The sequence below is a fragment of the Myotis myotis genome, unplaced genomic scaffold (assembly GCF_014108235.1).
Source record: "Myotis myotis isolate mMyoMyo1 unplaced genomic scaffold, mMyoMyo1.p scaffold_m19_p_43, whole genome shotgun sequence".
Lineage (NCBI taxonomy): Eukaryota > Metazoa > Chordata > Mammalia > Chiroptera > Vespertilionidae > Myotis > Myotis myotis.
In genome coordinates, this window is record NW_023416350.1 from 277,906 (window position 1) to 349,994 (window position 72,089).

General features: G+C 44.2%; 1 protein-coding gene and 1 long non-coding RNA gene across 2 annotated transcripts; one reads left to right on the top strand and one right to left on the bottom strand.

Moving 5' to 3' along the window:
- Positions 1–23,376: 23,376 nt before the first annotated feature.
- STARD7 (StAR related lipid transfer domain containing 7) lies at positions 23,377–44,385 on the bottom strand. Its single transcript, XM_036306745.1, has 8 exons — positions 43,759–44,385; positions 31,495–31,703; positions 31,115–31,164; positions 30,232–30,342; positions 30,068–30,150; positions 29,236–29,335; positions 26,289–26,373; positions 23,377–25,318 (listed from the first exon to the last, which is right to left on the bottom strand). Exons 1-8 carry the CDS (start codon positions 44,070–44,072, stop codon positions 25,134–25,136), a joined length of 1,137 nt encoding a protein of 378 aa, XP_036162638.1. The 5' UTR covers positions 44,073–44,385; the 3' UTR covers positions 23,377–25,133.
- An 11-nt stretch (positions 44,386–44,396) lies between these two features.
- On the top strand, positions 44,397–45,664 carry LOC118655209. Its single transcript, XR_004967214.1, has 2 exons — positions 44,397–44,536; positions 45,507–45,664. It is a non-coding gene; the product is annotated as an uncharacterized LOC118655209 (long non-coding RNA).
- The last annotated feature ends 26,425 nt before the right edge of the window (positions 45,665–72,089 follow it).

Sequence of the window (72,089 nt, forward strand, 5' to 3'; positions counted from 1 at the left end):
AGCCCCCAATCTGAGTTTCTTCTTAATATGAACTAACAGCCAATAGCTTTTAGCCACTCTTGCTCAAGAGAGGGATCTAATAGAAAAAAAGCAACTCGGACTAAACAAATTAAGTGGGGAAGAGAATACTTTAACAAAAATCACAAATATCCTTAGAGGGGGAAGATATTGCACTCATAAAATAAGGATGGTTACCACAAAAAGGGAACATTCAGAAAGCAATTCTCTTGGGTAGTGAAAATAAGAAAGCAGAAATTAAAATTCAGTATCAGGGCTGAAAGATAAAGATGAGGAAAACTTCCAGAAAGCAGAGCAAGGAGACAAATGGGTGAAGATCAGAAGAAAAAAGAAAATAAGAGGACAAGTTCAAGTGAGTGGACATCTGAATAACAGAAGGGCCAAAAGGGAGAGAGAGAAAATGAAATAATTCCAGGAAATTCTCCAGAACTGAGAGGCATGAATTTACAAATGAGGGTCCAGTAAGAGCACAATAGGTAAAACAACTCAGACAGAAACCAGGAATGAAGAGCAGAGCTCACAGCCCTAGCCAGTTTGCTTAGTGGTTAGGATGTTGTCCCAATGACTGAAGGGTCAGGGTTCGATTCCCAGTCAAGGGATGTACCTCATTTGCAGGCTCCATCCCCGGCCCTGGTCAGGAATTAATCAATCAATGAGTCTCTCTCACATCAATGTTTCTCTCTGTCTCTCCCCAACACTTCCACTCTCTCTAAAAACCAATGGAGGGATGCTGCATGGACATGCTCCCAGGAAAAAGCTGAAATTATAACTAAAATATGGAAAGGCTTCCTGATTAATCAATGGAAAACTCACAGGAGAGAACCCTGATACTTGAGGATCAAAGGTGGAGACCACATAGAGACTGGTAGGAGGGGCAGAGGCGTGAAAGGGCTGGCCCAGCACCCACAGACAGCAACTGGAGAGATATCTCAGCGGGGAGGGAGGGGGAGTGGGGGGAGGAGGGGGGGGGGAAGTGGGGGGGTGCCACTGAGAACTCTGGGATCTAATCCCCAAGCTGGGCTCCCCAGCAGAGAGCACCAAATCTGAGGGGGGTACCCACATAACATCTAGCTGTGAAAAGCAGTGGGATACTGTCTGCCAGGGAGTGGCAGCTGACAGTTCGAGCACCCTCTTGAAGGGCCAACGTACAAAAATTCCCTGTGGAGCCACCCACCTTGCTCTGGCAGAGGAAGGGTGAAGTGGACTGGAGCTGTGAGAGCAGAAACCAGGACTGGGGACACAGAGGGATAAAGCTTAGAAGGCATACACCCCAAGTTTCCTGGACTGAGTCATTCCCTCATGCAGCACAGGGCATCTTCCCCACATAGACATCTGCCTTGCCTGGGGGAAGACAGTCTGTACACCCTATTGGAGAGCACCTTGCCCTGAGGCCACTTAAGAGGTTGAAAGTAACAATTAGCCTCCAGCCAGAAGCAACCGCCCCACCCTAGAAAAAACTCTCACCACACCTGAGGACGACTGCCTGGGGGCAATTCAAGTCGTAATCCTATCAGTCTGTAGGCAGAGGTGGTCTTTGGAGGCTTTGCCTGATCCAATTTGTCAGAAACTGTCTTTAACACTGTCCTGCACTAGAGATTGAGAGGTGAAGAGGATCTACCTAAAACATAGTCACAAACCCAAACAGACAACCAAAATGAGGAGACAAAGAAACAAACCCCAAATGAAAGAACTAGAGAATTCTCCAGAAGAAAAAATAAATGAAGCAGAGATAAGAAATTTATCGGAAACAGAGTTCAGAGTAATGATGGTAAAAATGCTCAACAGTATGAAAAAAGATATAGTAACTATGAAAAAAGAGCAGTCTGAGATAAAGAATGACATAATACAAATCAAGAACACATTGGAAGGAATACATAGCAGATTAGGGGAAGCTGAGGATCAAACCAGTGAATTAGAAGACAGAGTTGAAAATATCACGCAATTAGAGAAGTAAAAAGAAAAAACAATTAAAAAATAGGAGGACAGCTTAAGGGAGCTGGGGACAATGTGAAACGTAACAATGTTAGAATAGCACGTGTGCCAGAAGAAGCAGAAAGGGAGAAAGGAATAGAGAAGGTGTTTGAAGAAATAATGGTAGAAAATTTCCCTGATCTGGTAAAGGAAAAAGTCACACAAGTTCAGGAGGCACAGAGAACCCCAAACAAGAAGAGCCCAAACAGACCCAGGCCACATGTTAGGACACAAAACAATTAAAATGCCAAAAATTAAAGACAAAGAGAGAATCTTAAAGGCAGCAAGAGGGAAAAAAAACCAAAAAAACACAAAAACAAACCTGTTAACTACAAAGGAGTTCCCATAAGGCTGACACCTGATTTCTCATCAGAAACTCTACAGGCCAGAAAGGAATGGCATGAAGTACTCAAGGTAATGGAAAGCAAGGATTGGAGACCAAGATTATTAATATATCCAGCAAGGCTATCATTCAAAATAGATAGTCAAATAAATAGCTTCCCAGACAAAAAAAAAAAAAAAAAAAAAAAAAGGCTAAGCCAGCATTACAAGAAATGCTAAAGGGATTCCTGAGCAGAAGAAACAGAGAGAGAAACGTAGCCATACAGAATTAAAATGGCTATAGAATCCCAGCAACAACACAGCACTGGTAACTCTTACGCAGCCAGCTCTGGGCAGTGAACTTCCACTGGACAGAGAGGCCCTGTAGCCTCAGAGGCCAACCCCAGAACACTGCCACCCAGAGGCTGACCCACAAACTGACTCTTTGCTAAACACAAAATAAGGCAGTCTGGGAAACAAATGCGGCTTGCTTTAAAATAAGGACTGTGGTTTACAACACAGAGGAACAGTGTATTGCAGGGAAACTCAACACTCTCCTGAATACCTGGCAGGTCTAAGGCGAGCCACACTGAAGAATAGAAGAACCAAAGGACCTTCACTACTGCAATATTTTTTTTTTTCTTTTTTCACCTTTTAACTAAGAAACCAATTTTTTTTCTTTTTTTTTTCTTTTTTTTTTTCTTTTCCTCTTCTTCTTCTTTTTTTTTTTCTTCTTTTTTCCATCACCTGATTTTACCCTTTTAATTACTACCTTCTTATTTTTAACCAGTATTATTACTGCTACCATTTTACCATTTTTTTTTAAAGTGCCATTTTATTTTCTCTTTATTTTATTTTGGGATTAGTGTTCTCCATTCTATTTTCATCGTTATATTATTGGTTGTTTCTAGTTTGCATTCATCTCCAGGGAGCTGTTGCTGGAATTTGTTGGGATTAATGGCTGTTCTATAGGAGTATTCTCCTCATATAAAAAGTCTCTTCCCCTCTTCCACTTCATTCTCTCTTTTCGCTCTTTTTTTTTCTTTTCCTTTCTTTTCTCGCTTTTACTTTCCCCCCTCCTTTTTCCCAATTTCATTTTTGCACTCCTTTTTTTGGTCCCTAATTTTCTTTTCTTTTTTCTCTTTTCTCTTTTTCTCTTCCTTCTTCCTTATCCCCTAATTCTCTTAATTCAGGTGGTCACCTTTATTTGGGGTTATTAATATCGTGAATATATTTGTGTATAGTGCCTGGTACGTGGTGCCTTGTTGTGTTGTATTTTGTGCCTTTAAATCAACACAGCAGATCCAAGCAACAGCAACCTCCTGAGCACCACACCCTCTGCTGAGGAACAGCAGCTGTACATGAAACCTCGCCCCACCAGCCAGAAGAGCCACCACAGCTGTGAACAGCACCCACCAGAGGAGTTGCTGCCAACTGAAGAGCAGCTGCTACCACAACCGCCCAAAGAGGAACCGCAGACCAAGGAGTCACTGCCACCAAGGGAGCAGCCACTGAACGACTCAACGTCTAGATATGTCAGTGAGATCAAACATGGGTAGACAAAGAAACCCCCAAAGGAAAGAGAAGGAGGACTCTCCAGAAAAGCAGCTAAGTAATACAGAGGCATGCAACATGACAGAAAAAGAATTCAGAATAAGGGTCCTAGAGTGCATAAACCGGATGGAGGAAAAAATCGACAACCTCAGCAAGAAGCAAGAAGAAACAGATGAAAAAATCGATAACATATGGAAGAAGCTAGAAGAAACAGATGAAAAAATCGATAACATATGGAAGAAGCTAGAAGAAACAGATGAAAAAATCAACAACTTAAGTAAGACCCAAGAAGATATGAAGAGTGATATAGCTGCAATGAAAAACTCCATTGAAAGTATCAACAGTAGACTAGGAGAAGCGGAGGACCGAATTAGTGATTTAGAAGACAAGGAAGCAAAACACACCCAAAATGTACTGCAATTGGAGAAAAAAATGAAAAGACAGGAGGAGAGCCTAAGGGAGCTTTGGGACAACATGAAACGAAACAACATACGAATAATAGGGGTACCAGAACAACAGAAGGATGAACAGGGATTAGAAGGCCTGTTGGAAGAAATAATATCAGAAAACTTCCCTGAGGTGGGGAAGAAAAAAGTCACACAAGCCCAGAGAGTCCCAAGCAGGGTGAACCCAGGAGGACCCACACCAAGACACATCATAGTTACCATGGCAAATGTTCAGGACAAAGAGAGAGTCTTACAGGCTGCAAGAGAGAGACGGAAAGTTACATACAAGGGATCTCCCATTAGATTGTCAAATGATTTCTCAACAGAAACACATCAGGCCAGAAGGGAATGGACGGAAATTTACAAAGTGATGCAAAGCAAAGGACTGAATCCAAGAATACTCTGTCCAGCAGGGCTGTCATTCAAACTTGAAGGGGAAATAAGAAGCTTCACAGACAGGAAAGGGCTGAGGGAGTTTATCACCACCAAGCCAGCAATGCAAGGAATGCTAAAGGGACTGGTATAAAAATAAGAAATAAAAAGCTCAGAAAGAAAACAGCCACACAAAAACAGAAATGCCTACAAACAAGTACCTTTCAATAATAACTTTAAACGTAAACGGACTAAATGCTCCAAACAAAAGACATCGAGTGGCTGAATGGATAAAAAAACATGACCCATACATCTGCTGTCTACAAGAAACCCACCTCATTAGAAGGGACTCACACAGACTGAAAGTGAAGGATGGAAAAATATCTTTCAGGCAAATGGAAAGAAAAAGAAAGCTGGGGTAGCAATACTTATATCGGACAAAATAGACCTCAAAGTGAAGGCCATAACAAGAGATAAGGAAGGCCACTTCATAATACTAAAGGGATCAATACAACAAGAAGATATAATCCTGGTAAACATATATGCACCCAATGCAGGAGCACCCAAATTCATAAAAAAACTCCTGGAAGATATCAAAGGAGACATCGACAACAATACAATCATAGTTGGGGACTTTAATACACCACTGACAGCACTGGATAAGTCCTCTAGACAAATAATCAGCAAAGATACAGCAATCCTAAATGACTCACTAGATCAGATGGACTTAATAGACATCTTCAGAACACTTCACCCGAAAGCCAGGGAATATACATTCTACTCAAATGCTCATAGGACATATTCAAAAATAGACCATATATTGGGTCACAAGCAAAGTATCCCCAAATTCAAGAAAATTGAAATCATAAAAAGCGTCTTCGCAGACCACGATGGCATAATATTAGAAATAAACTACAATAAAAACAACCCAAAATACTCAAACACCTGGAAGCTGAATAGCATGCTATTAAATATTGATTGGGTTACCAATGAAATCAAAGAAGAAATTCAAAACATCCTGGAAACTAATGACAATGAAAACACAACAATCCAAAACCTATGGGACACAATGAAAGCAGTCCTGAGAGGGAAGTTTATAGCTCTACAGGCCTATCTCAACAAACAAGAAAAAATGGTAGTAAATCATCTAACTCTACAACTCAAAGAATTAGAAAGAGAGCAACAAGAAAACCCCAGAGTGAGCAGAAGGAAGGAGATAATAAAGATTAGAGCAGAAATAAATGACATAGAGACCAAAAAAACAATACAGAAAATCAATGAAACCAAGAGCTGGTTCTTTGAAAGGATAAACAAGATTGACAAACCTCTAGCCAGACTCACCAAGAAGCAAAGAGAGAGGACCCAAATAAACAAAATCAGAAACGATAGAGGCGAAATAACAACAGACCCCACAGAAATACAAATGATTGTTAAAAAATACTATGGACAGCTCTACTCCAACAAACTAGACAACCTGGAGGAAATGGACAAATTCCTAGAAAAATACAACATTCCAAAACTCAATCAGGAAGAATCTAAAAATCTCAACAGGCCAATAACTATGGAAGAAATTGAAGCAGTCATCAAAAAGCTTCCAGCAAACAAAAGCCCAGGACCAGACGGCTTCACAGGGGAGTTTTACCAAACATTCAAGGAAGAACTAAAACCTATCCTCCTCAGACTACTACAAAAAATTCAAGAGGAAGGAACACTTCCAAGCTCATTCTATGAAGCCAGCATCACCCTAATACCAAAACCAGGTAAAGACAACACAATGAAAGAGAATTACAGGCCAATATCCCTCATGAACATAGATGCCAAAATCCTCAACAAAATCTTAGCAAATCGGATCCAGCAGTACATCAGAAAGATCATACACCATGACCAAGTAGGATTTATCCCAGGGATGCAAGGATGGTACAATATCCGCAAATCAATAAACGTGATACATCACATAAACAAATTGAAAGAAAAAAACCACATGGTCATATCAATTGATGCAGAAAAAGCATTTGACAAAATTCAACACCCATTTTTGATAAAAGCTCTCAGCAAGGTGGGAGTAGAAGGATCATACCTCAACATAATAAAAGCCATATATGACAGGCCCACAGCCAACATCATACTCAATGGACAAAAACTAACACCATTTCCCCTAAGAACAGGAACAAGACAGGGATGCCCCCGCTCACCACTCCTGTTCAACATAGTACTGGAAGTGTTAGCCATTGCAATTCGGCAAGAAGAAGAAATAAAAGGCATCCAAATTGGAAAAGAGGAAGTAAAACTGTCCTTATTTGCAGACGACATGATATTATACATACAAAACCCTAGAGACTCCATCAAAAAGCTACTGGACTTAATACATGAATTTGGCAATGTAGCAGAATACAAAATTAACCCCAAGAAATCCGAGGCATTTCTATACACCAATAGTGAACTTTCAGAAAGAGAGATTATAAAAACAATCCCGTTTACCATCGCACCAAAAAAATTAAGCTACCTAGGAATAAACTTAACTAAAGAGGTAAAAGACCTCTACTCAGAAAACTACAGGACGTTGAAAAAAGATATAGAGGAAGACATAAACAGATGGAAGAACATACTGTGTTCATGGATTGGTAGAATCAACATCATTAAAATGTCCATACTACCCAAAGCAATCTATAAATTCAACGCACTTCCCATTAAAATACCAATGGCATACTTCAGAGATCTAGAACGAACTCTCCAAAAATTCATCTGGAATAAAAAAAGACCTCGAATAGCTGCAGCAATCCTGAAAAAGACCAAAGTAGATGGGATCTCAATACCAGATATCAAGATGTATTACAAAGCCACTGTTCTCAAAACTGCCTGGTACTGGCACAAGAATAGGCATATAGATCAATGGAATAGAATAGAGAGCCCAGAAATCGGCCCAAACCAATATGCTCAATTAATATTTGACAAAGGAGGCAAGAACATACAATGGAGCCAAGATAGTCTCTTCAATAAATGGTGCTGGGAAAATTGGACAGATATATGCAAGAAAATGAAACTAGACCACCAACTTACACCATACACAAAAATAAACTCAAAATGGATAAAGGACTTAAATGTACGACAGGAAACTATAAAAATTCTAGAAGAATCCAAAGGCAACAAAATCTCAGACATATGCCGAAGCAATTTCTTCACTGATACAGCTCCTAGGGCACTTGAAACTAAAGAGAAAATGAACAAATGGGACTACATCAAAATAAAAAGCTTCTGCACAGCAAAAGAAACCATCAACAAAACAACGAGAAAACCCACTGTGTGGGAAAACATATTTGCCAATGTCATATCCGATAAGGGCCTAATCTCCAAAATTTATAGGGAACTCATACAACTTAACAAAAGGAAGATAAACAATCCAATCAAAAAATGGGCAAAGGACCTAAATAGACACCTTTCAAAAGAGGACATTCAGAAAGCCAAGAGACATATGAAAACATGCTCAAAGTCACTAATCATCCGAGAGATGCAAATCAAAACAACAATGAGGTACCATCTCACACCTGTCAGACTGGCTATCATCAATAAATCAACAAACGACAAGTGCTGGAGAGGATGTGGAGAAAAAGGAACACTTGTGCACTGCTGGTGGGAATGCAGACTGGTGCACCCACTATGGAAGACAGTATGGAGTTTCCTCAAAAAACTACAAATGGAACTCCCATTTGACCCTGTGATCCCACTTCTAGGAATATATCCCAAGAAACCAGAAACACCAATCAGAAAGGATATATGCACCCCTATGTTCATAGCAGCACAATTCACCATAGCTAAGATCTGGAAACAGCCTAAGTGCCCATCAGTAGATGAATGGATTAGAAAACTGTGGTACATCTACATGATGGAATACTATGCTGCTCTAAAAAGGAAGGAACTCTTACCATTTGCAACGTCATGGATGGAACTGGAGAGCATTATGCTAAGTGAAATAAGCCAGTCAATGAAGGAAAAATACCACATGATCTCACTCATTCATGGATAATAGAGACCAATATAAACTTTTGAACAATAATAGATACAGAGGCAGAGCTGCCTCAAACAGATTGTCAAACTGCAGCAGGAAGGCCGGGGAGGGTTGCGGGGCAGGAGGTAGGGGGGTAAGAGATCAACTAAAGGACTTGTATGCATGCATAGAAGCATAACCAGTGGACATAAGACATTGGGGGATAGGGGAGGCTAGGGGACTGTCTAGGGCGGGGGGATAAAATGGACACATATGTAATACCCTTTGTAATACTTTAAGCAATAAAAAAAAATAAAAATAAAAATAAAAAAAATAAAAATAAAAATAAAATAAAAAAAGAATTAAAATGGCTATAAATAAGTACCTCTCAAGCCTGGCTGGTATGGATCAGAGGTTGAGCATTGACCTATGAACCCAGATGTCACTGTTCAATTCCCAGTCAGGGCATATGCTGGGGTTACAGGCTCGATCCCCAGCGTGGGGTATGCAGGAGGCAACCAATCAATGATTCTCTCTCATCATTGAGGTTTCTATCTCTTTCTCCCTCTCACTTCCTCTCTGAAATCAATAAAAATATATTTTAAAAAAATAAGTACCTCTCAATAATAACCCTAAATGTAAATAGATTAAATGCTCCAATCAAAAGATGTAGGGTAGCTGCCTGGATACAAAAGCATGACCCAACTATATGTTATATACAAGTGACCCATCTCAAAAAAAGAAACATACAGGATGAAAGTGAAGGGATGGAAATAAATTTTCCATGCAATGGAAGAGAAAAAAAACTGAAGTAGCAATATTCATATCCAACAAAATAGACTTTAAAATAAAGGCCATCACAAGAGACAACAAAGGTCACTATGGAATACTAAAGGGATTGATCCAACAAGAGGATATTGCCCTGGTAAACATATATGCACCCAATATAGGTGCTCCTAAAATATATATATATATATATATATATATATAAAACTTCTAGAAGACTTTAACAGAGAGATTGACAACAATACAGTCACAGTAGGGAACTTTTACACCCCAATGACTTTCCTGGACAGATCTTCCAGACAAAAACTTAACAAGGAAACAGAGACTCTAAAGGACACACTGGATCAGATGGGTTTAATTGACATTTATAGAACATTTCACCCCAACGCAGCAGAGTATACATTCTTCTCAGGTGCACATGGGATCATTCACAAAGAGAGACCACCTGTTAGGACACAAAACAAGTCCCTAAAAGTTCAAGAAGACTGAAATCATATCAAGCATCTTCTCAGATCACAGTGGAATGAAATTAGAAATCAACTACTGTAAAAATACCCAAAAACATTCAAGTACATGGAGGTTAAGTAGCATGTTATTAAACAATGAATGGGTTACCAATGAGAAAGAAATCAAAAACTTCCTGGAAACAAATGAAAATGAACACACAACAACCCAAAATCTCTGGGACATAGCAAAAGCAGTCCTGAGAAGGAAGTTCATAGCACTACAGGCATACCTCAATAAAACAAGAATAATCAGCAATAAACTATTTAACCCTACAACTTAAACAACTAAAACAAGAACAACAAGAAAAGACCAGAGTAATGGAAGAAATGAAATAATAAAGATTAGAGCAGAAATAAATAACATAGTGACTAGAAAAACAATACAAAAAATCAATGAAATCAAGAGCTGGTTCTTTGAAAGGATAAGCAAAATTGATAAACCATTAGCCATACTCATCAAGAAACAAAAAGAGAGGACCCCAATAAATAAAATCAGAAATGAAAATGGAGAAGTAACCATGGACACCATAGAAATACAAAGGATTGTAAGAAAATACTATGAACAACTATATGCCAACAAGTTGGACAATGTGGATGAAATAGACAAATTCCTAGAAAAATACAATCTCCCAAAACTGAATCAGAAAGAATAAAAAACCCTGAATAGACCAAAAACAACTGATGAAATAGAAGCAGTAATTTAAAAAAGCTCCCACCAAACAAAAGCCCAGGTCTGGACAGCTTCACAGGGGAGTTTTTCCAAACATTCAAAGAACTAACACCTATACTCCTCAAACTATTTCAGAAAATCCAAGAGGAAGGAACACTTCTAAGCTCTTTTTATGAGGCCATCATTATCCTAATTCCAAAACCAGATAAAGATACTACAAAGAAAGAGAATTACAGGCCAATATCCCTGATGAACAAAGATGCTAAAATACTCAACAAAATATTAGGAAATCGTACCCAGCAATATATTAAAAAGATTCTATACCATCATCAAGTGGGATTTATTCCAGGGATGCAAGGCTGGCACAATATTCATAAATCAATAAACGTGATACATCACATAAACAAATTGAAAGACAAAAATTACATGATCATATCAATAGAAGCAGAAAAAGCATTTGACAAAATCCAACACCCATTTTTGATAAAAACTCTCAGCAAAGTGGGAATAGAGGGAGTATATCTCAACATGATAAAGGCCATATATGACAAACCTACAGCCAACATCATACTCAATGGGCAAAAACTAAAACCATTTCCCCTAAGAACAGGAACAGAACAGGGATGCCCACTTTCACCACTTCTGTTCGACATAGTACTAGAAGTGCTAGCCATAACGATCAGACAAGAAGAAGAAATAAAAGGCATCCAAATTGGAAAAGAAGAAGTAAAATTGTTATTATTCGAAGATGACATTATATTGTACATAGAAAACCCCAAAGACTCCATCAAAAAACTACTAGACGTAATAAATGAATTCAGCAATGTAGCGGGATACAAAATTAACACCCAGAAATCTATGGCTTTTTTAAAAAAACATATTTTATTGATTTTTTTACAGAGAGGAAGGGAGAGGGATAGAGAGTTAGAAGCATTGATGAGAGAGAAACATTGGTCAGCTGCCTCTTGCACACTCCCTACTAGGGTTGTGCCCGCAACCAAGGTACATGCCCTTGACCGGAATCGAACCTGGGACCCTTCAGTCTGCAGGCCGACGCTCTATCCACTGAGCCAAACTGATTAGGGCTCTATGGCTTTTTATACACCAATCATGAACTCACAGAAAAAGAGACTAAAAAATCAATCCCATTTACCATTGTACTGAAAAAATTAAGATACCTAAGAATAAACTTAACTAAGGAGGTAAAAGACCTGTACTCAGAAAACTACAGGACATTGAAAAAAGAGACAGAGGAAGACATAAACAAATGGAAGAATATACCGTGTTCTTGGATGGATAGAATCAACATCATTAACATGTCCATACTACTCAAAGCAATCTATAGATTCAATGCAATCCCCATTAAGATACCAACAGCATATTTCACAGAACTAGAACAAACTCTCCAAAAGTTCATCTGGAATGGAAGAAGACCCCAAATTGCTGCAGCAATCCTGAGAAAGAAGAACAAAATTGGAGGGATCACAATACCAGATATCAAGCTATATTCCAAGGCTGCTGTTCTCAAAACTTCCTGGTATTTGCACATATAGACCAATGGAACAGAACAGAGAACCCAGAAATTGACCCAAGCCATTGTGTTCAATTAATATTTGACAAAGGAGGCAAGAGCATACAATGGAGTCAAGCCAGTCTTTTCAATGAGGGGTGTTGGGAAAGTTGGACAGATACATGCAAAAAAATGAAACTAGACCACCAACTTACACCATACACAAAAATAAACTCAAAATGGATAAAGGACTTAAACATAAGACAGGAAACCATAAAAATTTTAGAAGAATCTATAGGCAGCAAAATTGCAGACATATGTCATAGCAATATCTTTACCGATACAGCTCCTAGGGCAATGGAAACTAAAGAGAAAATAAACAAATGGGACTACATCAAAATAAAAAGCTTTTGCACAGAAAAAGAAACCATCAACAAAACAATAAGAAAGTCCACTGCATGGGAGAACATATTTGCCAATGTTATCTCCAATAAGGGTTTAATATCCAACATTTACAGGGAACTCATACAACTTAACAAAAGGAAGATAAACAACCCAATCAAAAAAGGGGCAATGGACCTAAATAGATACTCTTTGAAAGAAGACATAAGGAAGGCCAAGAGACATATGAAAACATGCTCAAAGTCACTAATCATCGGAGAGATGTAAATCAAAATGACAATAAGATACCATCTCACATCTGTCAGAATGGCTATCATCAACAAATCAACAAACAACAAGTGCTGGAGAGGATGCGGAGAAAAGGAACCCTTGTGCACTGGGAATGCAGACTGGTGCAACCACTGTGGAAAACAGTATGGAGTTTCCTCAAAAAATTAAAAATGGAGCTCCCATTTGACCCAATAATCCAACTTCTAGAAATATATCCAAAGAAATCAGAAACACCAATCAGAAAGAAGGTGTGTACCCCTATGTTCATGGCAGCACAATTTACAATAAGATTTGGAAACAGCCTAAGACTTAGCCTAAGTGCTCATCAGCAGATGAGTGGATTAGAAAACTGTGGTACTTCTACACAATGGACTACTACGCTGCAGTAGAAAAGAAGGAACTCCTGCTGTAACCAGTTTGGCTCAGTGGATAGAGCGTCGGCCTGAGGACTGAAGGGTCCCAGGTTCAATTCTGGTTGGGGGCATGTACCTTGGTTGCGGACACATCCCCAGTAGGGGGTGTGCGGGAGGCAGCTAATCGATATTTCTCTCTCATTGATGTTTTTAACTCCCTATCCCTCTTCCTTCCTCTCTGTAAAAAAATCAATAAAATATATATTTTAAAAAAAACCTCCTACCATTTGCAACAGCATAAATCGGCCTGGAGAGCATCATGCTAAGCAAAATAAGCCAGTTGGAGAAAGATAAATATCACATGATCTCACTCATATGTGGGATATAATGATCAACATAAACTGATGAACAAAAATAGAGCCAGAGGGAAAAAATAATATTTTAGAATATAGTAGAAGTAATCCTGTTACTTGCAGATTTTTAATATTTACACAGCTTTTGTGATATCATACTATCTTAGTACAGTTTTGGTAATATTATTATACTTAAAATCCTTTTTTTCTTGAAATATTAATGTTTATTGCCTGTAATATTATTATATTTAAGATCGTTTTTCTTGAATAATTGGTTCTTACTGCATGTAACATTATTATATTTAAAAAAATTTTCTTGAGATATTAATTTTTATTGCATGTAGTATTATATTTAAGATTGTTTTTCTAAAAAAAATAAAAAGAATCAATGGGGGTGAGCAGAAAAGCAGAACTCACAACTTGGTTGGGGGAGCTACACATCACGGATAAAGGATCAGGAACCAAAGCATTGTCAGACTTCACCCAAATTCTAAAGGCAAACTATTTCCAGCTGATAATTCTCATGACATACCAGGACTCACTGAATTAGCCAGCCCATAAGAAGCTGAAAAATTCTACCTTCTGTGGACCCGTTCTCCTATGACCATCAAGGAAAACAGAGGGAGAATGGGATACAGATCACCCGGGTGGACGTGGAAGGGTCCCAGGTGAAAGGGAAGGGAGGTCTTAGGTGCCAAATGGGCACCAAGCTAGGCACCATCTGCCCAGACCTCCCGAGGGAGGGGAAACTTAATACCTGATTGACTGAACATCGAGGGTTCATGAGGGCTACAGAGGATAGAGTTGAATTTGTGATAACACAACAAAGGAAGCAAAAGAAACAACAAGCACTCACTCTCAGAAATGAAAAGGTGTGCAAGAAAGAAGTCACCGTGGTGCCTTGTCTTGTCTGTGAATAACATTTCCATGCTCATCTCAACATAAATGTGCAATAATGCTGGGACTGAAATTCAAGGTAACTTAGAGGGGATAAGGGGATGGGAGGGTTAGAGGAAGAGAGGAATCTATAATAATAAAAGCATAATATGCTAATCAGACTGGAATCCTTCTGGATGACCTTCTGGATGAAGCTGGGGCTGTGAGGGAAGCCCGAGTCCCGCCTGGATGCCAGAGGGAAGCTGGTGCCAGCAGCTGGAGGAAGGAAGGCCTACTCTTGCATGAATTTCATGCATTGGGTCTCTAATCCTATCTAATAAAAGAGAAACATGGTAATTAGCCGTACATCCGCTACCCTTCCCATTGGCTAATCAGCAAGATATGCAAATTAACTGCCAGCCAAGATGGCGGCCGGCAGCCAGGCAGCTTGAAGAGAACATGAGGCTTGCTTGCTTCAGTGACGGAGGACTCCAACGTTCCCTGCTTGCCGTTGCCGGCCTCTGAGCTTGCAGTTTGAAACATTGTTACAAATATAGAAGCTAAACAAAACCCCAGAAACCTCCTTTCAGCCCACCGGGATCTCAGAGTTGGAGTTGAAACAGTGTTTCGATTATAGAACCCAAACAAACCAGATACCTGCTTTCAGCAGCGGAGGCCTAAGAGCTGGAGCCAAGCCTCAGAGCTAAAGCTGGCCCAGAATAAAAAAAGAAAAAAAAAAAGGAGAAGTTGGGAGCTTCTGTCACCCGCCAGCCTGAAAACAGCCCTCAGCCCCTCACCCAGACTGGCCAGGCACCCCAGTGGGGACCCCCACCCTGATCCAGGACACCCTTTAGGGCAAACCAGCCAGCACCCACCCGTGCACCAGGCCTCTATCCTATATAGTAAAAGGGTAATATGCCTCCCAGCACCGGGATCAGCGAGACAGGGGGCAGCGCCCAAACCCCCTGATCGCCCTGTGGCTCTGTGTGTGACGGGGGCGGGGCCACAACCTCCCTATCCGCCCTGCTCTGTTCGTGACAGGGGAAGGCGCCCCAACCCCCTGATCAGCCCTGCTCTGTGCCTGATAGGGGGGAGCTCCCCAACCCCCTGATCACCCTGTGGCTCTGTGTGTGACAGGGTGCAGTGCCCCAACCCCCTCATCAGCCCTGCTCTGTGTGTGACAGGGTGCGGCGCCCCAACCTCCCCCCCCCCCCCCCGCCACGGGCCCTGTTCTGTGTGTGACGGGGTAGAGCCATAACTTCCCCATCGGCCCTGCCCTGAGTGTGACAGGGTACAGCGCCCCAACCTCCTGATCCGCCCTGCTCTATGTGTGACAGGGGGCAGTGCCCCAACTCCCCTATCAGCCCTACTCTGTGCGTGACAGGGGGGAGCTCCCCAACCCCCTGATCGACCCTGCTCTGTGCGTGACAGGGTACGGAGCCCCAATCCCCCTGATGGGCCCTGCTCTGTGAGTGACAGGGGGCAGCACCCCAACCCCCTGATTGGCCCTGCTCTGTGGGTGACAGGGGGTGGCGCCGCAACCTCCCCATCAACCCTGCCTTGAGTGTGACAGGGGGCGGTGCCCCAACCTCCCAATCGGCCCTACCCTGAGCGTGACTGAGGGTGGTATCGCAACCTCCCGATCTGCCCTGCTCTGTGCATGACAGGAGACAGCGCCCCAACTCCCCAATCGGCCCTGCTCTGAGCCCAACCAGGGGCTGCACCTAGGGATTGGGCCTGCCCTCTGCCACCCGGGAGCAGGCCTAAGCCAGCAGGTCGTTATCTCCCGAGGGGTCCCAGGCTGCGAGAGGGCATAGGCCAGGCTGAGGGACCCCCCCTCCCCCCCGAGTGCACAGATTTTTGTGCACCTGGCCTCTAGTCTATATATATAAAAGCCTAATATGCAAAGTGTCCCCTCAGGAGTTCAACTGACTGAGAGTTCAATCACTTGCTATGATGTGGGCTGCCACTAGGGGGTGGCGCTAAAAGACGGAAGGCCCTGGATGGCAGCCGGCAGCTGGCAGCTAGGGAAAGGAGGCTCTGGCTGGTGGCCGGCAGCTGCTAGGGACCCTACCCTGCATGAATTTCGTGCTCTGGGACTCTAGTTTTCATATAATGCCTAAAATGACAAGTCAGGGAGTGGTAATGTAGGACATTCTCTACTGACCTGGAGGAAAATACTAATATAATCCCTTTGAGAGATGAAGCAGGCCATCCCTGGGAAGGGGAAATGGCAGTTTGTTACTTTACAAGAATAAGTTGACTTTTTAAACTGTGTGCACAAATGTTTAGATAAAACTACAAAAATGTTATGTACAGATAGAGGTAGAAAAGGACTGATTTCTTTGGTTTGTAAGGATTATATAGTTCATTTTTCTTTATATTTTTATGCATAAAATGTTTTACCCTTTCAATCAATACAATTACTTTGGAAAACAAAAATATGAAGGCAAATCCAAAAGAGTGTCAAGAATGTTCTCAGTGAAGCATCAATCAGCAGACAGTGGTTTCCGAATGTTCCAGGCTATTTGGCTCTCCTGACTGCCTGCCCTCTCCTCACCACTCAGAAATCATACTCCTTCATACCGTCTACTTTAGTGTCACCTCCCTAGGGCTTCTGAAAACCCTTGGGCACATAGTAGGCCTTCATGATTTCTTCTGAATATCAAAGAACACAGCAGGCAAAGAAGAAGGATTGGAACCTCACAGGGCTGGGTCCCCCACTTGGCCTACCAGTCCTGCCTGGACCTGAGGGTACCCCACCTCCTTAGAATGAGAATTGGATGGGCCACCAGGAGCAAGAAGGCTGAGAGGGAGGAGGCAGCAAATCAGGGCTTCTGCCTCCTTCTCTTCACCTCTGTCCCTGACTGGTGCATGGTTCGGGGCTAGGAACTGGGAGTCTCCCGCTGGCCCACAGCCTCCAACGCACCCCCCCGCCCCGGGCGCCCCCCCCCCCCCCCCAGCCTACATGTACACACACAGGTTGTGGTTGTCTGACCCACTTCCTCTCATTTATTCATAGGCTTCGAGGACAGTCAAGGCTTTGCAGGTGGGGTGGCGGTGCCCAAATAGACTCACATTGAACCTTGGGTTTTTATGGGCTAAGATCCCTCTGCAGCCCAGGGCAGCCCGAGAGGCTCCTGGTAGGAGGTGCAGCCCTGCCCCCTGCTGCCAACACATGGACACTACAGGACCGGGGATCCGCCAGGCAGGGAAGTCTCTCTGGACTTCGTAAGGGGCCTTTTTTTTTTTTTTTTTTTTTTTTAATTTATTTATTTATTTATTTTATTGCTTAAAGTATTACAAAGGGTATTACATATGTGTCCATTTTATCCCCCCGCCCTAGATAGTCCCCTGGGGGATAGGGGAAGCTAGGGGCCTTTTCTTTTGAAAAGCTATCCTTCAACTGCATTCTCTGCAGTCTCCCTTTGTTGTGAATTGAATTGTGTCCCCTCAGAATTCATATGCTGCAGTCCTAGCCCCCAGGATCACAGAATGTGACTTAACTGGAACTAGTGCTGGTGCAAATGTAATTAGGTGGTTTAAGAGGATAAGGGAATAAAGTGGGCCTCTAATCCCACGTGACTGGTGTCCTGACAAAAAGGGGACATCTGGACAGAGGCATGCACACAGGGAGAAGGCCGCGTAGACAGGGAAGCAGAGATCGGGGTGATGTATCCACAAGCCGAGGAGGCCACCAGCCATCAGGAGCTCCATGACGCTCACGCCTCACAAGGAACCCACCCGGCCTCACCTCAATCTCAGACTTCTGTGCAAGTCACTCAGTTTGTGGTTCTTTGTCACAGTGGCCCCAGCAAATTTGCTGGGAGTTTTTTTGCCTTTCTGGGGTAGGCTAGTAAGAAACTGGGAAAATTCCCTGGCAAGTGGAAAAGATCTCAGACGAACTGAGGGGTCCTCTTCTCCACTGGGAGCTGCTGAGGGTGGACTTCTTACGATATCCCCAGAAAAAGAATTTTCTAAGACTCACATGGGAGAACGAGGGATTTTTATTTGCTTGCAATTAAATCCCTGTGTTTCTAAAGTCCCATTTCCCTCAGTCCAGAGGAGTGTAGCTGGGGTTTCAGTAGAGCTAGAAGCCAGTGTCCAGTGTCTGTTCCATGTTGTAGCAGGTCCAGTACAGCATCACACTAGATGCAGTCCATCAGTCCATTGTGTGTGGGAGTCCACATGGCAGTGCGCCAAGAAGCCAAGCATAAACCATGAGCTAGCGTGCCAAGAGGAACCAAGAGAGCGAGTGCCTTTGTTCAGGGTATTAAGTATCCCAAATCTTCACGAGTTTGCATTGGCCATGCCCATTCTAGCCAACCACCTGTCCCCAGGTGTGATTGACAGGCAACTATCTACCCTGTCACCCCAACTTAACTGGGCATGTCTTTATCTTCCATTTGTCCAGTCTCCTTGCCCAATGTTTTGCAGGAAATGTGCCTATGTCTAGTCTTCCTTTTGCTCCTTTACTGTTATTAATAACTAGTGGCTCGGTGCATGAAATTCATGCACGTTAAAAGGGAATTAGAGGAAATATTCTAATATTGCTATTTGCCCTTTCTCTATAATAAAGTGTCAGAGATGAAAGAAAATTAGTAAAATGTATATAAAAATCTCCCTCCTCTCAGAGTCTGGGGCACACCATGGGACCCAGAGTCAAGTCCCAGCCCACCCACATATGCCTCGAAATTGTACGAGAACCAGACCCAGCTGGCCCCACCCCCATCAAGCCCTGCAGGGCAGGGGGCGCAGCCTCAGGTCCCCCGGCCCCAGTGCTGCGGGTGTGAGGGCGTGATGACCATTTGCATATTAGCTCTTTATTATATAGGATTAGCTAATTACAGTGGTATCAGAATGAGGAAACAAACAGCCCAAGTGGCTGAGCAAACACCAGCCAGCTAATAAACCACAGGGCCCTGTCCTCTCTAACCAAAGACACCTAGGAGCGATGGTTTAAGTCTCTCCTCCCCAACCAGATATCTAAGAGCAAATGGCTTAAGTCACCCTCCTCAGGGGAACACGTAACAAAAACCCAAACCCAGAAAACCAATTAGATCAAGAGTAATCCAAGATAGAGCTGAAAGTGACCAAGCTCATTTTGATAAATCGACATACTCAAGGACACACCTGGAGAGCTAAATATTGTTAAGATCCTCACCAGGGACCTCCCCTAAAATCCCCGCCTAGGAAAACAGGTAAAACCCTCAAGACAAAGGACCCAGCACTTGCCCTGCTCTCACTCCTTTGAGCCTCCCTTTCCTCCCATGTACTTGACTTTCTAAGCTCAAGGACCCTCATCTTGCTTCACTTTTCTCAGGTCCAAAGCAGCTCTCTCAGCTCAATCCCGTTCCTGATTTTGCTTCCTCGATCCTGTCCCAAGCTTTAATATACTTTCATCTGGATTCCTGTCTTGACATGTTGTCTGCACAAGTCAAGAACCCACAGCCCTAGCTGGTTTACTCAGTGGATAGGTCATTGGCCTGCAGACTGAAGGTTCCAGGGTTTGAGTCCAGTCAAGGGCACATGCCCGGGTTGCGGTCTTGATCCCCAGTAGGGGGCGTGCAGGAGGCAGCCGATCAATGATTCTCTCTCAACATTGATGTTTCTATCTCTCCCTCTCCCTTCCTCTCTGAAATAAATTAAACACACACACACACACACACACCCCAGACTGTGCCGGGGCAGACCTGCTGGGGGCTTGGCTCCTTCCTGGTGACATTTCTAACTGAATCCAGTCTTTGAAGAGATGCCTTTAAAGTTATAGGTAAATATGTTTTAGCAATAATTTGGCAAAGCCTGTCAGTTACCCCCATTTCCATTCTGGCTGCCTGAAGCACAGGTTCTCTCAGCAGTTGGATGTGGCCTTGTGACTGAGTTCTGGCACTGGGATGTAAGCAGGAATGGCGTGGCATTCTGGGGAGTGTCCTCAAGGGGAGGGACATTTTCTTCCCACTCGAGGCACCGAGGACTGGGCAAGCCAGCAATGAGCAGACACAGCCTCTGTCCTCCAGGTGCTTACCCACCAGGGAGCACTCGGGTCCAGTCCTGGATTCTACATTTTAGGGAAAGCACTAACAAATTATAGTTTATCAAGAAATAGAACACAATGCCATGTGATGGAAGGGGGTTCAAGACAGCAGTAGCAGGGGTCTGGGAGGACATAATCCTAACTCATACACACACACAGCAGAGCTTTAAGATATGAAAAAATGCACTAACCAAAAAACACCTAAATATTACTACTTTCAAACATTCACCCTACATTTTGGGGCATGGTTAGGCTCTTTGAAAGTAGATAAAGTTAGGTCATTTTGTAAGTTGTTTGAAAAAATTTTAAGTGTATTTGTGGAGCATAATCACCCATGAGGCTCTAAGAGCAATTGTGACGACAGTGTATGGCCTGAGGATTCTTTTAGAATGATGCTCTATCAAGTAATCACTGAAGTTAGTAGAAACAAGCTTATTTTACATTGCGATCACTTCCATCCACGTGCTATAGTTTTTTTAGACACTTTCAAGTTTATTCATTAGAAATCAGAGTTGTTAAATTTTATGAAGATTATTTTCAGACCCCTGTCCTACCACACTGGGTACAGAGACAGGTCATCTTGTAATAAACATTTTTAGAACATGAGTCCTCAAGATGTCCCCAAGAATACTGCCCCTCCCTTTATACTAAGTATTGTACACCCTGAAAGTTTCAGGAAAGATATTTATGCTTTGATCCTCCAAGAGGAGTGGAAGTAGGGATTTAAAGCACATAAAAGTTAACATAGATAGATAAAAAGAAAGCCTACGATCCAGGTTCTGAAGTAAGTCAATAGCCCCAGGAAGAAATTTGCAATGCAGCATTTATGAGAACTAACCAAGCCATGCCGCTAGAAGTGTCTTTGGAAAGGTCACAGCCAGGTCTGTGTTAAGGCTCTGTCACTTCTTGTGACCTTGAGCAACGGAATTTCTCTGGTCCGTTTCCTCCCTGTAAAACAGGACAGCTACATACTCACAGGGAGGTTGAAGCAGTGTCCAGCACAGCGAGCGCTCAGTAATCCCAACGAGAGCCAACAGCATGGTGAATTAACGACAGCTCGGCTTATATTGGTAGTTCCAGATCGAGAGGCTGCTGCCTCTTTTGGCTCCTTTTGGCTGCATAAACATGCCACTTTGGACCCCAGCAATTCTGTGATTTGCCTTTGCAGGTGGGGCCCAGGCCCAGCCGAGTTGGAGAACCTCTGCACTTAACTGTGCTACCCGAAAGCACCCGTGAAGCTAATTCCACCTGAAGGACAGGCTGCAGCTGCCTTAGTTACTTGGCTGCTATTACAACACGGGAGCCTGGATTTGGGGGAGGTGCTAGGAAAGTCCTTTGGGGGCACAACTGGGGAACTTTTAATATGGTCATTAGATAGATTAGTTATGTGTGTGCGAATGGTAGTGTGGTTACACAGACCATTATAAAAGAGCACACTCACATGTTTAGGAGTGAAATATGGTGATGTTTACAACTTACTTTCAAATAGTGATGAAAGTGTATCAATCTACTTTGGTTGCCGTAACAAAATCCTATGAACAACAGAATTTCTGACAGTTCTAGTGGCTAAAAGTCCAGGATTGATGTGCTGGCCAATTGTTCCTGGTGAGAGCTGTCTCCCTGGTAAAGCTTGCCAATGGCCACCTTCTGTCCTCACACGGCGAGAAGGTAGAACAAGCAAGGGCACTAATCCTATCATGGGGGCCGCACACTCTGACCTCATCTAATACTAATTACCCCCCAAAGGCTCCGCCTAGAATGCCATCACATAGGCCCCGGAACATGAATTTTACAGGGACACAGTTCAGTCCACAGCAGTATGTGTAGAGAGAAAAAGCACACACCACAGCAAGCTCTTAACTATCTGCAAAGGTAGGGGAGGGGAAGGAGTCTACAAGGTTTATTACAGGGTGGGGCAAAAGTAGGTTTACAGCTGTGAGGACACAAAAGTTAATGAAGCTATTGTAATAATCACAACCGGCCTTTTCCCATTCAAACTATAAACGTACTTCTGCCCCACCCTGTATTGTTACTCTTTCAACTTGGAAGATTTTTGAAGCTGCTGGAGACATGAAGCCTGAGAAAAGCTGAATCCCATAAACACTGTCTCCAAGAATGGCAGCATTTTTCCTGCCAATCCAAGGACATAAAGAACTTGCTGGGAGCCAGAGCTGTCCGACCCAGGACATGTTGCTCTCAGCCAGAGCTCAGCTGCTGAGGATCAGCATTCAACTCAGCCTGGAGAACCACAGCAGGGACATGTGCAGGGGCCTCTGCAGCGGGGAGACCGGAACAGCACCTGTAAGCATACACTCCCTGACGTGTCTCTCCAGTCATCTTGGAGAAATTTGGGAGAAAAGAATTAAGAGTCTGGGTGTGCATTTGTGTTGACCTAGTGTTTCCCATGAGCAAAATCACACATCAATTCGAGTTTCACATTATGTTCCCAGTGTCTCCATCAATTGCCTTGGAACAAATCTGCATTCTAGCATAATTGCCTGTGTGACACTACTTTCCACAGGCCATGTGCGTTTTGAGCTCACCACCCTCCCTCTCCAACAGAGCCCTGATTCACCCCTCCATAATCTAGACCTGGGCTTGCTCAAGTCCCCTCCTCTCCTCATTTCCTCAAGTCTTTATCAGCAAAGCTCTATCTCTGTTTCCTCCAAGTTGACCCTACTTTAAAGAACAAAGGACATGGGTTAGTAGATCAGCACAAAGTGGAAATAGCTGGCTTATTTTCAGCTGCCAACTGGTCACCTGGAAAGGGCTCAGTGTCTAGACAAAGTGGTTAGCTGTGCCAGCCACCAGCAGGAAAGATCACGACTCCTTCCACATGCCAATCTGTGAGTAGAAACACTATTCTTCTCAAACTTTACAGTCAGTCAGGAAGAAATGATAAGCAAAATATGCAGGATTTACCCACCACCAACTGTCCAAAAACAAACACTCTTTTATACCAATCTTTATGTATTTATTCACACATTTGAAAAAAAAAAAAGATCAGGAGAGAAATCATTATGATGACATAAGTAACTGTACAGACCTACCCCAATGCAGTCAAATTCCTCAAAATCAGAACATGAGCAACACCCAGCTCCTTAACACCTCTGCACTCACACTACTGCCCACATCCACCCATGCCTGGCAATCACAGGCGCTAAGTGTAGACATAACCCAGGGCCTCTTCCTGGCTTGTCAGGTTCTAGGGATGAGAGGAGAGAACTGATCAATAAAAGCTGGGGCTGTTTGGTGCATCTCTGCTCTGCCAGACTCAAAGAAGGCAAGACATGAAACACCGGGCAGTTATTTCCTTGGCACAAAACTTCACAGGCAACACAAAGGTTGAAGGGCTTAAGTTAGTCTCAGTTTTAGAACCAAGTTAAAAAAAAAAAAAGGGTGGGGGGAGAAAAATCTGATCATTTTGATTATTTTTTTAAAGGGGGAAGGAGGAATTTAAAACTTGATCCCTTTCTTCCAGCAGATGGCAGCATGACCATAAGCAGAATCAGCGAGGCCAAACTGATGCATACCATCTGACTGTGACTTCATCCAAATAGCATAGTTTGCTTTTATTTTAGCTCTGAAGAGAAGAGGAAAAACTTTCAGAGGAATAAGAGTCACATAAACCCATTACATTAGTGTTTGGGGCAAGATTTCATCTAATGGCTCACACAGCTTGTCTATAGCTCTGAGAGCTCCAGGGAGTGGCCCAACCCCACTCCTCTGCCTTTAGGCTTCTGAGGTGGACAAGTCCTCAGGATCCAACCGTGAGTGTGAAAAATAATGCCTAAATCAAAATGTTTTCTAGAGAATGGACTAGAGAAATTCTGTTCAACTCCCCAATCCCTGCTTATTGACACAAAGATTAAAAATATATATATATACTTCAAATTCAGTAAGTGAAACACTGAACTAATAAACTTTTAACATCAAAAATATATATATTAATGTGGGATGTTTTGAGCATCTCCACTGATCCTATCAAAACAGTAATAATACAGGAAGCTACTGTCTGAAAGGATTCATTTCCCAGTGTTCTTGGTAAATGGGCCAAGAAAGGAGGAGCCAAGCCAAATTAACATAGTGTTTGAATATAGCCAGTCCAAAAGAAAAGGCTTTGGGTAGTCAGTGGGTGGTATTTGGGAGGCGAAGAAATTTCCTGGTACAAACTTGATGTTCCTAAAGATAGAAGCAAGGTGAGGACAAGGCACTTACACTGCCAAGGAACAGTTCACATCCATTCAACAACAGGACTACCTAGTACCAAGGGACTCCCAATGACCCCTCAGAGAACCATCAAATGGCCACCTTCACTTTCCAGTTGCACCTTCTGACTAAAGGAAGTCCAAATGCTGCAGGACTGATGGTAGAAACTGGAATGTTGGCAGAGGAAACTATTCAGAGGAAGCAAAACAAGTTATCCTCTTCCGGCCTGAGGTGCGGTTTGTTCTAGATTAGCTCAATGGAATACTGAATTGCAAAATGCCTGGCCTGAGAATATGACAACGCCCCCATGGATGCCTCCTTCTTCTCTGTTTTGATAAAGAGAAAAGGCGGTTCTGAATGAAATCAGACACCAGTTGTTGAATTATCTTGCACTGGTGGTTACAGCAGACGCCTTCTAGTACATGTCCCCATTCTGTATCAGAGTGATAGGGACCGAGACAGGACTAGCAGCAGCCTGTCCCTTCTTATCCCAAAGCCCTTCAAGCATACTCGATCCGAGCAGGGCCACAACTACTCTCGTTCTTCCGCTCAGAAGACGGGGTGGTGGCCTTGGCTTCACTACCCATTTCCACAGGCTTAGATGAGATATAGTCCTTTACTTTGATCTCCATGTTCTTGGCTTTCAGAGTGGCCATGTGCAGCTTCTCCAGGAAATCTGGCATGCCTGTTGGGAGAGAGGGGAATGTGAATAGGCTGACAAACCAGCAGTGGGCTCAAAATTCCTTCATGGTGGAGCCTATCCTTCCTTAATGTATAGGGAGTAAAAACAACTCATGACCTCTGAAATCCTTTAAAAAGGCATGTGAATCAGGCCACTTAAATCCTAAATAGCTCTTTCAGGTGATAAAGACATCACTTTTCAGTGGCACAGCCTATATACCTGCCTATTTTATTTCGGTAAATATCCTCTGCATTCTGCCCCTGCGGTACAAGAAGATTTCAGAAGAAAATCACATCAGGGTGTTTTAAAAGGCAAGACACTGAAAGTGAAAGGTGTAGGCACAGCCATGATGTGTAGCCTTTGTTAGGACAGCTGCTGCCCCTTTCTCCAGGCGACTGTCCTATAACCACAACATTTTCTCTGCCAGTATAAGTCCCCAATATTATCCAAGAAGAAACATTTTAAGTGCATTAATGCCCACAGTCCATATTTAAGGCTTCAAGCAAATGCTCTTCCTAAAACTCCCCTGAGCACAGGTCCTTTCTGGGGCTTCATATTTCTCATCCCTCCAAATCCAGCTGGAAGCTTCCACAGCTTTGTAATATTCAAGCACAAGTTTGGAAGGACATTTAATTTCCGCAACAGGGCTCCAGTGACATAAGTACTAATCTTGCTGCTGTCAATAAGAAGCTAGAGAAAAACAAAACGCTCAACAGAGGTTCTAGACCAGGGGTGGGCAAACTTTTTGACTCAAGGGCCACAATGGGTTCTTAAACTGGACCGGAGGGCCGGAACAAAAGCATGGATGGAGTGTTTGTGTGAACTAATATAAATTCAAAGTAAACATCATTACATAAAAGGGTAAAGTCTTTTTTTTTTTTTAGTTTTATTCATTTCAAACGGGCCGGATCCGGCCCGCGGGCCGTAGTTTGCCCATGGCTGTTCTAGACCCTGCACACAAGTGCCCACTTACCACTGGAAACCATCCAACTAACACAGTAGCGAGGAAACACAGTTTGGGGATTGTCACTGTATGTCAGCAAGTAGTCAAAGCCATTCTGGAAAAGAAAAACAGCAAAGATGAAGGTACCAGAATTACTCACCACAGCCTCCACTATCCAGGCCCTCAGGATAACCATGACCTGAGTGTGGGTTAGAGTGCCATTTTTTTTACACTAAGCAGAGGAGTTCATTAACACTGAAGACTGGGAGGTTGGCATCCACAGAAGGCCTGCTTGCAAGGCTGGCGTCTGGGAACTTGGCTCCCAGAGTGTCCCCAGTCAACTGCTAAGGGTGACCCCCTGTGTGTCTATTAGTACAAACCAAGCAATTTATATTGAGCACTTGCTTTCCTCCTGGGGCTCTGCAATTTTGTTGTGTTGGACAGAGGGTGACTAGGTAACCATCCCCAATAACAATATCAGGTGCCAGGTCTCTAATGGGCTTCCCTGGGCAGGAACATTACATCCATGTTGCTGCACTGTTGTTGCTGGCAGAAGAATGGGCTCTCTGTGACTCCCACACAGGAAGAGGGCACGGGAAGCATGCACGTGCCTTTCGTCTTCTGAGGTGGACTCTGCCTTTTCCCCATGGTCCAGCTGTGCAGTCTGATATGTCGCTGTGATGAAGGACAACTACATGCTGAGTCCCGTGAGTCCTTCTAGTGAATTTTCTAATGTGAGGTGGTCTTGAGTGCCCCAACACATACCCACCATGTTTAAAGATCTTAATCTTTGCCAGAATGGTATTAACTCTACTACTGACAGCAAACATTTACATAGTGCTTAACTATGTGTCAGAAACTGCTTCAATTCTTCACACAATCCCAGGATGCAGGACCTATTAGCCCTAGTTTTACAAATGAGGAAACTCAGTTCAGAGAGGTTAAATAACTTGGCCCAAGGTCACCTCCCATATACTCAACGAGAGCGAGAGCCAACATGAACCCAGGACTCTGACCATGGGGCCCATGCATCCACGTTTTCTAGGACACCCCCTCACTGCCTGACAGTGTGGAGGAGGACTAGGAGACTTATAGGTGTCCTGATCTTAGGAGGGGGCCGAATCAATTATGCTCCACCCAGAGGAGCAAGAGGGAACTACTTTGTGTCTGCATTTTGTAGGGCAGACGGCCACAACTCCAGGTGGCAGACGTAGACTTTCTCTTGTGCCTTTATAACAAAGTCCATATCCTTTGCCCTGAGTGAATGGTTTATTCTTTTATCCAGGTACTCAGTATTATCTGAATGTCGGCTATATGTCTGGCATTGTGCTAGGCACTATAAAGAAAAGAAAAATGTGCTAGTCCTTGTCCTTGGGAACTTCCAATTAGTAGGCTAACTGGGTACCTAAATGTGTGCCATAACAGAGCCACAGAGGAATACTAAGGAGAGGTAAGGCCCAGGCAACAGGAATGGGAACAGTACCCGCCACAAAGGCCAGTTATAAGACTTAGGAGACACATTTTTTTCAGTCATCACATTATTAACCTTGTTGGTATTACTAGTCTGAGGCTGATTTGTGTGTTTTAGGTTAAAGTAAATGAGTGTTACCTTGGAGTGGTGGTGAGAATTTAGATTCAGCACAGGGAAAAAGGGTAGATATAAATAACAACTATACAATCCTTGCCCTGGACGGCGTGGCTCATTGGCTCTAGATTGTCAGCTTGTGCTACCAAAAGGTCACAGGTTCGATCCCTGGGTCCGGTTGGGGCTTATGCAAGAAGCAACCAGTCTATGTGTCTCTCTCACATTGATGTTCCCCCCCACCTTCTACTCTCTCTAAAAATCAGTGGGAAAATATCCTTGAATGAGGATTAGCAAAACAAAACAAAAAATTCTTCTCTAGAAATAGTTCTGAATTAAACACATAGATCTTCCAGTAAAAAGAGAGGCATACACCATATTGCCTGAGGTGAACCACAATTTCTCTGTGGTTTTTAAAGTCCCACTTCAGGTGGTATAAATAAAACAACTTGAGCCCTGGCCAGTGTGGCTCAGTTGGTTGGATCATCATCGCATACACTGTAAGGTTATGGGTGACCACTTGATGAAACAATAAAACCGTACTAAAGAATACAGTTCATATAGCTTTAAAAGGCAGCACAAAAATAAGAAGTGAAGTAGAACTAAAAACAGCAAACATTAAAATCAACATGTACATTCAACAAAAATTTTGCTAAAAACAAACAAAACACCCACTAAGTTAAAGAAAATATTTTCAAAAAATGGCTACAGAATTTTAAGGAAGGCAGAGAGCATTAGTATAACCCAGTGATTTTCAACATTGTGCCACAAGAATTTTTAAAACATGCAACACCCGACTATTTAGTCAGGGTCACTAACCTCTTTCCTTTAAACTGTTAAATTAAAAAATGACAACAGCCCACACAACAATAGTTGTCTGGTGTGAATGATCAATTATACCTATTTTTTTTGTCAGTTCAGCAAAAATTATATTTTTTGGTGTGCCACAGAATTTAAGTAATTAGCTTAAATGTGCCATAAGATGAAAAGGTTAAATATCGCTGGTCTAACCCTCTCATTTTATAGACAAGGAAATGGAAGTCGAGAAAGGTTATATCTGATCTGCTGATTGTGGTGAAATTTTAATGATTCCTAAAGATGCTGCTAACCATAGGCTGAGTTAGGGGCTGTCATCTTCTCTTATCTCTCAGATAAATGGGACTTTGTCATATGGGGGTCCCCCAGGTCTATCAGCCCACAGCAGAGGTTCCCAAAGTGTGGTCCCCAGTCCAGTAGCATCAGCCTCATCTGGGAACTTCTTAAAAATGCAACTTTTCAGGCTCCAGCAGATTCTGAGAACCAATGCACCCATGCCCTCTCCATTTCAGATAAAAGGCATTCCTTGAGAAAATTCCAAAGCCACATCACATCATCTCTTGAATGATGTAAACTCACCTCATCAAATGACTTGTGGGGACGGATAACCATTTGGGATTCATATGATTTGACCCTTACAAATTCTGGAGATTCTGGCACACTAGGGTGCTCCACAGCGCTGATAAGGAGAAAAATTAAGGAAAATTAAGGAAACTGAGTAATGTCTACATACAAAATAGCACAGGAGCTAAAGTTATGAGAAAAATCTAAAAAGCTGACGCTAATATTTAAAATACAACAGAGAAGCCCAGCCACAATGGCTCAGTTGTTTGTCATCCCATACACCGAAAGGTTGCAGGTTTGATTCCTGGTCAGGGCACATACCTGGGTTGTGGGTTCAATCCCCAGTTGGGGAGTGTACAGAAAGCAACTAATTGATGTTCTTCTCATATATCAATGTTTCTCTCTCTCTCCCTCCCTCTGGTGAAGATTAAAGAAATAAAATGAAACTCTCTCCTCCCTGCCTCTCTTCCACTCTCTAAAAAACAATGGAAAAAATACCCTCAAGTGAGGATTAACCCACCCCCAAAAAATAAATAAATAACAGACGAGTCACCAAGACAAACTTGTGCTACTCACTTCTAAAACAAAGTGAGTTTACATGGTAAATCCCAGTTCACTAGGCCTTGTGTTGAAGACAGAGCACTTCTTTTTTAAATCATCAATATTAAGAAACTGAAGAAATGATTTAATGAAAAGCATATATCCCTTCAAACTCATGTTCTAGTTGGGATGGATGGGCCTGGGCTTCACTTATATAAGGGCACTGAGAACATGCAAACCCACTACAGACATATATGAGTAAAGGACACAGCTAACAGAACTCAGCAGGAATCCCAGGTAACCATACCGTGACACCAACACCATCACATTGTTTTCCTGATCCACGCTGTACCGCCGAACATAAACATAATCCCGTGAGTACATTGGATACTAAAAAACAAAAAGGAGCAGGATTATTGTTCTGCCTCATATGTATGTGGTAAAAGTAAAACCAGAAGTAAAAATACTCACAGGAAAATGTGTTACCCAGTGAAGAACCTCAGAACCACTAATGACATCCCTCTCAATCACTTCCAGCTTGATTACCAGGGCATCCCACTTTTTTCTGTACTCTGTATCCAGCTATGGAAAGAGACAAGACCCAAGGGATTTAAAACAAAGCTGCAGAAGCCTTCCCCAGATGCTTGGGCCTCTGACCTAAGAACTTTCTTGTAAAATTGTGATCCAACCTAAAAGACAGCGTTAACGTGTGAAAGACATGGTTGTGTTTACTACATATAAGTCTTAAAATCTCTTCTTGTAGGCCAATACCAGTACCTTGAAAGCAAATCTTAACAAGAAAAAGATAAACTAAAGAACAATGTAAGAAAAAAGAAATACTCTAACAGGTAAGTACGACTGAGAAAAATATAAGAGATAGTGACACAGATGTGTAAGGGTAAAACAATTCTAAAAGTTTTAAACAGACAAAAAGTACAAAAGGATGAGCAGACACCTCATACAAAGAAATGCAAGTAGTGTATTTTTTTAAATTTCCAATATCACTAGTAACTAAGGAATTGCAAAATAACACACTATCATACACATCTAAACAAATAAAAATTCAATGTAAATTCACAAAGCTCAGTCCTTAAGGGAAATGTGTGCACTTGCATATTACAGTGGGTGCTATAATCAACTAGTTATTGAGGGGGTAGAATTGGTCCTGTCCCCACTGGACAAAGAAATTGTAAGTCCAATGTTTACCCCGATGCTATTCAATGTGAGACGAGGGGTACAGAGGTAGATGAATGTATTGAAGCCACAATATATTTTCTGAGTCAGAGAAATTATTCATGTGGATGGTGAATTTCTAGGCTTAAAGACTCCAAATTAGGGAAGAAAAATTACTCACCTGAACATTGAAGAACTGCCGGGGCGTAACATCTGTGTAGGTTCCAAAAACTAGAATGATAAGAATCAGGGATGTTTACCACACTCTCATCACTCACCACATTCCTATCATTTTACTGTATTTCAATTATAATACTGACAGATCTTAAAGGCAGATTCAGAAACTAGAAGTCATACTGGGGTGGCAAAGACACCCTACTGCATAGTACAGCAAAGAAGACATTGGGAGACTCTTGTCATCTAGGAGAGGAAAAACAACAAACAGTACACCATGTAAAATTTCCTGAGAAACAACCAGAACAGACAATTTAGTCTGAGGAACAGAAGTCCTGAGCACCTGGGGTAACCATGGAACCCACAAGGCAGCCAAGCTGGACTCACCTCTGTACTGGTAATGATGGCTGCCTGTAATAGGGCGACGCCACAGCTTAAAGTGTTTCTTATCCATCACCATTTCCCATGGTGCCTTTTTGCCCCCTGAATCTTCATTTCCTTCTGTTTGGGATTTTGGTTCTGGAGGGTGGCGCTCAACCCCAGGGCTCTGAAACACAGCTGACATTTCCTCCAACCGTTTCATCTCATCAATGGACCTGGAAAGGAGAAAAACAATAGTTACGTTGCAGGTGGTTGGAATCGCCCTGGGAAATAACATAACCACACAGAGACTTGTAAAAGAATTGTGTGGGTTTAAAACAGTATAAAGTGTGAATAAAAATGTGAGTTCTCTCTCTAAGCATGCCCTCCAATGAGGATTAAAAAATAACATAAGACAGCCCTGGCCGCTGTGTTCAGTGGTTAAAGCATCGGCCTATGCACCAAAGGGTTGTGGGTTCGATTCCGACTCCAATATTCATTAAATAGTATATTGAATTACTGTCCCTATTTCTTAACCTGTAAAGTGGGAATAACAATAGTGCCTATCTCAAAGTTGATTATAAAAATTAAATACATTTATATCTAAAGTGCTTTGTACCTGGCACATAATTAGCCCTCAAATGTTAACTATTAAGGTTTAGGACTGTCAAAGGTCATTTAATACCCTTTGCCCATTTTTTACTGTTGGTTTTTTTTTATTGGGTCCTTTACCTTCCTATTACGTTATGAGTATTTATATATATTTCCTCCCCTCTTAAAAAAAATTCATATACCACAAGAATCATCCTTTTACAGTATACAATTTCGTGCTTTTTAGTATAGTCATAAGGTTGTGCAACCATCACCATTAATTCCACATTTTCATCACACCCGAAAGAAATCTATACCCATCAACAGTCACTTCCCATTCCTGTCTCCCCAGCTCCTGGCAACCACTAATCTACTCTCTCTGTGGACATTTCATATATATGGAATCCTACACTATGATCTCATGTGCCTTTTTTTTTTTTACATTTAACCTATTTTCAAGGTTCATTCATGATTTTATTCTTGTATGACTAATAAATAATATTGCATTGTGTGGATACATCACATTTTATTTATTCATTCATTGGATGATGGACATTTAAATTGTTTCCACTTTTTGGCTACTATAATATGGCTTTGAATATCTGTGTACATGTTTTTGTGTAAATGTAGGTTTTTAGTGCTCTTGTGTAGATTCCTAGGAATGGATTTGCTGGGTCATGTTTAACTCTATTTTTAACTTTCTGAGGAACTGCCAAATTATTTTTCAAAGCAGCTGCATCATTTTATATTCCCACCACAATGTATGAGAGTTCCAAGTGCTTCACATCCTTGTCAACACTTGTCATTGTCCATCTTTTTTATTCCAGCAATCCTAGAGCATGTGAAATGGTATCTCATGTGGCCTTCAATTTGTATTTCCTTAATGTCTAATGATGAGCATATTTTCATGTGCTTATTGGCCATCTGTGTCTCTTTTGGAGAATATCTACTGAAATATTTGCCTATTTTTAAATTGAGTTATCTTTTTATTGCTGAATTAGAAGAGTTCTTTATATATTCTAGAGATACTAATTCCTTACCAGATATACAACGTATAAATATTTTCTCTCATTCTGGGGGGTTGTCTTTTCACTTTCTTGATAGTGACCTTTTATGCACAAAAGTTTAACTTTGATAAAGCCCAATTAATCTATTTTTCTCTGATTGCTTATGTATTTGGAATTACGTCACACCTTTGCCCAACCCACGGTCTTAAGGAGTTATGCCTATATTTTCTTCTAAGAGTTTGTTTATATTTAGGTCTTTGATCCACTGAGTACATTTTTGTGTATGATGTGAGGTAGAGGGTCTAAATTCATTATTTTGCATGTGTATCTCCAGTTGTCCCAGTACCATCTGTTGAAGACTATTCTTTCCTCACTGAATTGTCTTGGTACCTTTGCTAAAAATTAATTCACCATAAACGTAAGGGCTTATTTCCAAACTCAATTTTTATTCCAAAAATTTTGGGTTGTAGGCTTGATCCTCAGTAGGGGGCATGCAGAAGGCAGCTAATCAATGATTCTCTCTCATCACTGATGTTTTCGGGGTTTTTTTTGGTTAAACATATTTTCATTTATTTTTTTTTCCCTTTATTGTTGAAAGTGTTGCAGATGCCCCCTTTGTTTGTTTGTTGAGTCAAATGGGAGTCCCATTTTTTTTATTTTTTGAGGAAACTCCATACTGTTTTCCACAGTGGCTGCACATTGATTCCCCTCAACTCCCTCCAACTAAACCCACCTCTCCCAGTCCTTCACCACTCTTGTCTGTGTCCATATATACATACTAGAAGCCCGGTGCACGAATTTCGTGCACTTGGGTGGGGGCCCCTCAGCCGCGCCTGCGCCCTCTTGTAGTCCAGTAGCCCTCGGGGATGTCTGACTGATGGCTTAGACCCGCTCCCCATGGGGAGTGGCATCCTTAGGGCTACCATGGAGGTGGGAGAGGCTCCCGCCAACACCGCTGAACTTGCCAGCAGCGCTCCCTCTGTGGGAGCGCACTGACCACCAGGGAGCAGCTCCTGCATTGAGCGTCTGCCCCCCTGGTGGTCAGTGTACATCATAGCGACCAGTTGTTCCACCATTCGGTCAATTTGCACATTAGCCTTTTATATTATACTAGAGGCCCGGTGCACAAAAATACGTGCACTCGGGGGGGAAGGGGAGTCCCTCAGCCTACCCTGTGCCCTCTCGCAGTGTGGGACCCCGGGTGGCAGAGGGCAGGCCCAATCCCTAGGTGCAGCCCCTGGTCGGACACAGAGTAGGGCCGATTGGGGAGTTGGGGTGCCGCCCCCTGTCGTGCACAGAGCAGGGCGGATTGGGAGGTTGCAATGCCACCCTCAGTCACGCTCAGGGTAGGGCCGATTGGGGGGTTGGGGCACCGCCCCGTCACAGTCAAGGCAGGGTCGATGGGGAGGTTGCAGCGCCACCTCCTGTCACACACAGAGCAGGGCCCATCAGGGGCGTTGGGGCTCCTTACCCTGTCACGCACAGAGCAGGGCCCATCAGGGGGGTTGGGGAGCTTCCCCCTGTCACACACAGAGCAGGGTTGATCAGGGGGTTGGGGAGCTCCCCCGTCACGCACAGAGCAGGGCCCATCAGGGGGTTGGGGAGCTCCCCCGTCACGCACAGAGCAGGGCCGATCAGGGGGTTGAGGAGTTACCCCGTCACTCACAGAGTAGGGCCGATAGGGGAGTTGGGGCACCGCCCCGTCACACACAGAGCAGGGCAGATCAGGGGGTTGGGGCGCCGCCCTCTATAACCCACAGAGCAGGGCCGATCAGGGTGTTGGGGTGCCGCCACTGTCACACTCAGGGCAGGGCCGATGGGGAGGTTATGGCTCTACCCCATCACACACAGCTAAACAAAACCCCAGAAAACTGCTTTCAGCCAGCCGGGATCTCAGAGCTGGAGTTGATACAGTGTTTCGATAATAGAACCCAAACAAACCAGATACCTGCTTTCAGCAGCAGAGGCCTCAGAGCTGGAGCCAGAGCTAAAGCTGGCCCAGAATAAATAAAAAAAAAGAAAAAAAGGAGCAGTTGGGAGCTTTAGTCACCCGCCAGCCAGAAAACAGCCCTCAGCCCCTCACCCAGACTGGCCAGGCACCCCAGTGGGACCCCCACCCTGAAGGGTGTGTGATCAGCTGCAAACAGCCATCATCCCCTCACCCAGGCTAGCCGGGCACCCCAGTGGGGACCCCCACCCTGAAGGGTGTGTGACCAGCTGCAAACAGCCATCATCCCCTCATCCAGGCTGGCCAGGCACCCCAGTGGGGACCCCCACCCTGATCCAGGACACCCTTCAGGGTGAACCAGCCGGCCCCGACCCGTGTACCAGGCCTCTATCCTATATAGTAAAAGGGTAATATGTCTCCCAGCACCGGGATCAGCGTGACAGGGGGCAGCGCCCAAACCCCCTGATCGCCCTGCGGCTCTGTGTGTGACGGGGGCGGGGCCACAACCTCCCTATCCGCCCTGCTCTGTTTGTGACAGGGGAAGGCGCCAAAACCCCGATCAGCCCTGCTCTGTGCCTGATAGGGGGGAGCTCCCCAACCCCCTGATCGCCCTGCGGCTCTGTGTGTGACAGGGTGTGGCGCCCCAAGTCCCTGATCAGCCCTGCTCTGTGTGTGACAGGGTGCGGTGCCCCAACCCCCCCCCCCCCCCACACACACACACACAGGCCCTGCTCTGTGTGTGATGGGGTAGAGCCATAAACTCCCCATCAGCCCTGCCCTGAGTGTGACAGTGGCAGCGCCCCAACACCCTGATCAGCCCTGCTCTGTGGGTGATAGAGGGCGGGGCCCAACCCCCTGATCCGCCCTGCTCTGTGCATGACAGGGGGCAGTGCCCCAACCCCCTGATTGGCCCTGCTCTGTGCGTGCCCCAACTCTCCAATCGGCCCTGCTCTGAACCCGACCAGGGACTGCACCTAGGGATTGGGCCTGCCCTCTGCCACCCGGGAGCAGGCCTAAGGTAGCAGGTCGTTATCTCCCGAGGGGTCCCAGACTGTGAGAGGGCACAGGCCAGGCTGAGGGCCCCCCCCCCCATGTGCACAAATTTTTGTGCACCGTCCCTCTAGTATATATATAAAAGCCCAGTGTATGGAAAAGCGGGACAACTGGAATGACTGGTCGCCATAATGTGCACTGCAGTGGCCAACTGGCCTGATCTGGGCCCTGATTGGCCAACCCCCCCAATCTCCTGTGGCCCCTCCCCCAGGCCAGCCCCACCCCCGATCGGATCCCCACCTCAATTGGGGGCAGGGCTGGCCAGCCAACAGCCCACAGCCCCTCCCCCTAGCCAGCCCCACACCCGATCAGTCCCAACCCCTGATTGGCCAACCACCCACAGCCCTCTCGCCCCGATCCAGCCCAGCCCTGATCAGTCCCCATTGGAGCGGGCTGGCTGGACCCCACCTGTGCACAAATTTGTGCACTGGGCTTCTAGTGTTAAATAAAAGCTGTGAGAACATATTGTCTTGTTCCTGATCTTGGGGGGAAACTTTCAGTCTTTCACTATTTACTATGCAGTTAGCTAGCTGTTTTCCACAGATGCTCTTTATCAGCTTGAGGAAGTTTCCTTCTATTCTTTGTCAATTTTTTTTTTTAAACATGAAAGGTTGGATTATGTCAATTTTTTCCCCAGCATTTATTGAGATGATCATGTGGTTTTTGTCCTTTATTTTATTTTTTAATTTATTTTTTATTGTTGACAATATTACAGATGCCCTCTATTTTCCTTTATTGTATCAACATAGTATATTAAATTGATTTTTAAAATTTTTAGTTATTCATTTTTTCAATATATTTTTATTTATTTCAGAGAGGAAGAGAGAGAGAGAGAGAGAGAGAGAAAGAGAGAGAAACATCAGTGATGAAAGAGAATCATTGATAGGCTGCCTCTTGCAAATCCCCCACTGGGAATCAAGCCCGCAACCTAGGCATGTGCCCTGACCAGGAATCAAACTGTGACCTCCTGGTTCATAGGTCGATGGCTCAACTACTGAGCCATGCCAGCTGGGTTTTTTTTGTTGTTGTTGTTGTTTTTTTTATGATGAATTAACCTTGCTTTTCTGGAGTCAATCCCACTTGTTCATGTGTATAAAATCCTTTTTATATGCTGCTGAATTCAATTTGTTACTATTTTGTACAGGACTGCATAAAGCTTTAAAACATTCAAAGCAATACTGTTACAGGACAGTGAAAAGCTAGGAAAATTCCATGGCAAGTGGAATAGGGAAACTGAGACAAGAAAGTTAAGCAAGGCCAAACAGTGTGGCATTTTGCAGCCAACTTGTAAATGTACAGCCCTTTATCTTCCCCAGCTAAGGATACTTGAGAGAAAATGGTTAAAAGCCTCCTTAAGAAGAGAATGCAGGAAAGGACAGGGGAAGGGGAAAGGAAAAAGGGGCAGTTTTTTGTCTTTTTAACTCCTTAACAGAGAAGCCAGCAGTCTCAAGACTTGGTAAGATAAATTGCCAGGTACTTCTCATGAATTCTGGGAAGGCCACAACAAAGTAAAAAAAGACCATGAGAATTAATCTATACCATGATATTCAACAGAGGAATTTGAAACCTATAGACAGGAGGATACATAAAGAAAGCCTCAAACCCCCACCCAACTCACTCTTCAGATTAGCTGAGAAGCCATGTGCACATTATGTTGGATGACAGATGTGCTTCTTTAGTAAATTTGTTTGCTTTAATAAATTGGGTTTATCACAATATGATCAGGATCTCATTTAAATTCATTTGTACTAGAATCGAGGTAGGAACAAGCCCTCTCCCTCTGACTTGGGGCTCTCTGACAACACATTTTCTGGGGTCTGGGCTGCCTGTAACAATACCATATATCACGCTACGTGTCATTTTAAGACAGGCCAGTAAGCCAGGACAAGTGGAATAGAGAAACTGAGACAGTGCTGAACAAACTGACAAAGCAATTTATAGCAGATACAGGTCGCCTCGCTAGAAATAACATCCAGGCCTCAGTTGTATTTTAGCTCCAGATCAAGAAAAGCGCAAAACCAGTTGTGATGACTGACAACCCCCTGACACTGACCAACCAGTGAAGACCATGACTCTGAAGGAGGACACCTAGAAGACATGAATATTCTGCTGAAACCCTCCCCTGAGCCTCCCCTAAGATTCCCACCTGTGAAAAAGAAAGAAAGCCTCAAGACAAAGGAGCCAGTGTGTGCTCTCCCTCTGGGGAGCACCTCCCCATTCCCTTTCCCCTCTTCTTCCCCCAAGGGCATGCATCTTCTATGAGACTTGCAACCTAGGGATCAATGGGCAGTGGCAACTTATTGCAGGCTAGACCCTTGAACCTGTTCCCAAGGCCCCCTTTTCTCTGACTTCCCAGAGAGCTAGGGCAGCCCAGCCTAGGCTCTTCTGTTGCTTCTGCTATACTAAGCCCTTTCTTGTTTTACTGTCCCCAGCTTTAATAAATGTTCCCTCACAGTCATCTGGACTCACCTTGTAAAATTTTTCCTGCATAAAGTAAAGAACCCACACACTACAGGCTGGCCCCTAGACAGACTAGCCAAGAGCCAGGTCCCCTTTCCAGTAACAATTATGCATCATATATAAAACACAACAGAATAAACCGAAGGACTTGTATGCATGCATATAAGCATAACCAATGGACACAAGACACTGGGGGGTAGGGGAGGCCGGGTGAAGGTCAAGAGAGGAAAAAAAGGAGACATATGTACTACTCTTTGTAATACTTTAAGCATTAAAAAAAAATAAAAAAATACAACAGATAGGTTTTATTTATAATATTTTATTTCTTAAAAATAACTGTATAGCATTCATGTTACTCTTTAAATCTTTTTATATATCTGGAAGCATTTCATAATTTTTTAAAATATGGCTTGTATTTTCCCCTTAACCTTTAAATAGCAGACATGAAAGAAAGAATGTTTGTTGGTTGTCCATGTCATTTACAACTAACTCTTCTGTGATTCAAGACTAAAAGGTATGGGATCTTTTGGAGATTATTCTCAGTGATCCTGAGGGAGCTGAGAGTGCAGTAGTGCAACCGGTCTAGGGGAAACAAAATCAGCAACAATGCCCTAAGATTATTCCTATAGCTAGATGGTCTTGGCAGTTCTCTTGGTCAACCTGTTCTTTGGCATTATTACCAATGCTTTGACTGACCTAATACCTTTCTGATTAATTCCTTTTTGTCTTAAGTTAACCAATATTGGTTTCTTTATTTGCAAACAAGAACCTTTTATTTATACTGATGTCCTGATAAAAGATTTAAACATTTTAGAAAAGTTTTAGCTTGAATTAAAAGTTGCAAAATAGGATTGACTGCTACCACTGCAAACAGGTACAGAAATAGGGAAGGAACTCTAGAGTAGGCAATAAGATCTTGCAGAGGAAAAAAACAAAACCACAGCCAAACTTGCTCAGAGAACAAGTCAGGCATCACATGGCTACTTTTCAGGACTAGTAAAGCATCCTTTAATTAAAATAAACAACACTCCCAAATGTCATTCTTATCACATAATAAAGACAAGCAGGAATATCTTATTAAAAGTACATCAGAGGCTCACTAAATTACACAGTAATAAGGTTTTGAGAAAATTAAACTACAGAACTATAAGCTTAATGGCCTTCTAAGACTCCAGGTGGCACAGAGCTCTGACCCATGTAATTGAAGTGACCTTTTATTAAAATTATGAGACTAAGTTCCTACAGGGGACAAGAAATAGCCTGTGAAGAAATAACATTTATTCTTTGAATAGCACAATATGAATGCTGGAACAAGATTGCATCAGGAAAAGGTAAATGATTACCTCCCCAGGTTCAAAATCTCTGAAAGGTCTCAACTGCTAAATGCTGACATGACAGATCCAGGTGCACCAAGCCACTCAATACCCTGTATGCAAAGGAAGGAAAACCTCTCACTACATGTATCTGTGTAGCCTGCTGTGCCAAATCTTGTTTGGGCAGGATGGATGTCTACACCTTGTTATCTAAGAGACTTAAACAAGTAATAAGAAGGAAAGAAGGACAAAAAAGATTATTCCAAAAATAGTAACAGAATCAGCAGATTAGTAAGAGGATCAAGGAAAGATAGTCAATGCTTCTTTCCTTTCTCCAAAACTAAAGTGGGCTCAATATTTGAGAAAGGCCGGACTGAGAGCTATGAAAATTGAAGGCATAAAACGGACGAATAAGTATAACCATGGTTGGTTCATTTCTATGGGGTCCTGCCGTCAGTGTAGAGTTTGATACAAGGCTCAAAAATGACACAAATGAAGCCAACCCTTCATTACAACAACTAATTCATTTCACATAATCCCCTCCTCAAATTCCACATTGTCAAAGTTAGAGACTTTTAAGTATAACTGTTACGGGACTCACCTAGAAATAAAAGACATCAACTACCTCATTGCAATTCTTGGCCAACTGGCTAATGATAAAATAGTGAAAACAATATAAAAAAGTTCAAGTAAGCTTTTATATAGTTCTATAAGAAGGGTATGTCAGTAAAATACCCTCAAGTGGTTTAAAAAAAATCCTTTAAGCCAAAAGGACATTTTATTGATCATTTATCTAGTTAATAGCATACTAAAAAGTATTCTGACACCCTGAAAGGCAAAAATGAGAGTTTTCTGTATGAAACTTTACTGGCACTTATTTACTCAAATTTCTAGAGCAATGAACTGTAATCTTTTTAAAAAGACGGGAGGTTAATGGGAGATTTTCCCCTAGCCTTGCATATTTCTTAATTTCCTTCCTCTTTTTGTTCCTGCAATTTTTTCTTAATGTTTCAAAGTAATCAAAACGTACTATTGCCTGACCGGCATAGCTCAGTGGTTGAGCGTCAACCCATGAACCAAGAGGTCTCAGGTACGATTCCCAGTCAGGGGATATGCCCGGATTGCAGGCTCAATCCCCGGTACAGGCAGTAGGCAATCTATGTTTCTCTCTCATCAATATTTCTATGTTTCTATCTCTCTCCCTTCCTTTCTTTCTAAAAATTCATAAAAACATTTAAAAAAAAAATTACTATTGTGTTTTTCCATAAGATTTGCCCTGGCCTCACAGAACTCAAGGTAGCACCAAAAATAGTAATTGAATTATTTTGTTTGTTTAATTAAAGCTAAGTGGGTAAGAATACTAGACACCAAGCATTAAGAGGCTTGATTTCTACATCTGGTGCCCTTCTTTTCTCAAATTTTCTTCCTGTTGCTAGATTAATGAGTCCCTATTTATTGTTAAGGTGATCTTAAACACAAAAGAATAGAAAGCAAGGTTATTCTTTCTCATTCTGAACAGAAACTCCAATAACATAAGAAAACATAAGCCACTTTAAAGCACATATTCAAAGAGATATCCTGCACACTCCATCACTGTTTAACCAAGACAGCAGTCATTGAATTAGTTTGTACCAGCTCAAGTTGGTACAGAAACAGCACAGAAGAGCTAAAGGCTGTGATTTAAGGGCCATGGGACAATTATTCTCTTCTTCCATTAACAATGAAAGAAATGCACTTGTCCTGAGGCACATTCAACTGTGTTCCACAGATGCTACCCAAAATCATCTCACCAGAACAAAAATCTAAGATGTTCTAAGATTGCTATGACAACCTCAGCAGTGCCTCTGTTAAAGCAAACACTAGGCAAAAGAAGTTAACCTGTACCCAGAATATTGTATTAAATAAAATGTAAATATGACAAGCTATCAGAACAAAGATCTATGGAACTACTGTACAACCAAGATATAGTTGAATAGCATACTGTTTGCCTTCCTATCACGATAACAAATATTTTTTTTTAAATCTGAAAAATGGGTAACTTGATCAAATTTTAAATATCTGACTGAATTCAAGCATGAACTGGACAATAAAGTGTAGATGAGGCCCTTTACTATAACAACCCTGGAGAGGGTCAACAGGCACCTTAAGTGTTCTGACTGGCCTTCACCTAAGCTTAAGAAATTCCCAAGCAGGTTAACCCAGAGCAATACCCTTTTAGGAGTTGGATTAGAACCAACATTATTTCAACTACCTCCCCCTTTCAGAAACAGCCGGAAGAGAGGGAAATGGAATGAATACTAGGCCTGGTCATCAACTGGTCTGATCTTTCTGCTCCAGTGGACAGTTAACTACTAAATCCAAACATTTACAGCTTCGATTTCCTATCTAATTTTCCCCTCTAACTCCTGCAAATGGGAGATCTACAGAGACTCCAGGCCATTTTTCCATAAAAACACATGGAGTAAGCCAAAGGATGTCATCTGCCCCCTAGGCTCCAAGACCATTCAACTCCCACCCCCAAAACAGCTTCCCTCTCTTTTGTACCCAGTAGCCCCTTTCTGGACTTTCTCCTCTTCCCCAAAGAGTTCCAACGGGAATTTTCCCACAAACGTCACCCCTGTAGAACAAGCGTATTTCATCATCAAAAACAAAATGAAAATTCAAAATTCAAACAGCTAATGGATAATTTCTCAATTTAAAAGTTTCCTTTTATTTCTTACACCTGAGATTGCTTCATTAGAACAAAAGGCCAAGTAGCAAAAGAATACTAACAAAACTAGGCAAACTACCAATCATGCTTTGATACCTTAACTTTTTTGTGAATAAGACTATCTGTGGTTATGACTTTAAATTGCATGTATAAAACAGTCATCCTTCCTGCTAGGAAAAGTATTACCAATTCTTCAGGTAAACTTGCAATACCCACAAACTCACAGTGTTGCACAAATATGCCTGGCATCTGGGTGCTACACCTCCAAACAGGTCACAATATTCACGGTAGTTAACTATTTCCATTTTTAACCAAACTAAAAATGTGAAATAACAGAAGAAATATCTGGGATAAATAGATTTGTATGGGATTTGGAGGGGGGGGGGGCAGTCCTAGGTTCCTGAAATCAGTTTCATAGTTCAAGGGGCACGGTGTATGTGTGGTGGAGAGAGAGAACAGTTTAAGAATATCTGTTAAAAAGAAAATACAGAGACAGTGTACAGCAAGAGCTGAAGCGAAGGCTTCTCTGGGATATTACTTGAAAACTACAAAGACTCCGACTTCAAGTCGCAGGTTGACAAATTCAGCCAATGACACGCACTGTTCCCGCGGAGGTTTAACCAAGAGCACAATCTCAGAGCCTAACGAAACAGTACCCTCCAAGTCCCGGTCACAGCGGTAAACACGGACCCAATCCTTACAGGCTGAAGTGTCTGGGCTATGGCTTGTGACAGGAGGGCAAAATCCCTTCCAGCTTCATCCTTCCCAACGAGGAGAGCTCTCCTGGCCCTTCCGACCAAGTCCCATCTGAATGAAGTCACTCTGTGAACTGCACGTCTGTCCCCTTACGTCAGATTTGCAGCTTGTCTTGAATTTGCACCTTTCTGGGTGTGTGAACGATTAGGCGAACGATGGCCGCATGTAAGTGCCGTCAACATCTCGTATTATTTGTTGCTCCCCATTCCAAGTCTCTCTCTACATTAACTTACGCGAGCTGCTATTTCCGGCCGGACAAGTCAAATTAACAGAGGAAATTAAAAGCAACAACAGGGATGGCTACAACAGGAGCCAGCTCCTGCACCACCGCTTCCAGGACTACCGGGTGCGGCCCCAGGTTCAAGGTCCCGCCCTACCCTCGGGAGCAGCGCCATCCCCCCCCCACCCCCCCACCTCCCGCCCCGAAAGCAGCGACCTCGCCCCAGGGCCTACCTCTGCAGCTCCTCCTCCTTGATCCGCTCCTCGTCCCAAACGAAGCCCGCAACCGCCGCCATCACGGCCGAGACATGGCCAGCGCGGCCCCGCAGCCGGCGCCACAGGCGGCCCAGGAGGACGAGCCGCGCACTCTCCGAGTAGAGGCGGCCGTAGAGCTGCGCGATCTGCTGCGCGCGGCGCACGCGCAGGCCCGTCACGAAGCGGCACTGATTGGCCAGCAGGGCGAGCAGGCCACCGCCCCGCGGCACCGCGCCGGCCGCCACCACCGCTGCCGCCGCGGCCGCGGCTCCCACCAGCCTCCGCGAGAACATGCCACCAGCCGGGCGCCCTGGACAGAGAGAGGAACGAGTCTTCGCGGTCTCGGCGGGCTCCTGCCGACCCTCCTAGTTGGTCAACGCCAAGCCTGTCATGTCTCTCTGCAGCAGCCGCTGAGGAGGGGTCCCCTTTGAAGAGGTGGCCTGTGACCGCTGCAGGCAGCGGACGTGGGCCAGGGATGGGAACCTGGCGGGCAGCCGGCACCGGCCTCCTCAGTGTTCTCACGCCGGCTACCGGGGTCGCAGTGCGGAGCGCGCGGGAAGCAGCGAGGCGGACGGCTAAATCCCAGGCATTCCTCACCCGCCACACACGCTGCCCACCTACAACCTACTCGCCTCGCTGCAGCCCGGGCTCTAACTGGGCGCCGCCCGGACTCCTCGCTGCTGATTGGCCGCTCCAAGTGCTCGTGACCATGCCTTCCCGCCCCTTCGCGCACGCGCAGGGGCCACTTTCTAGCAAGGTAGGTGGCGCGGCGATGGGAGCTAGTCAAGGGCGACCCGAGAATGACCGTCGGGCCCCTCCGTCGCCGCCATTTTCGGGCTGTCCGGCTCCGCCCCGCGGAGGAAGGGGTGTGGCCAGGTGCCTTCGGGATCCGGCGCGGTGCTGCAGGGCCGCACTTAACTAATTCGAGGTTTGGGTGGGATGGGGACTTGGCTTGCCTCTGTGGAGGCTCCGGGGTGCCCAATTAGTGGGGGTGTTCAGTTAGTTGCGGTAGTGTGGCCTGACGGCAGTTGCCATCTCTCCATTCTCGGCCTCCCCTCTGGCTGTCCCCGGATATCTGGGACGCGGACACGGTTCCCCCGGGTCGGAGTCTGCGCACCCGTCTAATCTTTGCAAATCAGGGAGGACAGCCTTAGAGCCCCACACTTTTTGGAGAGCCACGTGGACAGGTGGCCCGGCTACGTCTGGGAAAGCGGTAGCCCTTTGGAGTTAGTTGCATACACCCTGGGTCGGGGAGTACCTGCTCTCTCCTTGTGACCCAACGGTACCAGCTTGAGGGGTGAGCAGGTTCCCTAAAACCTACTTTGCAGCTCGCATGAAAAGCCTGGCTAAATGACCTCAGAGGGCATTCAATGACTACTCTGTCCCTGACCTCATAAAAATGAAGCTGCTGAGTGTCCAGTAGGAAAGCCTTACACCAAATCGCCCCTGGGTTTTTTCCCACGTGCATTAAGTACCTTGTAGACAAGCAAAATATTGAGAAGGACATCTTGATGTTAAAGGGACTGTGCTCATTCCAAGGCATTGCATTAGAAATTTTTCTCTTTATCTAGTGGAGCAATTTTAGATGTTTTTAATAAAATATGTTTTTCCAAAAAGAGAAAAAGAAAATCATGCTTTACTGGGAGCTGAAATTTATATCTATCCTATCAGACTGTCTGATTTTACTCTGGGGGTTGGTATTGATGTTTATTTTCCCTTGAAAGCAGGTAAGGAGAAATGGACATTAACAGAAAGGAGTATTTGACACCTTGCTGAGCCAGGCTTTTTCTCAATGATGGTAAGATGGCCAGGAGGGGGCAGTTGGCAGAAAGGTTGAACTTTCCTACCGTCCTGCTTCCCATGATTAAAAGAAGCTTAGCACTTCTGCTTCGTCTTTTTGTTGTGTTCCTGTTTTTAATTTGTTTTGTTTATCAAATTGAGCCCCTCTAATCCCTCCATTTTCCTCCATCTCTACCGCCTCTTTCTCTTAGTACATAAACACAATCAAGCCCATCTTCAAATATCTTTGGGAAAAAATGAGGCTTTAACACTTCTTCTTTCCAGATACCACCCCCTTCTCTTTTCTTTCACAGCTATGGTTTTGTTTTTAAAAGGATAGCATAAATGTACTTGCTGTCTCCATTTCTGTATCTACCTGTCACTTCTTCCTCCTTAGAATTTTAAAAATTAATATCTTCTATACCATTTTCTCAACCACTTTTTTGTTTAGACCCTAATAGTACTCTCTAGCCTAACCTCCCAATCCATTGTCAATAAACTTGCTTGTGTATTCCAGAACAATATTGAAAAATTTAATTCCCTTTGTATATTTTTAAGTTGATCCAAAGTACTTCATCATGAGCTCATCTTATTTAAGTTAGGTTCTGCCTATTAGATCACCAAAACATAGAGTCGAGTAGGCCCAAAAATAACCCATAGTAAGACAGGAGTGGTACATTCAGAATTGGGCATGGTAGGGCCAGGGAGTACTGATAAGCTACACTGCAGATCGCCTAGACACCCATGTCACCTACCATTTTGCACCAACATGTAGGGAGCAGCTCTAGAATTAAGCCTCAGATTGGCATGTGGCAAAGCCACAGACAAGTCCCAGCTTAGAGGGCAGAGCCCTCTTAGCATAATTAAGCTTAACCTTATAGGCTCCCTAGATCTTCCCTGGGTAGCTAATGGGCTGTGGGAGGTGCAGCAAGTGCTGCCAAAACAAGTGAAACTCACAAGAATATTGTAACTACGTTGACCACTACCTTGTTTTTCTCTGACTATAAAATAAAGCCTCAGCTTGCTGGCTGGATCCTTCTCTCTGGCCTCATCCAGGCACAGGAAATCCACCGAGCCCCAGCTATAGTCTCTTTGTCTGTCTTTTCTTTAATCCTGTGCCCGCCCTTTGCCCCCCCCCCCCCCCCCCCGCCCCAAGCTCACTGACCCCTTGGCTGTGCTGGCACGGCACACCAACACCTCTCCCTTAGCTTACACATATGACTGCATAAGACATGGGTCCCTTTATGACCAGCTGACCAGGGAGGGGGGAAAAGCAAAGTTTGATTTACTGATATGTCCGAATGGTTTGTGGGTGCAAGCCAAAAATGAATGATGGCTGTACTATAGCTCCACTCTGGGGTGATCTTGAAAGACAGTGGCAAGGGAAATTCTCCCAATGGATAAATTCTCTCATTGGCGAACCTGGTCATTCACTTGGCATGGACAGAAATGTAGCCAAGGTTAGAATAAATACGAACTCATGTCACCAGCTGTTGGCTTGGCTGGTTGACCAGGTTCTGGGAGGAGAAAGATTAGAATATCAAAGACGAGGACTGGGTGGATGGACTATGTGGGTGAGAAAGAAATGTGTGGAATCCCTCCAGACAGCATCTTCATGAAAGAGGCATTGAACAACTAAATAGAGAGAATGACTTACCAATTAATGTCAGATGCTACTAGCCATCTCATTACTGGCACAATGGGAACATGGAGTAGCCATGGTGGCAGAGATGGGAGCCATACATGGACCCCAGAGCATGGGCTCCATTCACAAAGGCTGAAAGAGATACTGCCATTGCTGAATGTCCAACCTGCCAGTAACAAATTCAGTGCTGTCCCCCTCCCACCCTCCCAAAATAGCTGTCTTCCTCTAGGAGAGCAACCAGCCACTTAATGACAAGATGACTACATTGGATACCTTCCATCCTGGAAATGGCAGCAATTTATTTTGACTGCAGGTATCACATTCTGGATATGGTTTGCTTTTTCTGCCTGTAGGGCCTCAGCCAGCACCACTATCTTGTGTTTACTGAATGTCTGACCCATTGGTAAGATCCCACATAACATCGTATCAGACCAAAGGACCCCTTACACAGCAAAGGAGTCATGACAGTGGGACAAGACCATGAGATCCACTAGCCCTATCTCATTCTGTACCATCCAGAAGATGCCAGCCTGAGAGAGAAGGAATGGCCTGTGAAGGCATAGCTGGGTTGCCAGCACAGAAATGCTACCATCTAAGGATGGGGCACCATCTTCCAGGACACAGTGTATACCAGCAGTTGACAAACTTTCGGACCTCACAGACCACTAAATTCATAATTTTAAATCCCGTGGACCACTAATATGATTTTTTAAAAAGATAAATACATTTGTAAAAATAATGATCTGAGACCTTCCATTTTATTAATATGAAATGCACCTATTTATTATAACAACATTATAAATACTTATTTAATCATAACAAAATCTTCAGAGGTTGCTTAATCAAAACAAATTTATTAAAGTAAGCTTAATTTTTACAAAATAATTGAAGCTTATTTAAGTATTACACATTTTTACAGTGTGATATTTGCTCCTGTTTGTTTGAAATAAGTTAATGGATTTTTGGCTGCAATGACGTTACTGCAAGACAGAAAGCCATATTTATTTCAAGCCGAGACCAGTTCTGAGTTTTAATTGCTGTGACAGATGAAAATGTTTTTTTGCACAAATATGTTGTTGAAAATTGAATCAAAACTTTCATTGCTTTTTCACTCAGCAATGGGTATTCACTTTTAATGGAGATCCAAAAATGTGGTCTTGATAAGGATAACTGGAATTTAGCTTTGAGACTGTTGTCAGATGATAGATCGATGAGGCTTTCTTTTTCAGTCACACTTAAATTGCTATCTTCAGTGTTTGCTGCAGATGGATCTATTATCCATGTATTACCATGTCTGGGATCTTCTTTCTTTGGGTAATAATGACCAAAAGGTTCTGTGAGTGATTGTAAGTGCTGGTGAACAAGGGTTACTAGTACCACCTGCCGGTTGATATCCTTCTCTCTTATATATTCATCAAAGTTTGAAAACATTTGCAGATCTTCTTCAGCCAACCGCGTTTTCCACAGTAATATTTTCTTTTGAAAAGCATCCATTTTACCTCGTAGTGTGAACACATCCTTACATTGTCCTTGCAAGGATATGTTTAGTTCATTTAATAGCGAAAAAATATCTGACAGGTATGCAAGCTTGGCTACCCACACATTGTCGGAGAAGAGTTCTTATAATTTCGGATTATTTTGCCTCTGGAAAAATATTTTTACTTCTTCGCGCAGAGCAAACAGGTTAATATCTTGCCCCTCGACAGCCTTCTCACCTCAGCGTGAAGAAGGTGAGTATACTGGAAACCCATTTCTTCACAAAGTGCCTCAAATATTCGAGGATTGAGCTCTTTGTGTCGAATTTCATTTATAATTTTAATAACATCTGATAATACTTCATGTAATACTTCTGGGGACATTTTTCCCCCCGCAAGTTGCTCATTATGTATAATGCAGTGTATAGACAAAATGTCTGGGTGACCCAACATTTTTCACCTTTGCAACAATTCCTGAAAGATGTCCAGTCACGTTTGCAGCACCGTCTGTACATATCCCAATACATTTTTTCCATTCAGTTCCGTGTTCCAGGGAATAACTATTAAGTGCTTCAAAAATCTCAGAGCTAGTTGTTCCACCCGGCAAGTTGAGCGAACAAAGTAGTTCTTCCTGTAACTCTCCTTTACACTCATCCCTCACAAAGCAAAGGAGAAGTGCCTTGTTACTTACATCCATTGATTCAGGTTGAATTGAATAAAATGGTAAATTTTTCACCATTTTTATAACTTGATTTTCAATATCTTCAGCCATGTCTTCAATTCTGCGTTTGACAGTGTTAGCGGATATAGGAATTGCTTTCAGTTTCTGGACAGCCTGCTTTCCCAAAACCTCTTCACAGGCTTGTAACATGCAAGGCTTAATGAATTCTTCTCCAATCGTATTCGATTTTTTTTCTCAATCCGAAGTACTATCAGATAAGAAGCCTTTAATAAGGATTTATCTCCAACAGTCATTTTTGTTAAAGCAATTACTTGTTTTTGCATATTTTCACGCATTCTTTGAAAATATTCAAGTGGTTTTTCAGATAAATCCAGGTGTTTTGATTGCAAGTGTCTTTGAGTTTCGAAGGCTTCATGGCATCATTGGATCAACTCTCAGAACACACAACACAAAGCGGCCGTGGATCCAGCTAACTACCAAGTTCTTGAACAAATCCAAATTTCAAGTAGTTCAAATCATATTTTCTTGATATTTTGAGTTTTTTCTTCTCTCCGCCTCCAGTTCAAATATTCTTCCTAATGGTGCCTGACGAGGGCTCTGGAGACTCACTCATTGATCAGCTCACTTGGTTAAGCGAAGTACACATATTATTATTGTTACTATTATCATTAGTTGCATTATCTTTTGTATTACTAAAGAAATGCAAAATATTCCTTTGCTTTTTTTCACTCATTATGGGTTTATTTCATTTGAATCTAAAACCAAACAAGAAATGATAGTTACTACAGTCAAACTATTTTATGCCATTAAACATAACAGTTAAAGAAAATACAGTTACATACAATACACAAATAAAACAATCAGATGAGAATCAGTAATCGCGGAGCGGGTGACTGCCATAATGGTCGAAACAATATAGATGCCACTTGCACCTCTCGTTTCCCCCTCTCTAGTTACTGGAAAGGAGAATTCACAAAATGTACTAGACCAGTGGTTCTCAACCTTCCTAATGCCGCGACCCTTTAATATAGTTCCTCATGTTGTGACCCCCAACCATAAAATTATTTTCGTTGCTACTTCATAACTGTAATTTTGCTACTGTTATGAATTGTAATGTAAATATCTGATATGCAGGATGTATTTTCATTGTTACAAATTGAACATAATTAAAGCATAGTGATTAATCACAAAAACAATATGGAATTATATATGTGTTTTCCGATGGTCTTAGGCGACCCCTGTGAAAGGGTTGTTCGACCCCCAAAGGGGTCCCAACCCACAGGTTGAGAACCGCTGTACTAGACTCTAGTACATTTCGTGAATTTAGTACAATGTAAAGGCAAAAATTGTCATTCAGTCAGAATATAAGAATTTCTTAGAATATTTTTGGTTTTATTATTTATTAGGATTAATAAAATGTAAAAAATGCAAATAATGTCCAAATTTTTCTACACACCACCAAAATTTTCTTGTGGACCACCGGCTGGTGACCGCTGGCATATACTCTATCGACAATCAATATGGTGCTATGTCCAAATAAGAAGAGTGGGTAGGTCCAGGGACCAAGGGGTGGAACTAGGAGTGGCTCCTCTTGCCATTAATCCCAATGATCCCACTGCAGGTATTTCTGTCACCACAACTCTGAGCTTTGAGTGGTTTGAAGCCCTGCTTCCCAAAAAGGAAATATTTCCATTAGAGGATAAGAGCAAAAGCCCTATTGAACTTTAATTTACACTTGCCACCAGGCACTTTGAACTCCTCATGTCAAGGGACTCGCAGGCAAGAAGGGCAAGGCACCGTCCTGGAAGGAACAATTGACCCTGCTCATCAGGAAGAGCTAGGGCTTTGGTTACGCAATGGAGCAAAAAAGATGTTTGGCACCCAGATGATCCAGTTGGGTGTCTGTTACACCCTTGCTCAGTTTTAATGGTAAGTAGACAAGTACAGCAGCCCTGGCCTGAAAATGGCATGGTGACCAGAGGCTTAGCAAAGATCCTTCCTGAGAGTGAGAAGAATCTAAAATGGCCCTGGCCAGTTTGGCTCAGTGGATAAGTGTTGCGGACTGAAGGGTGCCAGGTTTGGATCCTGTCAAGAGCACATGCCCGGGTTTCAGGCTCGATCCCCAGTAGGGGGCATGTAGGAGGCAGCCAGTCAATGATTCTCTATTGATGTTTCTATCTCTCCCTCGCCCTCTCTGAAATCAATAAAAATACATTTTTTAAAAAAATGAATCTAGAATGGCTAGTAGAGGAGGGAGATGACAATTATCATTTGGGGCTTCAAAACCAGCTGCAGAGGTTGGGACTGTGGTTTATCCCATTAACCATCACTTTCCTCCAGGAAAAGGAGAGCTGCTTCCAGAACTTACACAAAGAAGTGACTCGAGTAGCAAAAGAGTAATGGACAACGTGATAAACCATCCAGGTCTACCTTCATGACTAAAGGTAGTTGCTGGAAGTGTAGGGCTGGCTACAGCTCTCTTCAGGAATGTCCCCCAAGTGAAGAGAGCTACATAACCCAAGGTCACCCCTCCTTTCTGGGGACAGCAAGCATTTACAGACTGGCTGAAGCTGGGGTATAAAGACTGTCCCTCAGGACACCTCAAAAGGCCGTTCAGTTTCAGAACTCTCTCAATGGGGTCAGCTGAGGCCTTTGTCGAAACTATACCCCACCTTCTCCCTCTGACCCAAGGCTGCTTCCTTCCCTTCCTCCATAGGTGATGAACCTGAGAGCAACCCCAATACCATCTCAAAGTCAGCTGTCCAGGGAGCCCAACCTGCAACAGACTGTCATTGAGCTCAATAGAGTGCCTGTTCAGAGAAGTTGTATTGAGGTTTAGGTCATGGGCTCTCCATCTCTCTGACCAGGATGTGCTGGGAGCACTGCACACTCCCTTCTGCAGCCAGCCGTCTCCACTGTCCCTCAACAGATATCCTTGCCCTCTGCCCTGCCCTTCCTCGTGGCTTGCAGGTGAGATGACTGGACATCATCTCTCCCAGTTTGGGAACCTGGCAGAGAGTGAAGAAGCACCAATTAGCAGTGTTGTATGTAGAAATTTCTCCCCAAGTACCAGGCTCCAACTGTCAGGCCACAAGGCAGCAATAATTGCCTTTCCTTTCCCTCAAAGTGATATATAACCCGAAGCTCTATTATTCAGAATGGAAAGGGTTTACAGTGTCCATCCAGTTACTAATCAGTATGTGAATCTCTTCATAGCAGGCAATTTCCCCCTGATTCATAATCTAAAACAATTCCTGAAAGCATCCGGGTTTGTCATCAAGGACGCAGCTGCACATAGGTCAACCCTTCTCAGAACCAGATGAAAATTCCCAGTGAAAATCTTCAGCCAGCCTCCACCAACCCTGCTCTGGGAACAAGGCTGTAGGCAAGAATTTTCCCAAGTGAACAGTGGAGGGCCTAGAGCTCGGAGTGAATTACATGAGACTCCTACCGCTCCCTCCCTTCATCCAGCCCTCCCTCCCTCCCTCCCTCCCTTCCTTACAGTCAGCACTTTGCTGGCTCAGCTTTGGTTACTGTCTGTCTCCAGCCTGGCCCAATGCACAATGAGAAGAAGCCAAACAGCTGGGGCTGCCACACCTGAAGATGGACTGGCTCATTGCAAGGTAGCAGGTGCAGAGGAACCAAGCCAGCTGGAGCTGGGAGAGTATCTTAGGGTTCAGAGATGCAGAACCATGTGCCAGCAACTCAGAACCCAAACACCAGGGTGTGGAGGTTCTGCATATAGCAGCCCAGGCCGGGAGGTAAATAGAAGGGTGGTCATTAGAGCCTTGAGACAACGGTAGGACCACAGTGGGGTGACAAGAAGCTGCATCTAAGAGTGTTGGCCTGAACGCTCTCAATCCCTCCTGCTTAGGACCTAGGTAGACCCATCTTAAATGCCACTTTTTACAAACCTTTGGAAACCTGACCTGTTGCCTTCTGCATGCAGGGAGCTCTAATAGGGGTAATACTCCTGTCCTCTCGCTGCTCAGGAAAAGTAAAAGATGACCACTCTGGTGATGGGGATGGAAAACTGGTCATGCACGGGCCAGTTCCTTCTTGTGAGTGTGAGCTGCCTGCAGGGTACAGAATCCCATTTCTCTTGCTGAGGTGGGCTCTGTGACTACAGGGACAGGGCAGCAGCTGGGGGGGCTTTCTCTAGGTAGGTGGGTCAGCCTCATGGGATTTGTATTAGCCCAAACAAACCTAACACTATGTACTCCAGCCTAGCCTCTCTAAAAATAATACATTTTTGGACCCTGGCTGCCACTCCATTGTTTCTAGAGACCCTAGAATCGCTTTCCTGATCCCTTCAGTCTTGCCCTTGAGTTCCCACTGCATTTTTTTAAAATATATTTTATTGATTTTTTACAGAGAGGAAGGGAGAGGGATAGAGAATTAGAAACACCGATGAGAGAGAAACATCGATCAGCTGCCTCCTGCACACCTCCTACTGGGGATGTGCCCACAACCATGGTACATGCCCTTGACTGGAATCGAACCTGGGACCCTTCTGTCCACAGGCCGACGTTCTGTCCACTGAGCCAAACCAGTTAGGGTGAAACGGTGTCTTTAACACATGGTGCTGGGAATACTGGATATACACATGCAAAAGAATGAATGTGAATCCTTTTGTCACACCATGTACAAAAACTAAAAGTGGAGGAAACATAAATTTAAGAGCTGGAAGTATAACATTCTTAAAAGAAAACAAAGGGGTAAATTGTATAATGTTGGATTTGGTAATGGATTCTTAGATATAAGATCTAAGCCCAAGCAAGAAAAGAAACAATAAATTCCTGAGACTTAATCTATTAAGACTTCATAAATATGATACACTTATTGCATCAAAGGACACTCTCAGGAGAGTGAAAAGACAACCGATGGAATGAGAGGAAATATTTGCAAATCAAAAATCTGGTAAGGCTCTAATGTTCAGAATACATAAAGAACTCTTGCCACTTGTGATGGTTTGTCTTGTATATCAACTTGGCTAGTTATAGTACCTTGTGACTGAATCAAACTCATCTGCAATCAGTTGACTTTGGAAGATACTACCCTTGAAAACATGGGTGAGTCTCAGTTGAAACATTTAAGAGGAAAAACTAAAGGTTCCCAGTGAAATCATGCCTCAGATTGCAATATAAAATCCTGATGAATTTCTAGTCTGCTGCTCTACCCTACAGACTTCACACTTGGAAGCCCCCACAATCACAAGAAAATTTCAAGACATAAGTTCATTCACATTTTTCTCTTTGTGTACCTATACATATGCATACATGTGTTCATATATGTATATACACACATGTACATATGCACACACATATTTTCATGTTGTAAATATAGTTGTTTTTTTTTTCTCTGAAGACCACTGACTGATGTGACTAAGGCAGATTTTGGTCACTAGGATGGTTCTTGAGGAACAGAATCTTAAAAGATGTGTTTTCTGAAATGGTTCTGAGGTTTCTGGTTTTCTAATATGAATAAATTTAAAGGTCCTAACAGCTCTATTTTGGTGTTAAAGAAGGCATTGATAGACCATGGTACAATGTGGCAATAAAGATATACAAAGGATCCTCACTGGATATTCTTTTTATTTTATTTTATTAAATATTTTTTTTATTGATTTCAGAGAGGAAAGGAGAGGGAGAGAGAGATAGACACATCAATGATGAGAGAGAATCATTAATTGGCTGCCTCCTGCACCCCCCCTATTGGGCATCAAGCCCGCAACCCAGGCATATGCCCTTGACTGGAATCAAATCTGCGACCCTTCAGTCCGCAGGCCTATGCTCTATCCACTGAGCCAAGCCGGCTAGGGCATCACTGGATATTCTTAATCAGATAGTTTTAAAAGGCAAAATTCTAGGTGGTTATGGGAATCACTAAAAAAGAGTGACAAGGAAATTTTCCCAGTAGGTAGAACATTGAGCAGTGCATCTGGTTGCTGATGGTGCTTGAAAGATAAATGTCGAGAAATATGTCTATGTTATTTCATGATTTGGCTGAATGTTCCAGGGCTTGGAAAAATGGTGGGAAAATTGGTGATAAACAGGTGTGGGGAATAAGCACACACTTAGACTTCTGTGAATGGGCAAAAAATGTGAGTTTATTTTAGACCCATAAAAATGATCGACAAGAGGGAGAGGGGAGGGGCTGGGTGAAGTAGGGTAGAGGAGGGAAACGGGGGACCTCTGTAATACTGTCAATAATAAAAAAAATTTTTTTAATAAGTAAATTAGGCCTGGCTGGCATGGCTCAGTGGTTGTGTGTGGACCTATGAACCAGGAGGTCACAGTTCGATTCCTGGTCAGGGAATATGCCCAGGTTGTGGGCTCGAGCCCTAGTGTGGGGTGTTCAGGAGTCAGCCAATCAATGACTCTCTCAGCATTGGTGTTTCTATCTCTCCCTCTCTCTTCCTCTCTGAAATCAATAAAAATATATTAAATAAATAAATATCTAGTGGGTGTCTAAATGTAAAAAAAATTAATAAGGTTCACTAAAGGGTGCCCTCAGCCAATGAGGAATTTAATAATCCATTGGATAGGATGACCTATTCTGTGGATACTACTCAGGCCTTTCCCTAGCCACTCTTCGGGGAGACTGTCAGGGCACTTTTGGACATTGGATGCCCAAAGATGCAATATATTGTCCCTCCTCTGCTATATCCTTAGGCACAGGAATTATTATTTCTACTAGTATATGCAGGATCGGCTCTCAGGAGCTTCACAGTCCTGCAGTGGAAACCATTTGGGGACCCTGCCTTCCCCTGGCCATATGTAGCCCTGGAAACTGGCACGTTTCTTTCTCTGTGAAGGTGTGGTCTTACCTGTCTTTCCTTGAACAAATCATGTTTCTGGAGGGCTGTGCCATGTCAGAAAGAGCCTGGGCTATTGGGAATTGGGATCTATACTCAGCCCCTGGCTACAGAAAAGGCCTCCCTGGCAGAGCCAGCCTGCTGTGAGTCTGAGTGATACCTGCAGCCTTTGGATGGAGAGGAAGAACTCAGAACTGCTGAGCAGTTCATCTTAGTCTTGCTTTTACAGAGTGTTTCCAGGGCATGATGTTCAAATGGCCAGATGGTAACTCTTTGGCTCCCGATCATGGGCTGCGTCCTCAGGGTGAGCTCAGAGCAGTAGCTGTTTCCCACCCAGATGGGAAGCATTTCAGTAGAGCATTTCTATGGAATTTTCCAGAAGCTGGCATGGTGTAAAGTGAAGTGATTACCCCTAATTTCTATGGCAAATTTTTTCAATACAGGCGTAATGTCTTTACTTTGTTCATTGTGACCGAAATGCTTGATTACATCCAGTTTTACACCAATGTAACACCCTTATGAGCTCTTTTAGGCTTCTCTGCTACCCTAGGACACAGCTTGCTAACAGACACACAAAATCAATGGAGACAAAGCCCAGACTCTCACAGACACAGCTCAGAGCTCTGGGTCGATGCTGAGATGCTGAGATATTGAGAGTGGTTCTGGGGAAGGAACTCAGCAGGGCCAGTCTCGCTGCTGGGGTCCTCCTGCCTCTATTAGCTGCTGCAGAACAGCTATTTTTGCTTTTTGCCTTTTTTGGTAAAAGCAAACATCCTCCTCAGATTTCTTTCAGTTAGCAAAGAGAAGTAGGTCTTTTATTAACGTTCACCTTCTTGTATGCCTAGTTATCATATAGGAATCATTTGTTCTTATTTGGTTAGACACCCACTCTGGATACAGAGTTGCCTTCCCTTCACACAGTGTTCCTGTTAACTACCATCCGTGGCCTCGCAGAGTCCCGTATCCACCATCATCATATTCCACTCAACATGGCTTCTGATTAAGGGACTCACCGCTGAGGAGTAAAGTGTGGCCATCAGCCCAGGCCCGTGAATTTCCTGGTCTTCCCCGATCCCCATCGTCCTGAAGTAGCCGACTTAAAAGGGCTGTGATGTCTGAGTTGAAGCACCACCTGGGTGGCCATACCTTGCAGTGTGGGGCAGAGTTCCCAGGAGGCTGCTTAGGCTCCAAGTCTGTCAGGGCCCTCAGAGGTCTTGCCTGGAGAGGCAGACTTGAAGAAGTTTGCTTTGGATTCTGTCAAAGAGAAGGATGGAGGCTCAGCTTTCTCCACAGCATCCCTGCATTCTTGTCCACGCACTAAGAGGAAATGATTCGCCCTCGGGTCCTACAATCAGGCACATTTACTTAGCACTGCTTACCTACCTCCCCTACTCCCAGGCTCTCAGAGTGTGTGCCGTGGGACAGGCGAGTGAGTTCAGCACAACACCCAACCACACAGGGACTCCTCTGCCCACTCACCGCAGGGCATGGTAATACTCAGAAAGCCCTATGGAATCTCCTGCATTTTTATCTCCACTATAGAGCAGCAGTCCAATTTCCCCCTGCTAATCAGAATCACTCACCCAGCCAGTAGAACCTCTCTTCTTTGCTTGTTGATTCACAGATCTGAAGAGCCCTAAGTGGCCGGGGGTGGCTGTCTTAATTTTCAGTCCAGTGAAATCACTGTGTTTCCTGGTTGAAGCTTTTCTCCCTTTGGAATGAAGACCCACTGACCATGAGGTCACATGGACATGAAGCATAAATTATGCTAGCAAATCACTAGGGGTAGCAGTGTTGTTAGTGGGTGGGGCCACACCCATGTCCACCCTTGATTGATGGACTCGAGAATCAGTGCTATATAATGGACACAGATTTAGAGCCTAAGCAGTCTGTTTCCCACCCAGATGGGAAGCATGTAAGCACATTATTTAATAGGGAAGGCTGTGTCCATCATGCCCATGGATCATCAGTTTGGTGGCATTTTCCTACTGGATCCCCCTGTACATGGCTCAGCGGGCAGAGGGAGCATGGAGACAAACATTCTTGCACAGGATCTAGCATCTTGTGAGCTGGCTGACCACACAACTCCCTCCAACCCAGGCGATTTCTACTGCTTGTTAATAGCAATCAGGGCCCAGCAAGGTGAACCTCAGTGCAGTCTTAGTGAAAACCTAGAATCTAAACTTTGAACTGCAGCAGATGTCCAGATGGGAGAAGAGAAACTGGAATCAAAGTCTGCCCAGCTTCCTGACAAGTTGAAAATCTCAGTCCTCAACAAAACCTGGACCTGCTGTCAGGCCACCCTTCTGCCCTGAATTCCCAAGGAGAAAGTGTTTTTACAAATATTGAATTGAACTTCTTACCTGTCCTTATTCTCATTTTCTTTTTTTTTTTTTTTACTCTAAATACTTTTTATTTTATAAGATATGTTTTTAATGATTTTAGAGAGAGGAAGGAAGAGAAATAGAAACATCGACGAGAAACATAGATTGGCTGGCTCTTGCACACCCCCTACTGGGGATCGAGCCTGCAACCCAGACATGTGCCCTGACCGGGACTCGAACTGGTGACCTCTTGGTTCATGGGTTGATGTTTAACCACTGAGCAACACTGGCCGGGCATTTTTTAATTTTCAATCACAGTTTTGAAGCTCTCTGAGAAGTCACTCTGGACTCCTTGAGCATGATCAGGTGCCTGTCTGGGTGTCTTCAAGGGCTCTTGCCCCATCTCAGCTCCTACTGTGGCTTTCTTCCCACCAGGACTCCCAGTACCCAGCATGGTGCCCGCTGCAGCAGACCCAACTCGTGCTTGTTGAAAAAGTGAAGGCATGCATGAAAATGAATACAGTAAAAGCATAATTTTTGGCTAAGAGCCCACATTTTATTTGATGCATCATGACATCTGGTGGTGACTAGTGTCCACCATGAACCCAACAAAACCAGCTTAAGTCCATCAGGCATTTCCTTTTGGTCCAGCAAGGGCCTTCTGAGTGCCAGCTATGAGCCAGGGACCATGTGGGAACATGGGGACACTTGGATGCCTTGGTCAGTACCAATCCTCCAGGGGCTTAGGCCAGAAGCATGGACTGCTGCTCACCGGCACAGCCAGCATTGGCACTGATACCACACCATGGTAGGGAGAAAGGCAGGACACGTGGGTTCTAATGGTCATGGAATGGGTGTGGAGAAGAGCGGCCTCTGAGGGCAGTGGAAACTATCACACGAGCTACCTCAACACCATCCTGTTTCTCATCCCTTAAAGGACACTTGGGGTTCCAATTCTATTTCTGGCTTCGGCCGGCATTCCTGGGAAGCTCACACCTGAAGCCATCCTGGCTTCCTTTATTTCTGGTCCTCTGAGCAGAGAGGATGCTGGGAGGGAGGTTCAGAGAGGACCCAGCCCTGCTTTTTAGCCTCTGTTTTCTCCAGCCTCTTTTTTCTCTACCTTTCCAACCAAGGCTTTAAAAATAAATCCTAATTGGCTAACCACTTGGGAAGCAAAAATAGAGTTGGGTCTCTTATACTAAAATTATAACAGAATGAAAGAAGATAAAAAGACTAAAATACCAGGGGGGAAAACATAAATGGCTTTTAAAAAAAAAAAAACAAAAACCTGTGCAACCAGATATTTAAAGGAAAACACTGAAACATTTAACACTGTAACACTTCTATATGGCAAAAATGGAATAAAATAAAAATAAACAACTTCAAAACAGATAACCAGAGGAAAAAAATGCAAGTAAACACATGACAAAATGCTAGTACCCTTAATATGCAAAGAACAATTACAAATTTTAAAAAGGAAATACCTCAATAAAAATGGGTAAAAAACAGTCATACAAATGGCCAATTATATGAAAAACTAGAGGCCTGGTGCATGAAAATTCATGCACTGGAGGGGGTGTCCCTCAGCCCAGCCTGCCCCCTCTCACAGTCCGGGAAACCTCAGGGGCAGGAGGCAACCCAGCGATCAGGGGAAGGCGACACCCCCATCACACCTCTGCTGCTGCCACTGCCAGAAGCTCAAGCCTCAGCCAGCCCTTGTTACCTGAGCCTCGGGCGGCCCTGGGAGGCTGGGAAGCTGCCATCTGAGTCTTGCCTGCACCTCGGGCATCATCTGGGCATCTGCCATCCGAGGCTTGCCTGTGCTGGGGGGCTAAGGGCGGGCCAGTCACACTGTGCACCTGCCACCCCTCCGGCGGGGCTGAAAGGACTGGGGGACTCCGGTGGGGCTGAGGGGTTTGGGCACCACCATCTTTGTGACAGTATGATGGTCAATTTGCATATTCCCTCTTTATTAGGATAAAACTGCTTGCCCTACCAGTGTGGCTCATTGACCACTGGTTGAGCATCAACCTATGAATCAGGAGATCGCTGGTTCGATTCCTGGTCAGGGCACATGCGCAGGGTTGTGGGCTTGATTCCCCGGTAGGGGGTGTGCAGGAGGCAGCCAATCAATGATTCTCTCTCATCATTGATGTTTCTCTCTCTCTCTCTCCCCCTCTCCCTATCTCTCTGAAATCAATAAAAATGTATTTTTTTTAAAATAATAAAACTGCTTGATTGATATTATATAGCTTGATTGATATGATTTGTTTGTTTACAAATCTTGGTATATACCGAATGCTGACAAAGGTGTTTGTGGGAGGGTAAACTGGCACATTTCCAAGGGGGAACTTCAGTAATCGAAATCTCAAAATAGTAAATGTATACATCTTTTACTCAAGGACACATACATCTTTTACTCAAGGACACATACATCTTTTACTTCTAGGAATATATATACCAAGAAAATAATTAGCCAACTGCATAAGGACGAATGTGCAACATGTTCATTAAAGCATCCTAGATATCCTATATAATAAAACCCTAATATGCAAATCAACTGAGCAGTGGAATGACTGGTCACTATGAACTGACCACCAGGGGGCAGACACTCAATGCAGGAGCTGCCCCCTGGTGGTCAGTGAGCTCCCACAGGGGGAGCACCATTCAGCCAGAAGCCGGGCTCACGGCTGGCGAGTGCAGTGGCGGTGGCAGGAATCTCTGCGGCAGCACTAAGGAGCAGCAAGCTGAGCAGTAGGGAGCAGCAAGCAGGAGAGGGGTCCTGGACTGTGAGAGGGCACAGGCTGGGCTGAGGGACCCCCTCCCCCTCCAGTGCAAGAATTCTGTGCACCGGGCCTCTAGTATATATATAAACATGAAATCATTTGCCTTTCAATATGTAAAAGAATAATTTTTAGCTATAGGCCAAATTTTCCTTGGCTCATTATGACACTTAGTGTTATTAAATAAGTTATGGGGTACTGATCCTTTGGACTGCGTTTGCCATTACACATGATAATGTAACTAGGTATTATCATAAAAATAGGTCCCAGAATATATTTAACATCAGCAATAAAACAGAATTATCTCTAAATCCACAAAAATATTGTGATTTGAAAGTATATTCATCAAAAAGTTAACAGTGCTTTATTTGTGTGTGGCTGGATTTAAGATAGTTTACTTTCTTTGTATATTTTTAAAATTTTTATATGGTAAGAATGTATTGATTTAAAATCAGAAAAACACAGACTTTTTTTCACATAAGAAAACATTAAGCCCTGCCTTTCAAATATGTCCAATCCAGCACTTGACTGCTAAGGCAGGAGATATATAGAAATGTAGAAACAATAGGTATGTAGATTAATAGATATACAGCATATATAGAAATATAGAAACGTTGCTCAGTGAGAACAAGGGAAAAGCTACATTCTGAGATTGAAGGTAAACTAGCCCAGCCGGATGGCTCAGTTGATTGGAGTATCATCCAGTGCACCAAAAGGTTGCAGGTTTGATTCCCGGTCTGGGTGTGTACAGGAGGCACCTGATCAATTTTTCTCTCCCCCTCTCTCTAAAAAATCAATAAAAACATATCCTCAGGTGAGGTTTAAAAAAAGAAAAAGAAAAAAAACTGAACTATAGGGTTCTTACTTTCCTTTGGAGTGGCAGGGTCCTTTTAAATAGCCCTGGTAAGAAGGACACTGAGAACTATCCATAACAATACACACTATAAACATTCAAAACACAAAAGCAGCAGTCGGCTAATGATTTGGGTTTTCCATGTCACAAGCACTATAGAGCGTCTCTGCCCAGAACAGACTCTTCCTCGAGCTCGCACTTACAGTAAATGTAGTTATATTTCAATGACATTCATCTCATTCTGCCACTTTTCCCAACACTCCTATTTTTAACCATCACCATGGGAACATTTGTCCTCGGGTTCACTGATGAGTTTTCAGGCCAGGAGTGTGGCTTTTAAAAGGACAGTATCCTTAATCCCATGGCTAATTTTAAAAATGAATTAGCAACCTATAACTAAAACCATGGAGCACAGGAAACCTCAGTGGGCTAAAGAGAGCAGTGCAGCACTAGTTCAGGTACCAGGATATATCAGCCTGGTGCTGGAAGGCAGGACATGCAGATCAAGGTTCAGATCCTGGCATTGTGGCCTTGCCAGTCACTTCAAAGTCCTGCACCACAGTCCCTATGCAAAGTGGCATGAGTCTTAGAGTCCTCTCAGGCAGGCCCACCCAGCGGAGGTGACCAGAGTCAACGCAGGGCTCTGCTCCTCTGGAAGCACCCTGGGTGGCAGCTCTGCCCACTCACTCAGTGCACATGGGACTCCCAAAGCTGTGGAGGCTCTCCTGTCCCATAAAATACCATGGAGAGGAGGGGTCTATATCACCTCCCTTTGAATATCACCCTGGGTGACAGCTTCAGCCAGTACAGGGTAGTGGGGGTGACTCCCTGTGACGTCTGGGGCTCAGAAACAAAGGGCAACGTGGCTTCCTTCTGACTCTTTCACATGCTCTTGAAACACACTCTTGGAACCCAGCTCCCAGGATGTGCAAAGCCAGGTCATGACCAAAGCACGAGCAGGCGCTCTGCCCATGGTCCCAGCTGGCCTCAGAAACATGAGTGAAGGACCGGCCCCAGCCATCTGAGTCCCCCCAGCATTCCAAGTCTTCCTCGCCAAGGGCCCCAACGTTATGGAGCAAAGGCAAGCCATGCCCACAGGATCTTGACCACAGAACATGTGAGCATACTAAAAGGGTGGTTGTTTATGCCACTTGGTTTGTGATGGATTATTGGGCAGTAATGGCACCTGGAACTCCAGGTCTGAAGTATGAGTTCACTTAAACCCTTACCTAATGCTTACTATGTGCGAGTCCCTGTTCTAAGTAAGATACAAATATTACTTTGTATTATAATCTAATCTAATAAAAGAGAGAAATGCAAATTGACTGTACCTTCACTATGCCCCCCAAGCCACTCCCACCAGCCAATCAGAGTGACTATATGCAAATTAACCCAACCAAGATGGCAGCCACCATCCACGGAGCTGGAGCAAGCAGGAGGCTTGGATGTCCCAGTGATGGAGGAAGCCAAGCTTCCCGCCTGTCCTGGCCAGCTCTGGGCTCCGCTCAAGGCAACAAAGTTTCAATTATAGAAGATAAACAAACCCCAGATACCTGCTTCCAGCCAGCCTCCACTGAGAGCTTGGGTGGCTGGGGGCCGTGGCCAGCCTGCAAACAGCCATCAGCCCCTCACCCAGGCTGGACAGGCACCCCAGGGGGGACCCTCACCCTGAAGGGGCGGTGGCCAGCCTGCAAACAGCCATCAGCCCCTCACCCAGGCTGACTACACCCTCATAGGGTGAGAGTCCCTGCTGGGGAGGTTGGCGAGCCTGCAAACACCCATCAGCCCCTCACCCAGGCTGGCCAGGCACCCCAGTGGGGACCCCCACCCTGAAGGGGCTATGGCCAGCCTGCAAACAGCCATCAGCCCCTCACCCAGGCTGGCCAGGCACCCCAGGGGGTACCCGCACCCTGAAGGGGCTGTGGCCAGCCTGAAAACAGCCATCAGCCCCTCACCCAGGCTGATCACACCCTCATGGGGTGAGGGTTCCCGCTGGGGGGCTTGGCCAGCCTGAAAACAGCCATCAGCCCCTCACCCAGGATGGCCAGGCACCCCAGCAGGACCCCCCTCCCTGAAGAGGGTGTGGCCAGCCTGAAAATGGCCCTCAGCCCCTCACCCAGGCTGGCCAAGCACCCCAGTAGGGACCCCCACCCTGATCCGGGACACCCTTCAGGGCAAACCAGCCGGCCCCAACCCATGCACCAGGCCTCTATCCTATATAATAAAAGGGTAATATTCAAAGTGACCCTAACAGCAGAACGACTGGGAATGACTGGTCACTATGACACACACTGACCACCAGGGGGCAGACGCTCAATGCAGGAGCTTCCCCCTGGTGGTCAGTGCGCTCCCACAGTAGGAGCTCTGCTCAGCCACAAGCCAGGCTGCCAGCTGCCAGTACAGCGGTGGTGGTGGGAGCCTCTCCCACCTCCTCAGCAGAGCTAAGGATGTCTGACTGCAGCTTAGGCCTGTTCCCCACTGGCAAGTGGGCATCCCCCAAGGGCTCCCGGGCTGCCAGAGGGATGTCTGACTGCCATCTTAGGCCCAATCCCCCGGGAAGCGGGCCTAAGCCAGCAGGTGGTTATCCCCCGAGGCGTCCCAGACTGGGAGAGGGCACAGGCTGGGCTGAGGGACCACCCCCCCCCACACACACACACACACACAAGTGCACAAAATTTTGTGCACCGGGCCTCTAGTTATAATATAAACCTTATAACATCCTGGTGTTACATTATTGTCTGTATTTTACAGTTGAGGAAACTGAAGTTCAGAGAAGTTAAGTAACTTGTCCAAAGTTACACCATTACTAAGGGGCAAAGGTAGCTCTGGAATGCATACTCTTTTTAAAAAATATATAATTTTATTGATTTCAGAGAGGAAGGGAGAGGGAGAGGGAGAGAGAGAAACATCAATGATGAGAGAGAAGCATTGATTGGCGCTTCCTGCATGCCCCACACTGGAGATCAAACCCAGGCTTGTGCCCAGACTGAGAATCGAACCATGACCTCCTGGTTCATAGATCAACGCTCAACCACTGAGACATGCTGGCCAGGCTAGAATGCATGCTCTTAAACCACAGGACATGAACTTTGTTTCTGCCCAAATCTTTGGGGCTAAAACTTTCTGCATCAGCTCCACCTGTGGGCCTAGCACCCAGGCAGCATCCTTTGTTTCTTTCTGCTTTGTTGCTAAGATGTGATCAGACACTCTAGGGCAGTGGTTCTCAACCTTCCTAATGCTGTGACCCTTTAATACAGTTCCTCATGTGGTGGTGACCCCCAACCATAAAATTATTGTCGTTGCTACTTCATAACTGAAATTTTGCTACTGTTATGAATCGCAATGTAAATATCTGATATGCAGGATGTATTTTCATTGTTACAAATTGAACATAATTAAAGCATAGTGATTAATCACAAAAACAATATGTAATTATATATGTGTTTTCCGATGGTCTTAGGCGACCCTGTGAAAGGGTCATTCGACCCCCAAAGGGGTTGCAACCCACAGGTTGGGAACCGCCTCTCTAGGGAAACACACCTATTTTGCACACCTGGACAAAAATCTCATAAAAAGACACTTTCTCCCTAGGAAAGGGCAAGCTTATTATTCACCTTTCATAGCAGCCCCATGATGACTCCTGGTCCTGCCCTGATGTTCTTTAGGCCACAGGCAGCAGCTACTTGACATCATGGCAGCCATTCATGCAGCCAAAAATTGCTTCTTAAGCTAAAGGCCCTGCTTGGCAGTTGTTTTATTTGGGTACATGTGAATATCCTGCATTCTTGTGTGCTTACTCAGTAGGCCTGCTGTCTCCCAGTAGCATATCTAATCCAATAAAAGAGAAACATGGTAATTGGCGTACGACCGCTACCCTTCCCATTGGCTAACCAGGGAGATATGCAAATTAACTGTCAGCCAAGATGGCGGCCGGCAGCCAGGCAGCTTGAAACTAACATGAGGCTTGCTTGCTTCAGTGACGGAGGAAACCAACGTTCCCCGCCTGCCTTGCAGGCCTCTGAGCCTGCAGTTTGAAACATTTTAACAAATATAGAAGCTAACCCCCCCCCCCCCCCCCCCCCAGAAACCAGCTTTCAGCGACCTGGGATCTCAGAGCTGGAGTCAGAGCTGGAGTTATACATTGTTTCAATTACCTACTTTCAGCAGCGGAGGCCTAAGAGCTGGAGCCTCAGAGCTAAAGCTGGCCCAGAATTAAAAATAAAAAAATAAAAAAAGGAGTGGTTGGGAGCTTCTGTCACCCGCCAGCCTGAAAACAGCCCTCAGCCCCTCACCCAGACTGGCCAGGCACCCCAGTGGGGACCCCCACCCTGAAGGGTGTGTGACCAGCTGCAAACAGCCCTCAGCCCCTCACCCAGGCTGGCCAGGCACCCCAGTGGGGATCCCAACCCTGAAGGGTGTGTGACCAGCTGCAAACAGCCATCATCCCCTCACCCAGGCTGGCCAGGCACCCCACTGGGGACCCCCACCCTGATCCAGGACACCCTTCAGGGCAAACCAGTCAGCCCCACCCATGCACCAGGCCTCTATCCTATATAGTAAAAGGGTAATATGCCTCCCAGGACCGGGATCAGCGGAGCCGAGAGGCCTCCCGGCACCGGGATCAGCATGACAGGGGGCAGCGCCCAAACCCCCTGATCGCCCTGCGGCTCTGTGTGTGACAGGGGGTGGGGCCACAACCTCCCTATCCACCCTGCTCTGTTCGTGACAGGGGAAGGCGCCCCAACCTCCTGATCAGCCCTGTTCTGTGCCTGATACGGGGGAGCTCCCCAACCTCTGATCGCCCTGCGGCTCTGTGTGTGACAGGGTGCGGCGCCCCAACCCCCTGATCGGCCCTGCTCTGTGTGTGACAGGGGGCGATGCCCCAACTCCCCTATTGGCCCTACTCTCTGAGTGACAGGGGGGAGCTCCTCAACCCCCTGATGGGTCCTGCTCTGTGCGTGACAGGGGGCAGCGCCCCAACCCCCGGATTGGCCCTGCTCTGTGCGTGACGGGGTGGCGCCGCAACCTCCCCATCGACCCTGCCTTGAGTATGACAGGGGGCAGTGCCCCAACCTCCGCATCAGCCCTACCCTGAGCGTGACTGGGGGTGGCATCACAACCTCCCGATCTGCCCTGCTCTGTGCATGACAGGGGGCGGTGCCCCAACTCCCCAATCGGCCCTGCTCTGAGCCCGACCAGGGGCTGCACCTAGGGATTGGGCCTGCCTTCTGCCACCCGGGAGCAGGCCTAAGCCAGCAGGTCGTTATCTCCCAAGGGGTCCCAGACTGCGAGAGGGCACAGGCCGGGCTGAGGGACCCCCCCTTCCCCCCAAGTGCACAAATTTTTGTGCACTGGGCCTCTAGTCCTTATCAATAAAAGACAATGCCATTTTAAAGGTTTTTCTAGAATCACAGGGTCAAATACTGAGTGCAGTGCCATTTGATATGCAAAAATCCTATACATAAGTCTCCTCTACTCCAGCAATCAATCTAAAATGAACAAAACTGCCCAACTCGTGTGGCTCAGTGGTTCAGCGTCGACCTATGAACCAGGAGGTCAGGGTTCAATTCCCAGTCAGGGCATTTGCCCTGGCTGCTGACTCAATCCCCAGTAGGGGGCATGCAGGAGGCAGCCAATCAATGATTCTCTCTCATCATTGATGTTTCTGAGAGGGTTAACTTAAAACGTAGGCAGATAGGGCAGGGGTCCAGTGGAAAACAAAGGCAAGTGGAACATAGACAGGGGCTGACACGGCAGTTTGAGCAGCCGAACTACAGGAACCAACCAAGCAGAAATAATAAAGTGTTTCTGGACTCAAAGTGGGAGGCCTAGGAAACCAAGGGAGGGCCTGCAATAAACAACTTGTACAAACACATAGAAACAGAGAAAGTTCAGCATAGGAACAGAGAAGAGCACATAGAAACAGGGAAGGTTTAGAAAAAAAGAGAGAGAGAGAGAGAGAGAGAGAGAGAGAGAGAGAGAGAGAGAGAGAGAGAGAGAGAGAGAGAAAGAAACAGGGAAAGTTTAGGTCTGTTGCTGGGCAAAAACAATTGAGGGAGTCAATCAGGTGCCAACACAGGTAGACATAGAGCAGGCTTGTAGCAAATATATACCCCTGGACTACAAGGCTTTAACAGACAGCCCATTATTGGGCCCTCCTCCCCTTGTGGGGAGTCTGAATCTGCTTGTAATAAATCTTCCACACTTTTGCTTAAATCTTCTGGTCCACAGAGCTCATTCTTCGACGTCATGAGAAACAACCCCGGGAAAAACACCTTGGCTCACCGTTGCAGTTATCATTTCTATCTCTCTCCCCCTCTCCCTTCCTCTCTGCAATCAATAAAAGTATCTATAATAATAAAAGCATAATATGCTAATTAGACTGGATGTCCTTCCGGACAAAGCCAGGGCTGCAAGGGAAGCCCGGATCCTGGGTGCCAGAGGGAAGCCAGTGCCAGCAGCTAAGGGAAGGAAGGTCTACTCTTGCACGAATTTCATGCATCGGGCCTCTAGTATAAAAGAAAATGAACAAAACCTTCATTTGGTTGATCCTTTCCAAACAAATAAAAGCCCTGAATAAAAAAGGCTTAGCTTCTTACCAACCTACTATTCTGCCACCTACTAATCTGTCTGCGTAAGAGAAGACACAAACGTATTAACTTAAAAATAACTGCCAAGGCAGAGCCTCCAAACATCATTGATTCTTCCCTCTCTCTTCTTCCATCCCTCCCCATTTCCATCTTTCTTTCCCTGCCTCCCTCGCTTTCTTTAGATTATGTGCTTTTGGGGTTTAGACTGGGAAAGTGCTGGGAGAACGTCATCTGTTTGACATAAGCCATAGCATGTTGCAGGATCAGGAGAGGCAGACCCTGTATGACTCAGAGTTCATTTTGAACAGCCCTGCTCCCGCGTTGTTTTCTGAGAGGCATAAACACATATCCACTAACACTGGAAGTTCATTCTCTCAAGACCTCTCACTGCCAAGAACATGTAGGGCATAATATAAGCAGCAGGACCTGCTGAGGCAAGTTAGGGGAGATTAAACAAGATGCCTGGGAGGGAGGCCTCAAGGTCAGAGAACTTCCATTCTACTTCACATTCTGCTCCTGTCGGAGTTTATTTTCCTCTCATACTCATTTAACAAAATGAAAATTATGCCTTGAACCCAGTGACCTTTGTGTTTCTCTCTCTGAATGTGGCTCTGGGCTTCCATTAGCTGTACATTATTCTAAAAGAATTCATGACTTGGAATCCTGGAAGAGAACAGGTATGGCCCAGATGCTACACAGCCCAGCACATAGCCTGATATTGCTCAAATCCCCTCTCCCTCTCCATGTTAATGACATTCTGTAATATAGAGGGTGCATCCATAAAGAGGGCTGATGAACACTCCGAGATAGCCCATTTAACTGTCATGCAAGAGACGTTAGATCAGGGGTGGGGAACCTGTTTTTCTGCCAAGGGCCATTTGGATACTTATAACATCATTCACTTAATATAATTAACTTAATATAAATTTATGTTGCTATGAAAAAAGTTTCTAGATTTATTGAATTTCGAGCCCTGCCTGCGGTTGCCTTGGCAGGGTCAGACCAAATGATTCCCCGGGCCTTATACAGCTCGCAGGTCAGACGTTCCCCCCGCCCCCCTCCCCCCACACACTTTAGAGAGAGAAAATCAGTGTGAAAAATAGCACTTACTCCGTGTGCAGGAGAGTTGGTTGCCTTGGAAAGTGACCAATGTGTCACACTGTGAGAACATGGAAGCTTCATACTGAGATTTTTACTCAGTAGGACACCAAATAGTAAAGGATAACTGTGAGAGAGAGAGATGGGCATTTCTTAACATCCTGAGAAAAATGTAAAAGAGCATTAAAAAAGTAGATTATGCAATGAAGATTATGTAGGGGTGGAAATATAAAGGAGAAGAAAGCTATATGAAGTTCCTCAAATAAGAATGCTAAAAGATATAATTTAAGATTTTTTAACCTATATAATCTTATTAACCAATGCCATTCCAATAAATTTCATTTAAAACAATTAAAAAAAAAAGATTTTTCCCTAAATGTATTGACACACTTACCGTAAGAGTTCTTGGGTTATGTGAGGCCCAGTTCATGATTGCAAGTATTAGGACCTAGCAAGTAATCTCAAATGAGCAAATCTATCATGATGCCAAAACCTAAATGTCCTCAAAAAATAGGATGCTGGTGACAATGATGATGATGTTGATGACAATTACTATTATTATCACATCAACAATAAAACTTCCGAGAACTATTCTAAGTACTTTACAAATCTGAGCTCATTAATTCCTCACAATACCCACTTGAGTTGGATTCTTTTTAGATAGAAAAATGGAAGCACAGGGAATGTAAACACACTTGAATGGCCCTATGGGAAGCCACCAGCTCTGCAGCAGGTAATGACAAAGAAGAAGCTGTTTGCTTCATGAAGGCTGGTTCTATTGAGGGACTTTGGAGTCACCCCAGGTTTCAGGGTGTAGCCCTCAGCTTTTGAATATCCTTTGTTGAGTTAATCCACAGGTAATCAAGACCCAGGATGGATCTGTACCCACCAAAATAATCTCAGATTTAATTATAAACTGAATGCCAACTTATCAAGTTAGAAGTTCCCAACTTCCATTGGCTCATAGCTTAGAAGTTGTTTCACTGTTGTCCCTAAGCCAAAATAAATAAATAAATAAATAAATAAAAATCTGTCTCTTTTAGTAAGTAGCTAAGCCCAAACAACTTAATAAGCATTTATGCCCCAAAATGTTTAGCTGTTTGAAAAAATATATGAAAAATTGGAGAAAAATATTGCTTACTTATCACTTATTAATGTGATGTGAGTGCCTGGTGGGCTCTGGGCACTTTATCCAGCTGTGACATCTGCTAAGGCGCTACCACTCATTTCCTGCTCCACGTTGACTTTTGAGCTGTACCTGCTTTAATCACAGCAACTGCTAAACCCCCTCTCTGGAAAGATATGACACCGTCCAAAGGAATGTAGTGAAGTAAGTGTCGACTGTGAACTCCTCGGAGCTAGAAGCTCCTGTGGTGTTCGATCAATAGGCAGTATTGCTACGTTCCCCTTGAAACCTTAGAATATTCTGCTCCCGTAAACCTCCTGAGGGCACGGAGGCACGTCGGCACACAGTTCGGGAAATACATTAATTTACACTAGGAAATATAACTAACTGCCAAGTGTGCTGGATTTGTCACATTTTCTTCCCAGTTGCATTGGGAAGCCAAAAACAGAATCAGAAAGCCTTTGGGAACTGACAGATCTCCCCTGACTTCGATTTAGTTAGTCCAGTTCAGTTCAGTTTGCTTTTGTGTGTGTGTATCAAACTGTCATTTGGATCTCTCAGATCCCAGGATAGAACAAAAAGTTTCTTGTTATTCTTTTGTATAACATTTGCTAAAAGACAAAGGATTTAACATTTTACAAACTACAACTTTTTATGAAATATACTAGTGGCCCAGTGCACAGATTCGTGCACATTGAAAGGAAATTAATTAGAATAAATATTTTAATATTTCTATTTGCCCTTTCTCTATAATAAAAGTGTCAGAGATGAAAGAAAATTAGTAAAATGTATATGAAAAGTATAAATTGATTAATAAATAAACAATAACAACATGATATAACAACAAAGAAATGACATAAAAACAAAAACATGATATAAAAACTACATTGATATAAACAGTGACTGATAAATTGATTGAACTTATTCTAACATCTCCCTGTATATCACATTAAGAGTAAAAAACACTTTCAGAGTGCTTGACTAGTTTCCCTTGTGATGAAGTATTTACAACTTTAACTTTAACGTCACATGCTCTTCGAACTCGAGAGAAAGCAACATATAACTGACCATGTCCGAAAACAGGTTCAGGTAGGACTATTCCTACTCTGTCTAGAGTTTGTCCTCGTGATTTATTAAT

Bases quoted from the DNA above. Each gene is read 5' to 3' on its own strand.
- STARD7 (XM_036306745.1), bottom strand. From the start codon at position 44,072: ATGTTCTCGCGGAGGCTGGTGGGAGCCGCGGCCGCGGCGGCAGCGGTG. The intron at 31,165-31,494 runs GTGAGTCCAGCT...TTATCATTCTAG, and splicing joins CCATCATTACCAGTACAGAG to TTTTTGGAACCTACACAGAT. The intron at 30,343-31,114 runs GTGAGTAATTTT...CTCTTTCCATAG, and splicing joins GGCAGTTCTTCAATGTTCAG to CTGGATACAGAGTACAGAAA.